The sequence below is a fragment of the Microtus oregoni genome, unplaced genomic scaffold (assembly GCF_018167655.1).
Source record: "Microtus oregoni isolate MIOR12 unplaced genomic scaffold, Mior012 000006F_ref0000085, whole genome shotgun sequence".
NCBI classification, from domain to species: Eukaryota; Metazoa; Chordata; class Mammalia; order Rodentia; family Cricetidae; genus Microtus; species Microtus oregoni.
The window spans coordinates 6,855,362-6,927,450 of record NW_024543065.1 but is presented as its reverse complement, the minus strand read 5'-3'; the positions used below and the strand labels follow the sequence as shown (position 1 = coordinate 6,927,450).

The 72,089-nt window shown below is 40.8% G+C and overlaps 2 protein-coding genes and 1 pseudogene across 4 annotated transcripts; 2 read left to right on the top strand and 1 right to left on the bottom strand.

Annotated features, from left to right (window-relative positions):
* The first annotated feature begins 2,271 nt into the window (after positions 1-2,271).
* LOC121449270 lies at positions 2,272-3,221 on the top strand (annotated as a pseudogene).
* A 10,861-nt stretch (positions 3,222-14,082) lies between these two features.
* Positions 14,083-25,918, top strand: Arg1 (arginase 1). Its single transcript, XM_041653900.1, has 8 exons — positions 14,083-14,222; positions 19,016-19,088; positions 20,911-21,085; positions 22,688-22,847; positions 24,247-24,341; positions 24,693-24,797; positions 24,992-25,128; positions 25,362-25,918. The coding sequence occupies exons 1-8, from the start codon at positions 14,166-14,168 to the stop codon at positions 25,529-25,531; spliced, it is 972 nt and encodes a 323-aa protein (XP_041509834.1). The 5' UTR covers positions 14,083-14,165; the 3' UTR covers positions 25,532-25,918.
* Positions 25,919-27,692: 1,774 nt separating this feature from the next.
* Positions 27,693-71,443, bottom strand: Med23 (mediator complex subunit 23). Of its 3 annotated transcripts, none has more exons than XM_041653845.1 (30): positions 71,294-71,443; positions 70,964-70,995; positions 70,720-70,807; positions 68,448-68,572; positions 67,144-67,255; positions 66,087-66,185; positions 64,730-64,831; positions 63,209-63,278; positions 61,433-61,545; positions 58,975-59,070; positions 58,403-58,420; positions 53,148-53,348; positions 51,953-52,096; positions 51,387-51,532; positions 50,227-50,472; positions 48,528-48,658; positions 46,521-46,695; positions 45,682-45,845; positions 43,190-43,314; positions 41,990-42,195; positions 41,731-41,911; positions 40,368-40,538; positions 39,584-39,800; positions 37,877-38,113; positions 36,086-36,251; positions 35,403-35,475; positions 34,079-34,293; positions 32,794-32,914; positions 31,628-31,759; positions 27,693-28,781 (listed from the first exon to the last, which is right to left on the bottom strand). In XM_041653845.1, the coding sequence occupies exons 1-30, from the start codon at positions 71,339-71,341 to the stop codon at positions 28,617-28,619; spliced, it is 4,119 nt and encodes a 1,372-aa protein (XP_041509779.1). In that variant the 5' UTR covers positions 71,342-71,443; the 3' UTR covers positions 27,693-28,616. The 3 variants fall into 3 exon arrangements, with proteins under 3 accessions (XP_041509779.1, XP_041509778.1, XP_041509780.1); XM_041653844.1 differs by having other exon boundaries at positions 27,694-28,781; positions 48,528-48,670; positions 71,294-71,442; XM_041653846.1 differs by lacking the exon at positions 58,403-58,420 and having other exon boundaries at positions 27,694-28,781; positions 48,528-48,670; positions 71,294-71,442.
* Between the last annotated feature and the right edge of the window lie 646 nt (positions 71,444-72,089).

The following is a 72,089-nucleotide window of genomic DNA, read 5'->3' as shown; positions in this document are numbered from 1 at the left end:
TGATCCCGAATTTCCTGAGAAACCGCCACACTGATTTCCAGAGTGGTTGCACAAGTTTGCATTCCCACCAGCAATGGATGAGGGTACCCCTTCCTCCACAACCTCTCCAGCAAAGGCTATCATTGGTGTTTTTTATTTTAGCCATTCTGACAGGTGTAAGATGATATCTGAAAGTTGTTTTGATTTGCATTTCCCTGATTGCTAAGGAGGTTGAGCATGACCTTAAGTGTCTTTCTATTTCAAGGAGTCTAAATAATGTATTGAAATTAAGTTTAGCTAAACCATGAGGAGGGTAACTACAATTATCTATTCTTCAACTCCACCAAAGATCTGAGAAGGGAAGTAATATTACTTGAGCAACCAGGAAGTACAAACAGAAACTTCTAAATTGTGCAACAAATTACAGAGACAACTGACTACCTGGGCAACTACCCAAAGTCTCATTTGCAATGTTGAGTCAACCATCGTTGGCTAAGGCCTAACATAACTGACACGCCATTTTCAAAGGCAAGAAACTTTTTAGAACTATCTTACCCTGCCTTGACAGGATAAGACAATCCTGTTTTTATCCATTTACGGATACTCTGTATCTCTCTCAGTGGTTGAGGTATGGGCTTTTCTTTGCCCAAAGGCCAGTTCTGCCAAGAAGAAGACAAGCTCCAAGTGGAGTGTCTTTGGTGCTCAACATTCTCTCAGGAGTAGAACAGTGTTGCCAGGAGTGATTATGTCTCACTACCACAGAACTCTAGGTTAGATTAAAGGCCATTTTCTACAGCTCTTTGAAAAGGTTGAAGATTATACTATCTATACTAAATATAATCTCTATGTAGCTAAAGAACCTGATTAGCCTAAATATAAATATGACAAACATATATGACTATTGATTTATAATTCTCGATACCTATCTAACTTGAAGAGTAAGAGAATAAACAACTGTGCAATAAATGAGGACAATGACCTCCAAATGTAAACAATGTATATCATTACATAAACAATATATAATTATCTTAATTATAGGTAGAAATGTACACTGCAATATGGTAAATATATATATCAATACAATATATATAAATACATAACAAATATTTTAATCCAAGGTAGAAGCATACTCACATACAATATTAAATAAAATTTAAATTTGTATCAACATACAAGAATCTGATACCAATATAATTTTCTAAAAACAATAACTCACAAATACCAATCTATTATCCCATCACCAATTATTCCTTTTTTTTCAAGAACACCCCTGAGCCTATAAAATACCTCCCCCATCCTTCAATCATATACCAATTATAATCAACCCCTAAATGATGTCCCTAAACCTGAGGGCAAACTCTGCTGGGAGAGGGGACGTTGTACTCTAAAATTGCTTCCAGCTGTCATGGGGGCGATGCTCTTCTTAGGGGGTCCTGTGAAAGTAAATGATGGTAAAGTTCCAATATTAATATTTGGTCTGGAAAAATTGCAAATAGTCTCTGAGTGTTTTGAGGAGGTCCAGCCAGAGTGTTGTAAAAGATGTGCACCATTTGGAACTGTCTTGTGCAGCTGGCACCAAAAAAAAAAAAAAAAACAGGTCTTGTAGTAGCGCTATCAGCATCATGATGTCATATTAACCGGGTGGAGTTGATTTTGTGGGGCCCTGGGTGCCATGTAGTGATGAGGTGAGCAGGCCTGCTTTTCATCCCACCTGGCTCCTGCACTTTGGGCGCCATTTGTAGAAGGAGTAGCAGGCTGTGTCCCGCCACCCAGCTAGCTTTACACCTGAAATAATTACACGGAAACTGTATTCATTTAAACACTGCCTGGCCCATTCGCTCTAGCCTCTTACTGGCTAACTCTCACATCTTGATCAACCCATTTCTATTAATGTGTATACCCACTTTATTGTGGCTTACCAGCATGAGTCTAACCACTGTCCGTTCTGGGTAGGAGAAGCATGGCATCTACCTGACTCTGCTTTCTTCCTCCCAGGCTTCTGTTCTGTCTCCTCCACCCACCTAAGGGCTGGCCTATCAAAAGGCCAAGGTGGTTTCTTTATTAATCAATGAATGTAACACAAAGACAGAAGACCCACCTACATCAATGTATAATTAAGAAATATAGTTTAAGAGATAATCATCTATAATAGTCAAGCTTTGAGTCACATTAGTTAGATTTTCTAGATGTACAGAGATGTATTTCAGATAGGATAGGTATTCTTCAAACCTTTTGAAGAATACAGAATATGACATTTAAATTGTTTTAGGAAGTTAGGACTTGGCCGTCAGGATGAAGCTCATCCTGCTGCAGGGCCATGAGTGGTCCCTCACTCAGATGAAGTACAACCATGAAGGAGACCTCCTCTTCACCATGGCCAAAGACTCTACCGTCAATGTATGGTACTCTGTGAAAGGTGAGAGGCTGGGCACCTACATGGGCCATACTGGAGCTGTGTGGTGTGTAGATGCTGACTGGGACATCAAGCAAGTCCTTACCGGCTCAGCTGACAACAGCTATCATCTCTGGGAAGCAGCTGGCACTACAGAAGACCAACTCAGCTGTCTGTACCTGTGGCTTTGACTTTGGGCGCAACATCATCATGTTCTCCATAGACAAACAGATGGGGTACCAGTGTGTCGTGAGCTTCCTTGATCTACGGGATCCAAGCCAAATCGACAGCAATGAGCCCTATGTGAAGATCCCCTGCAATGACTCCAAAATCACCAGTGCTATTTGGGAACCCTTGGGGGAGTGCACCATTGCAGGCCATGAGAGTGGAGAGCTCTACCAGTATAGTGCCAAGTCTGGAGAGATGTTGGTGAATGCCAAGGAACACTCCTGGCAGATCAATGACATCCAGTTGCCTAGAGACATGACCATGTTTGTCACTGCATCCAAGGACAACACAGCTAAGCTCTTTGACTCCATGAGTCTTGAAACATCAGAAGACTTTCCCAACAGAACATCCTGTCAACTCAGCTGTGCTCTCTCCCAACTATGACCATGTGGTGCTAGGAGGTGGCCAGGAAGCCATGGATGTAACCACAACCTCCACCAGGATTGGCAAGTTTGAAGCCAGGTTCTTCCTTCTGACTTTTGAAGAGGAGTTTGAGTGAGTCAAGGTCCACTTTGAACCTATCAACAGTGCTGCCTTCCATCCTGATGGCAAGAGCAACAGCAGTGGTGGCGAAGACGGCTACGTCCGCATCCACTACTTTGACCCACAGTGTAACAAATAAGAATTTGGGTCTCAGTGTACATCAGGGAAGCTGCTCAGGAGGGTTTTAGACTCTGAGAAATAAATTAATTTGTTAAAAATTAAAAAAAAATAAGTTAGAACTTTTCATGACAATGAGACACTCTGCTCCTCTGGCAGCACCAGTCTACTTCAAGAGAAAGATGGGCATCAAAGAGTCACCTTATGCAGTTGGTTAGCAATTTGGGCAAGAAACTGCTCTTGCCTGGACTGCTTGATGAACTGGACATGCAGGACCTGCAGAGAAATGACTGCTGAACTTGCCTAAAGGTGAGATGATCCTTTGGGCTTCCTGCTTCATGAAAGAATCTGCTAGACATTCTGCAGGACATAGAAGAAAGTGACTGACAAACTGCCATTATAGGTGGAACTGTCTTTGAAATTTCTTGCTTCATGGAGAAGTCTGCTGGATATTATGGGCCTGTATGCTGAAGATGGATGCCCCAACGGTACAGAAGAACTTTGGGTGACTGCCTAGGCAGTGAGATGCCCTTGTCAATTCTAGAGTTTTGGAAGTTGCTTACAATGCACGTCCTGTTAACTTAGGTATTATGTTCTTCTGGAGTCTTTGATGGAGTTAAAGAATTTATAGTTATAGTTTTCCTTAGTTATGACAAAAGATAAAGTAGATATAAGTATTGTAACTGTAATTCTTGCTTGATACCTGTTTTGTTGTATGTAATTTTACTATGTTAAAGTTAAAACCTTCCTTTCTATTTAAACAGAAAAGGGGAGGTGATGTGGGATTCCCTCTGGATGGTGTGAATATGATTGATTAATGAGGAAAACTGGCTTGATTCTATGGTAGAGCAGAGCAGAGGTAGGCAGGGAAGACAGAATTGCATTCTGGGAGAAAGAAGGGCAGAGTAGGGAGGCACCATGGGGCCGTCTCTAAAGACAGACGTGCTAAAACTTTGCTGCTAGGTCACAACCTCATGGTGATGCAAACATTAATGGAAATGGGTTAAATTAACATGTAATGGTTAGCCAATAAGAAGCTAGAGCTAATGGGCCAAGCAGTGATTTAATTAATACAGTTTCTGTGTGATTATTTTGGGGCTAAGTGGTGGGGAACCAACAAGCGACTCTTTCCTCCTACAGTCAGACTTCTGATGACCAGAAAAGAAGTTAAAGTGAAGAAAAGTAAAATTCTGTGATGTGAGCCGTAAGACCAGGATGAATTCACAGATTTAATATACTTGTAAATGAACAGATACAGAGATAGGAATGGGACATGTGTATGTGCACACCCATGGGAGTGTACACACATATATTTCTTAGCCTTGTCTGCTGAAAGAGCCCAGAAACAATAATTCCCGGGGCATTCTGGCACACAGGTCTGACTTCTGCACATCTTTTTCAAGTACAAGAGTGGAGTCAGCCTTCCTTGTACAAATGTCTGGAGTTGGGATGCAGTAGATATATGTGGACTACCTCGTGGTACTGGAAAACAAGAAATTACCAAATATATGTAAACCATGTAAGAAGAGAGTCAGTTTAAAATAGTGATGATGGGACTGGAGAGATTATTCAGCCCTTAAGAGCCAACTCTGCTCTTACAGGGGACCCAGGTTCAGTTCTCAGTACCCACAGCACAATGAATTCTACCACCATAGCTCCAGCTTCAGAGGGGAAGGGACATCTCCAACCTCTGAGGGTATTCATGTGCACTCGCCCCACTCCCAACACACCAAAAATACACAAGTAAACATAATTAAAAAATAATCAACACTTTGAAAGTTGATAAAAATCTGGGAGAATAGGAAAAGCCAGAGTAACAGAATAATTATTACTCATGCGGTAAAGCAAGCAGGCACAAGTCCGTAGTGATATAAATCATTGACTAGGTAAACACACGGGAGAAAAATCAGAACGCTTCTTAGCATAGAATTCCAAGCAATCTATGTAAAATATGATTGAGACAGACAGCCAGCATTTGGCAAACCTAGGAACAATCATTAGAGTTGAGAACTGTCAACAGATGCGGAGCCCAGGAGGTCAAACAGCAATGAGAACCAGAATAATCACACATATTAAATCACCAAGCTGACACATATTAATCACTAAGATAAATATAGTAAATGTGAAGAAAAAAAAAAGACTTGTCAGGTCCTACTTTAATCAAGCAATGAAGCTGAAGTCAACAGCAGCTGGCCTAATCAACATTTCACACTCAGTGTGCTACACTGAGGTCACCATGTTGCTTTCCTCGTGTCCTTTAAAACATGGCATAAGCTACATTTAATTAGAGGAAACATCAGTGGCATTTATTTTGTTGGGCGATTCTTGAAAAGTCTGAAATACATATAAGACAGAAAACACAAAGCAAGGCAAAACCGAGAAAAGAAAATGAACGAACGATGCCAGGTTAAAAGGGACTAAACGAATACAACATTTTGGTTTGGTACAAAGCTAGTTAAGGGTGTTGAATGTATGTCAAAGATCATAGAGGCAAGCCCTAAGGAAACAGTTTACTGTATAGTGATGTTCTATTACATTTAAAGAAATAAAAGAAGGCTAGGAAGATGACCTCAATGGGTAAAATGCTTGCTGTGAAGGCAAGAGGAACTGAGTTCAAATCCTGGCACCCACATAAAGGTTGATCATAATGGTGAGTGCCTGTACCACAAGCATTGTGTGTGTGTGTGGGGGGGGGTGTATGTGTAGAGACAAGTGGATCCCAGGAGTTCACCTATCATCTAACCTACCTGGAACAGAGAGCACTAGGTTCAGTGAGAGACCCTGTCACAAATAATAATAATAATAATAATAATAATAATAATAATAATAATAAAGTGTGAAACAAAAGGGGCCAAAATGTGATGGCTTCCTCTGGCTTCTGTATGCCCAAGGATGAGTTTATGCACCCTTGTCACCCCCACATACCTGTGCATACATCCCCCCACACACACACACACAAACTGGGGAAAGAAAGAGAAATGTAATAACTATTGGGAGAAGGAAACATACAAAGGTTTAAACAGTAACCAAAATAAAGAATTCATCAAACAGACTTAGCTGAAGAAAAATTAATGAACCAGGAAACAAGTTATGAAATGTCATTCAGGATATGGCATGAAATGCCAAAGGGATTTTTAAAAAGTAAACAACATACAAGAATACATATAGAGGATACAACTAAAGCTAAATACATATTTATATATTTATTTATATCAATTTTCAATATATATTTTTATATTATTTTAAACATATATTTTATTTCTATTGTTTTAAATATACTTTTATTTAAATTATTTAAAATGACTTATTTAAAAATATATATATTTAAATATATATAAACAGAACAAATAGAATGTACTTTTGGCTTCCAAAACAAACCTCAACAGATACACAAAAAAAAAAACTGAAATAACCCCATCTATCAGATCACATGCCTTAAAATTAGAATTCAACAGTAACACTAATTCCAGAGAGCCCACAAACACATAGAAATTAAACAATGCTCTCCTGAATAACCAATAGATCAATGAAGAAATTACAGACTTCCTAAAAGTCAACCAAAATGACCACACAATATACCCAAATTTATGGGACACAATGAAAGCAGTGTTAAGAGGAAAGTTCATAGCACTAAATGTCTACATAAAGAAGTTGGAAAAGTCCCACACTGGTGAGTTAACAAAACACCTGAAAAATAGAACAAAACGAAGCAAACTCACCCAAGAGGAGTAGATGGCAGAAAATGATTAAATTGAGAACTGAAATCAACACAATAGAAACAAAGAAAACAATCATAGAATCAATGAGAAAAGAGTTGATATTTTGAGAAAAATCAAGAAAATACACAAATCTTTATTCAAACTAACCAAAGGCAGAGAGAGAATTGGTGTAGGAGGGTCTTCTTTCTATGTTTTGCTTTCATTGGATGAATAAATATAACTGCCTTGGCCTTTTGATAGGGCAGCCCTTAGGTGGGCGGAGTAGACAGAACAGAAGTGAAGTGTGGCAGATGCCATGATTCTCCTACCTGAGATGGACAGACACTCTTTAGACTCAAGTCAGTAAGCCACAATCAAGAGGTGATACACATTAATAAAAATGGGTTAATCAAGATGTGAGAGTTAGCCAATAAGAGGCTAAAACTAATGGCCCAGGCAGTAATTAAATTAATACAATTTCTTTGTGATTATTTCGGGGGTTAAGCTAGCCAGGTGATGGGACGCAGCCCACCATTCCTCTACTACAGAGAATATCCAAATTAACAAAATCAGAAATGAAAGGGGGGACATAACAACATATACAGAGGAAATTCAGACAATAATCAGGTCATATTAAAAAACCTGTACTCCAAAAAATTGGAAATGGACAATTTTCTGGATAAATATCACTTACCAAAGTTAAATCAAGACCAGATAAGCAAATTAAATAGACCTATAACTTCTTAAGAAATAGTCATCAAAAGTCTCCCAACCAAAAAAAGGCCAGGTCCAGATGGTTTCAGCTCAGAATTTTACAAGGTTTTCAAGGAACTAATACCAATACTCCTCAAATTGTTCCACACAATAGAAGCAAAAGAAACATTGCCAATCTCTTTTTATGAGGTTACAGTTACCTTGATACCCAAACCACACAAAGACATTGCTATGAATTACAGACTAATCTCACTCATGTACATTGATGGAATAATACTCAATAAAATACTGGCAAACTGAATCCAAGAACACATCAGAAAAATCATCCACCCTGATCAAGTAAGCTACATTCCAGAGATGCAGGGATGAGTCAACATACAAAAATCTGTCAGTGTAATCCACTATATAAACAAACTGAAAAAAAAAACACATCATCTCATGCTGAAAAGGTCTTTGACAAAATAAAACATTCCTTCATGATAAAGGTCTTGGAGAGAGCAGGGAACAAGGAACATACCTAAACATAATAAAGGCAAAATACAGCAAGCCAACAGCCAACATCAAACTAAATGGAGAGAAACCCAAAACGATCCCACTGAAATCAGGAACAAGACAAGATTGTCCACTCTCTCCATATCTATTCAATATAGTTCTTGAGGTCCTAGCTAGAGCAATAAAACACCAAAGGTAGATCAAGGGGATACATATCAAAAAAGAAAAAGCCAAACTCTCACTATTTGCTGATGATATGAAAGTTTACATAAGTGACCTCAAAAATTCTACCAAGGAACTTCTACAACTCATAAGCACCTTCAGTAATGTAGCAGGATACAAGATTAACTTGAAGCCCTCCTTTACACAGATGATAAATGGGCTGAGAAAGAAATCAGAGAAACGCCTCCCTTCACAATAGACACAAATAGCATAAAATATCTTGGAGTAACTCTAACCAAACAAGTGGAAGACCTGTATGCAAGGAACCAAGTACTCATATCTTTTGGGAACACGTTGAGACAACTCTCCATATGCTCATGAGTCTCTTGCTTTTGGTCGCCTTCTTCCATCTTCCTTCTGCTGATTCCTACTGAGAATCTGCATCTGAAACCTCCAAAATGAGAAAAATATTGTATCCTGACACCAAGGTTGTGTTTCAAGGTCTTGCTGGCCATGAGTTGTCATGTGGGCAAATCCCTGTCACCTGGTCCCAAGTGGCTTTTTTTGTGACCGTTTGGTTCACAGAGATACCAGGGATGTTGATCTTCCATGTCCTGTTTCTTGCAGCCTCTACCCTGCTGTGAACTTTGCTCCACATTTGGGTGAGTCCGGAAAGAAGGGGAAGAGGCTGTGCAGTCAAATAATTATGAAACCACCATGAGTCAGACGTCCAGAGCAAGCCTTGTTGTCCCACTCACTCTGTTCTGGCTGCTGCTGTGCCACAGGGTTCAGAGAGTTTCAAGACAAGATTTGAACATTTCCACAAAGTCCTGTTTCAGGGACTACTTATCCTTGCTGTGTTGGGTTTCAGGAGTCTACACACCAAGTAGAACGCATCCCTGAAACCACCCCATTGGTGTATTTTCCAGCTCTTGGGGCTTTATATTTCAAAGGTCTCATCTGTCAGCTGGCTGATAAGAATACAATGAAAATTATGGGCCATGGTTTGGAGCATCAAAAAGAGGTGTATAAACTGCAAGAAACATTTCTTTTTTAGGCACTCTAATGGCGAAACTTTTAAAATCTGTTTTCTTTGTTATTTGAAAATGCATTCTGACTGATGTCCTTATGAGATGGAAAGGTGAAAAGACAGAAATAGATGCAGGAGGACTGAGAGTGAATGTAGAGGCTTAGAATGGTGTACCTAAAAGCCAAACAGCACTGAAGATTGCCAGCAAAACACCAGAAACTGGGGCTAGGTGCAGGACTCCTCTGTGAGTGTAGAGGAAGCTCAGCTCTGCCTCAAATGTCAACAATTTTTAAATACCCATTTGTGGTAGAGGGTGGGTGGGTGAGGTCTGCATTCCTAGGAAATGATTCTTTAAAGCCCAGTGCACATTGTCTACATTGAAGAAAGACTTGGACTGGGGAGAGTGGGCTTTTATGGGAGGATATAAACAGATGGCCCTGTCTTCTTCCTTACAGTGATTCTAACCTTCCTAACGCTGCCACCCTTTAAGCAGTTCCTCAAGTGGTGTTGACCCCAAGCATAAAATTCTTTTCCTTGCTACTTCGTAACTCCGATTTTGTGACTGTTATGAATCATATTGTAAATATCTGTGCTTTCTGATGGACTTAGGTGACCCCTGTGAAATGGTCATTCAACTCTAAAGGGGTTGCGACCCACAGGTTGAGAACCACTGCTTTGGATGGTCTGTGAACACAGCTTTGGAAATTGAAGATAGGCCGTCCTTTATGAAGGTTAGAGGATTTTAGATAAAGGTGCTTGTTGCTAAGCCTGACAACCTGAGTCTGATTCCCAGAACCCATACGGTGGGACAGAACCTCCACAGGGCACCATGACATGTGTTTAAGGCACACACACACACACACACACACACACACACACACACACACAGAATAAATGAATATAAAAATGTTTCAAATTAAACAAACAAACAAACAAAAAACCACAGCTTGTGTTTATGACAGGAAGGAGGTGATAATCATTGCATGTCTACATGAGGCCACCGAGGGCAGGACCTGTCAGGATCAGCTCATCTTGGGTAGGGAAGTCAGAGGACAGGAAGTAGCCAACAGTCAGGATCAGCTCATCTTGGGTAGGGAAGTCAGAGGACAGGAAGTAGCCGACAAAGCACAGCATGACTGTATTGTCAGGAAATGAGACAACTTCCAGACTTCTTTATGCTGCGGTATGAACATGCCGTGTTGGCCAACAAGCCTGTCTGTAGGTGGATGACTGGTTCAGGAGCTGTGCCACTTTGGACTGGGGTTCCCTGTGGAGTGACAGAGCTCTTATTGAAGTGCTTCCTTCTCGTTTGATTCCTCAGTGACCTAGAAAAGGCAAGCAATAGCAAATTCTGTTCGATGGACTAGAGACTCCATCTACACCTAGACCTAAGCACTGAACTCTGGAGGGTCAACTTAAGGAGAACAGATGTTTGAAAGGGAGCGGCCATGATGGCAAACCATGCAATACATGAAACCAGTGAGGTTAGACATCCTAAACAACAAAGACCAAAGGAAAACAGATAGCCAAGAAATTATGAGCTTCTCTTTACCAGAGAGTTAGCGTTTATCAATGAGTCAGGTGATAAAAAGGTACCCACAATCTACCTGAAGAAAGACCTCCAAGAAAAGCCCTGGTGATGAGGTTTGACAGTAAATCTCTATGAATGAATATATAAAGTTAGCAAAACCATACTCATCAACTCCTTCTATACAAACCAGATACCAATCAACATAAACCCAGCCAATTTCATAAAGGAAGAGTACCTGTTCATCTTGTCCAACCATAACATCCACCATGAAGCCATGCTGACAAGGCATTATGGATTGGTGTAGCCCTGGATGAGCAAGCCAGTGGCACAGAGGAAACTGGTTGGAGCAGGGCCGACTTTTTAGTCCATCTGTACAAATCTGTCTGCTGAACCTAAAAGAATGGCGTAGACCTACAGCCTCATGCTAGAGACAACCCTTATTTCTGTTTCAACATACATTTACATACAAATGAAACAGAGAAAGCCATGCTCTGAGGAAGGCTGTCTGAGTTCAGAAAAGCATGTAAATAAACATCAGTAAGCACATACTAAATATTAAGAGGGCAACCCTTTCCCAGAACATTCTCAGGATAGACCAAGTGAAGCACCACTGTCTGGCACGTATTATAGATTCTAGCTGAGAGAGCATGAAAGCAAGGCAGAAGGCCGTATCCAGATTCAGGGCACACTGACCAGATTGGGTCCTATATCTATATTTTGATGCTCAACAAAAATAAACATATCTTATAAATGGAAACCCAATGTTTAACACATGAAATGACATCCAAGAGCAATCCAGGGGATAAAATGCACCTGCGGTCAAAAGGCCCTCTGCCTTTCTTTCCTGGAGCCTCTCCCATGGTCCCCCAAGGCATTGCGCGCCATGCATCAGTTCTTTTGACAGCGCTCTGACACGGGACTTGGCTCATGATGGAGACAGCTTAGTGGTAGCAGGGGGAGACTGCCCATTGGGTGCTGTTGAGGAAGCTGGTGGAGCTAAAGTTAGAAGATTTAAACAATATAAAAAATGGAGGTGGATTAAAAAGAAGCCAGTTCACACCCTGAGCTCTTGGTGCATCTAAGGCTTAGACCTAGCATCTTTCTGGTAGGCACACAATCCATCCCCGAACAGCTTTTTTCTCCTTTCCTTTTAACTTTGAAGAAAGTTCTAACTTGGTCATGCTGGCTTCGAGTTACCTCTATCGTGCAGTTAGGCTTTGGCCCTGTAGTTCTCCTGCCTCAGCCTCCCAAAGAGCTGAAACTACAGGCTAGCACCAAGAGGCCCCAAGAAAGATAAAATTTAAATCAAATAGAAGAAAACGTAGAATCACACTTTTGATCTGGGGGAGCAGGTGAAACTTGAACTCCCAAAGTTTATGATGAAGATTACCCAGCTGCCCATTTGTAAAGTAAGAAGTTTGAATGATAGCATACACAGAGCTATCCGATTCTCAACAGGTTAAGGGAAGTGGCTGAGCAGTGATGGTGCACGCCTTTAATCCCAGACAGAGTCCTGTGAATTCCAGGACAGCCAGAGCTGTTATACAGAGAAACCTTGTCTTGAAAAACCAAAGAAAAACAAAAAGAAAGAAAAGTGATTTACACTACCAGTGTCATTAGAGGTCATTACTTAGTCCACACAGAGAGCGCCATGTCCAGGGGTGGCGCCAGCACCAGGATTTAAGAGGCTGAGACAGGAGGAAGACCAAGAGCTCAAAGCCAGGTTGGAGTATATACAGAGATTCTGTCTCAAATAAACCAAGTGAAAACAAAAATCAAACCTGTAACTATATATTTAGATTATATCAGCAAAACATAACAAATGTAGAAAATAGGTTTGGAAAGGAGGCATCAAAATGGTGGTGGGAGACTTTGGCTTCTTGATTTATTCATTCAGAAAGTATAACCCATTTACCCAATCAGTCAAGTCGGTGTATATCCTATATTGGACTATTCTCAGTATTGAAGGTAGAGGGGGAAAAAATCTCTGCCTTGAGGTATCAAAAGTTCTCCTTGGTGCTTTTGTCTTCAGAAGGATGAAAAACGTGAACTTCTGATATGTGGGTTTTCTTTTTAAAATTATAATTATGTGATTTTTACAGCTGAGAGAATACTTGGTTGTATTTCTTCTGGATTCACACTTTTCAAAATATTTATTCGGCATTGGGGGTGGGTTCTGCATGTACTACATCACTCACGTGGAGGTCAGAGGTCAGCCTGGAGGAGTCAATTTTCTCCTTCCACCATATGGGTTCTGGGGGTCAAACTCAGGTCACCAGGCTTGGTGTCAGTGCTTCAGCAGCTGGCTATCTCGTCTGGCCTACATCTCTATTTCTACACCTTGATGGGCAATGTCTCAGGGGGACCCGCTGGCCCGGCTGGTGCTTAGATTAGAAGCCCAGCCCTCAGGTGGATCCAGAAGGCCCAGCGCTGGATCTCCTCTATTCTGCATCCTGCACATGAATGACCACCTCCCCCACTGCAGTTTCCCCCTCAGTAAAGCCGCAAGAAGAATCATATTCAGCCTACAGTTGGTTTAAAGATTAAATAAAATAACGTTATCTAGACCAGCCCTTGGCCCAAGACAAAAACCCAAGCTAGCTGGTTTTGCTTTCTCATGATTGCAAAAATGAGATTTTCCTGAACACTATTTCAAAACTGGTATTGCTTTGGGTTATTGGGGAAATAGCGGATGCCTTCCTGTAAATTAGCAAAAAAAAAAAAAAAAAGAAAGAAAAAAAGAAGAAGAAGAAGAAGAAGAAGAAGAAGAAGAAGAAGAAGAAAGATAAACCACATGTTTTCCCAGACAGTGTAACCTGGTACACGTAAAATGTGTCTCACAGATCAGCTGTTTCCCCCAGCGCGTGAAGCCTTGACTCAGGATGCTCAGTGGGAAGCTACTATTGCTCTTCTAGCCTCAACTTGCAATTTCCTCAGTGGACTTAAATCCTGGAAAAGGTGAGTGCACCGCGCCGAAGTTGCACAGGCTAGGGACCTAGCACTTCACATGCAGTTATGAAACCACACATAATTGTCAATTGTCTGAGGAAAGATTAATGTCATCCAGCTGGCTTTTTCAAAAGGGCGTGAACTGGTCTGATGAATAATGTTCTCTAAACTGGAGACCTGAGAGGCTCGGAGGGACGGGGCAATTCTACTGATGGGGAGTTTCTGTTGACTCTGTCATTCTTCGACTCAGTAGGCGGGGCCAGCTGCTGGATAAACAGATCCAACCCTATTATAAGGAGGGGGGAAAAAGATGTGCTGCATTTTAGAGTTACAGCTGGCGGCAAGCAGCTGGACAGCACCGGGGCAGCGAGGAGGAATTCTGCCAAGAGCATGAGCTCCAAGCCGAAGCCCATAGGGATCATTGGAGCGCCTTTCTCCAAGGGACAGGTGAGTGCGAGCCACCTTCGAATGACTGGAACTTACTGGTGGGAAATGTTTCATTTTAACCCTCCTCACGCTTTGCCATCTGGCTGTGAGTTTCCCCGGCACCATCTGGCCTCCAGGTGCGTGCACTCAAGTCTTCTCACCACTGTGTGGCACAGCATTCCTGGGGACTTAAACCCACTTCCTTTTTCAGCTCCTGCCAAAATCCATTTCATTTAAATCTTAGTCATGACAATGTTTGAACAAATTCCTCTGGGCGGAGATCACCTGTGTCTGCATTGTGGCTCCTGATGCTTGCTTTTTTTTTTTTTTAATGTTTTGGGAGTACGAAGTGAGAGATTATAAGAAAACACATTGGTCTGGAGACATAATTCATGCCTAGAAATGTAATGGATTGGTGACAACCTTCAGACTTGTTTTAATTTGGGTAACTTAAATAACAGAGCTTTTGCAAGTTTGTGAAGAATTCATGCTATTTTGAGCTTTAACGATCTTATGACTGTTAGCTGATAGGCTAGGGGAACACCTTATATCTATCTCTCTTTGAGGACAGAGAACAAGTACAAAACACTTCAAGTTGGCACTCCTGTTAGAACGAATGCATTCATAAAGCTCTAGTTGCTTAGACCACCTAAGGGTGAAGCACACATGTCATCGAAGTCTAGATGGGCCACTGCTGCCCTCCTTGCCCCCCTGGACTTGGAAACACTCATTCTGCTAAAGGCAATGAGATATCAGAATGCCTTAGACTCAACATGGTCTGTTTAAAAAGCAAGGGGGAAAAACAGTCCAAGTCAAACAAGAGAGCCAGTGGATTGTAATTCCTGCTGTTTTTTTGCTTTTAAATGCGGTCTTCCTCTTGGCCTTTTGAATCTAGAGCTTGCAGTCTTTTTATTTGTGAAGCCTTAAGGTGCATGCTGCCTCTCCCAAACCCCCACCCAATAATAATTTTGGGAGGACAGAGGTTGGAGACCCAGATTGTATTTGGTGTCAGTAAACAGCACTCCACTGCTGAAGAGCTCACCCGGAACTCCAGAACATGGGGGCGTTTTGTTGACATGGGTTTCCCTGAAGATGCACAATACGGGTCTGGGGCAACTGCTCAGTGGTTAAGAGCTTTTGCTACTCTTTGGAAAGACCAGGGTTTAGCAGCACCCACATCAGGTGGCTAACAGTTGCCTATAACTCAAACTCCAGGGTATCCAGTACCCTCTCCTGGCCTTTGTGAGGGCCCTCACATCCCCAGCCCCCCACAAATAATGAGGAAAATATTAAAACATCCATAATAGGCTCATCGGTTCTTTTATTTTTAAGGATTTTCCTTTCTTTGTAGTTGGGTATATATTAGTTTACTTCTGCAAGAGCAGTATGCATTCTTGTCAACCGAGTCATTCTCAGTCTTCCATCCACTGTTGGAATGGGTTATGAAACAGACTTGAAAATGAAGGAAGGAAAAGCTACCTTGTTTGGCCTCTGGGCTTAGGTAGAGAGCTGACCATCATGGTCAAGGCCCTTCTAGGGGACAATATGTTAAAACGCTATCTGCTGCACTGCGCATTCTTGGTAGCTCTCCCGTGTCAGAGATTCTTCTGTGTGAGTCTGCAGTTCACTGTCTCGTGAGTGGAAGAGCAGAGACAAATCTTTCCTGTCGTAAGCTATGTACCAGAGGGTGAAACTGCTAGCTTATATATACAGTTGGCCTAAGTGTGATGCACTGGCAAACAAGAGGTTAGATGGAAGATGGTTAGACGTTTGAGTCTGAGAAAGAATCCCATTCTCTGCCTCACCTCATTCCAAGACAGTGAACAAAGACTGAGCTAGGTAGGTATTGTCTTCATCAGATGAGAGTTAATTAAGGGTTGTAGTGGTTCTCAGCCTTGCTAATGCTCCTCATGTTGTGGTGACCGCCACCCCCCAACCACAAAACTATTTCATTGCTACTTCATAACTTTAATTTTGTTACTGTTATGAATTGTAATGTACATATCTGATATGCGACCCCAAAGGGGTTCATCGGTTAACATCCTCTGGCTTAGAGCATTCTGCTAGTTTACTAAAAGTCATGGAATCTTCACTGTGTACTTTCAGACAGGGTTGTCTGATATCAAAGCTTGTACCCCTGGTCTATGAAGCTGATTTAGAAGACTCGGCTCTATAGCAAATCATCGCCTTGAGGCTAGTTAGGGGCTAGACATGACATTTTAAATAGTCAGGGTTGCTGACAGAGCAGTTTCCAAAGTGGGCCAACATGACAAGTAGTTTTAATCAGAGAAAGAATGGAATGCTAGAAAATGTCATAGTGAGGGGCTAGGGAAGTGGCTGGCACGCAAGCTCGATGAGACAAAAGCCCTAGGTTAGACCCCCAGCTCCCCATAAACTGCGTATGGAGACATGCCCTTGTCACCCCCAAACCCAGAAGGTAGAGGCAGGAGGATCTGAAGTTCAAGGTCCTCCTTAGCTATGCAGTGAGTTTGAGGCTACCCTGGGCTACATGAGAACATGCATTAACAGTACAAAACAAACCCCAAACATTCCACAGAAAGACCTACTGACAGTCATAGCAAACACAGTGTCACCTGAGAGGTCTCCACAGGGTTTGTCTGATGCCTAAAAAGGAGAAGGGCAAAGACCGGTGAGTCATATTGAATTGGAGTTTGGGTGTCAACTATATGTCAGTCCTCTATTGCAACACCCAGAACTCCATGGGTAAACATTTAGGTTGAAATCTGGCAATAAGACCAAAGGACATAAAACTCTAAGACAGAGAGGCCATGATGAGTATAGTTAAGAAGAATCTACCAGAGCCGGGAAGACAGCTAAGCTGGTGAGGAGCTTGCTGTACACGCATGAGAACTTGAATCTGAGTCCCCAGATCTGTCTTAAAAACAAAAAACCAATAAAACACCTGGATGTGGTGGTATATATCCATAATTCCAGAGCTGGGAGGTAGAGAGAGAGCTGAAACTTTGGCTCACAAGCTAGCCAGCCAGTCCAGCCTACTTGTGTGTTCTAGGCGAGTGAGAGACAACAACCCCTCCCCCCCACATACACACATAAGGAGTATTTATTAAAAAGCTAGACAGAGTCTGCCCAATGAGAAAAACTGTTTTAAGATGGGGGCATTGGCTAGCATGGAGCTAACTTTCTCTCTCTCTCTCTCTCTCTCTCTCTCTCTCTCTCTCTCTCTCATGTTTGTGTGTGTGTGTATGTACACACATACACCATGGAGCTAAAATCAGGGTGATTTATATCACCTGTCTCACTCTCCCAAGTGGTGAGATTAAAGGTGTGCATCTTGACAAACATTTCTTGAGTTTGTCTTCTGGTCTGCACACACACACCACAAACATGCTTGGTGCATGTGTGCATTCATGTGTGCATGTACACACACATACACATAAAGGATATTGCACTATGCAGCCTAAAAACAGAGACTTTAAATACCCTTATTACAGAGAAATGATAAATGTTTAAGGTGCTGGATATGTTAACCTAAGTTGATGTTACCAGTACCTACATGGATCCAGACATCATGCTATAAACCTCATGAATATATATACACATAGTATACTTCAATTGAAAAGTGAGTTTTAAAACAATTTATGAGATGTAAAGGGACAGAACTGTGTTAGGCAGAGTATTCAAGGTCCCTGGTGGCGATGGGTAGAAATTTGACACCAGGATTTGCCTACCACCTGGGGAAGATCATCTGTCACTTGACTAGAGAGGAAGTATTTGCTTAGTTTAGGGTTACAGTTTCAATCCTTAGGATAAACACATGTGACTTTTGACACCAATCTCCTGGCCAACTTTCTGTGTGCCTTTAAATTAAAAAAGAAAACTATTTATTTATTTTTGTATCCTAAAGGGTTTGAAAAAAATATCAGAAAGATACAGAAAGGCGTTATTTACTTAGACTTCTATCAGCCGCAAAGCTGGGGAGAAATTTTTCCATGGAAAAAGATGGTTAACTTTCTGGCTGTTAACTCAGCAAGGTAGGATTTCTCAAGTCAGGTTTCAACACATCAGAATTTAAAATTACTATGCTGGTCTTTGTGGTTTCAAGTATTGGGTGACCATTTTTGCCTGGTTTCTCCCCAAGAGTCGTAAATTAACCTCCATTTACCAGTTGGGGTACTTTGTTGTTTTTTATTGTTGTTGTTGTTGTTATTATTATTATAAATACTGCTGTTCTCTATTCAGGTACAGGTCTTGTATGTTGACTTGCATGTAGGTCTTTCCAGGTCATACGTTTCCACTGCTGATGTCTTTGCCCTAGATTTTCCCTAGGTAGCAAAGTTTTTCCATCACCCATCACCTTCCCTGACCATCTGCCGATGTTGCAAGCCTAAGCCCAAAGATCACCTGTTATAGCCAGCCTGCATGGCACACCCTGTTCCGGACTTAATTAGAAGCATCCTGTTTTCGTATCAGTATTGAAACAACCATCCATGTACAAAAGTTGTGACTGAATGTCCAAAGTTAGTGGTTTTACATGCTGGGAAGAGGAGAGTGTGTTTTGGTATTCCAGGACCAGCTTACAAGGCTAGTTCTTGTATTCAGCTGCTATTGGCCAGGATGAAAATGCTTTGTGGTTCTAGTACCTTCTGTCTGGCATAGGTGCAATTCATTCCACATCGCTGTGAAAATTAGTGAGAAAATGTAAGGACCTGGATGCATGGGAGCTCAGAAACTAATGGCTAATGATTCCACTGATTGACCACAGGGAGAGTTTTTCTTGTGGGCATTGGATAGTCACAATCACGACTGAAAACTGTACTTTTTGTATTGCTCAGCCTCGAGGAGGGGTAGAGAAGGGCCCCGCGGCATTGAGGAGCGCTGGTCTGGTGGAGAAACTTAAAGAGAAAGGTAATTTTAAAGTTGAAAGATGATCAGGTAACGTCGCCATCACTCTGAAGGAAGGAAGGACAGGCTTCGAAAAGGGGAGGGTGCTTCCACAGTGATACTTACCCCACTGAACCGAGGGCTATTTATTTATTTATTGTTTTAGTCATGAGAACCATGTCCTACAAAAGAAGCAGGGCCTGGGAAGGATGCCCAGTAGACATTGCTGGTGGAATATTCTCATTTTCCTTACGTGGCTGGCTCTTTCTGGCTAAACAATCGTACAAAAGAATGTATGATACAAGAGGTTTGGGTGGATGACAGGGGAGTTGGGGGGAATTGAAAATAAAAAATAAAAGCTGAAAGAAACACACATTACTATTGCAAGAGGATCCCTACCTCGTGAAAATGAAACAAAACAGCAATAATAACAGCAAGAAGAACAGCATCTAGTGTGCACGTGTGCGGGCATACACGTGGCCAAGCGCTGGGGAGGTGGAGCAATTGGAGTCTGTATGTACTTCCAGTGAGAAGTTAAAAGATGCAATCGATTTAGAAAGCAGTCTGGCTCTTCTGTCAACACACAAGACCTGTACTGCATGAGCAACAGCAGCATAATAATACACACATGAAAGATAAAGAACCCACCTGGTTAATGGGTAAAATAAGGTGTGTATATGTGATGAGACAGTACTGAGCAATGGAAAGGATCAGACAGAACACAGACAAGGCCACTGATGGGTCTCCGCGACAGCATGTTAAGTGAGAGAGCTTGGACACAAACGACCATGTGACTCGGTTGCTATAAGGTCCTAGGAAGGCAGAGACATAGCTAAGGAAAGCAATTGATGTGGTTGGGGCAGGCACTGCCTACAGAGGAACAGAATGGTTAACATGGTGGTGGCTACAAGATTGTAGGGATTTTCCAAACTTGATGGCCGTCACATTTAGGATGACTGAGTGTTAATGCTGGAAATTGAGGATGTGAATGGAGCCAGGGCATTAGGGAGTATGGGAGGAGGAAGGAAGAAGATAGGGAGGAAAAAAGGGAGGGAGGGGGAGAGGCCACTCAACTGGAGAATGAAAAGCCCAAGTATGCTGCCTTCTCCTTAGGTAACTAGAATAAACCGAATACTGTATCAGGGGAAGTTTCTTGAATCTATTGCTCAATTTTAAGCACACACAGATATAACAAATACTTTGGCAAAGGCTAGTTCAGAACACTGAAGAGATCCCACAGTGTTACGGGATGGTCTCCAGTTTAGAAACTCATGTCAAAAAGCACAGCCAGGTTCTTAGAAACGCTGGATTCCCTGCTGGTTTTTTTTTTTTTTATATGAAAAAGTGTAAGCATTTCCTGGACTCTCTGACCTGGGAGGTTTGATGCTAAACACACACAGCATTGACATTTTCAGCACACAAGGCAGGTGAGATGGGGGAAGAAGCTGGAGGTTTCGGTGGGTGACGGCCTAAGTAGAAAACCAGGATCCTTGAAGCAGGGTCAGAAACTTAGAAAGCGCTACTGTATTTCACTACTACATGTTAACTACTTCTGAGGTATTTCATTTGGGACATTTAAACACTTACTTAAAACTAAACATGCTTATCACAGAAAGAGAGAAAGCATTTAACACACGTGTACGTACACATGCAGGTGGTGGGGCACGGAACAGGATGCTGTTCCCTATTGGATCAAGACCACCAAGTTACTGTCATTTTTTGGCATCCAGTCTCCATGCATTGACTCGGGAAATAGGGAGACCCTGGTATGCGCGAGCATCTTTGGTGACTGGAGGGCCGATTTGCTGTCTGTTTCCATTTAGTAACGTCAAACTTTTCATTGCAGAGTATGATGTGAAAGACTATGGGGACCTGGCCTTTGGTGATGTCCCTAGCGACAGCTCCTTTCAAATTGTGAAGAACCCAAGATCTGTGGGGAAAGCCAATGAACAGCTGGCCGGTGTGGTGGCAGAGGCCCAGAAGAATGGAAGAGTCAGTGTGGTGTTGGGTGGAGACCACAGGTCTTGTGAACTGGTTATATTCCCAGGGTTGGGCACAAATGCCATAAGGGGACCTAAGAATGAAAAAGCAGACAAGAAAACACTGAAGGATATTTTGTACTTTTTTGCCTTTAGGGACCATTGTACAGTCTAATTTATGATGGAAACATAGGCTGAGCTCTATTTGAAGTCTTAAAATATCTTTACCCATTACAACAGGAAATATGCCAACTGTGTATTTCAGCATACATTAAATTTTATAGTGATTAGCCACTGGGGGAAGTCACAGTCTATTCAACTTGATTACTGATGACATAATTCATTTAGGTGAACTTAGAAATATACGTTTCCATTATAAAAGCACTATAAAAGTTGTGAAAGAACACACACACAAATACATGACCAGTTGGCAATTATTTTTCTGTCATTTCTCATGTTCTGTTCTAAATCAACAGTCTAGGTTTCCTTATATTTCTATTTAGCATGCACACAAAAGTATCGCTTTGGCGGAGTAACTTTTCATCATGGAATGACACTATTCTGGGTGTACACACACACTCATACACACATGCACGCATGAACTCACACACACACTTTTATATGTATCCATATTGCCAAATATTTAGTTTTACATTTTCACCAAAGCAAAGACAGCCAGTTTACTGTTTTCACTCCGGGATGGCGTCCTGGGGAGGCCCAGTGAGTTGAAGAGTGAGGACAGTTGGGCTGCTCTTGTAGCCGGAGACCTGCTTCCTTTCATGCCCAGCTCCTCGGCGGCTCCTGGGAGCATGGCTGCTATGGCACGGCGGCAGGTTAGACTGGATTTGCTTTTTTCCTTTCTTTTCTAAGTGGAAACATTGAAAGTGGAAGTGGTAAGGCTACAGATGGCCCAAAGGCGTGAGATGTAGAATAACAGCAGACATCACGCCAAATGTATACACTACCTGAACACGAAGGCACAGACGTTTCTACTTTGAGAATCCTGATGTTCATGACTCTGAGTCGTATTTACATGTTTACAAGTGTGATGACGTGGACATCCTACAGCTGGCCTATTGTTAACTTCTGTGCAAGATACCACTTAGCTCCCCCATTCTGGCTTAATGTGGAGTCAGGAGGATTTTGGGATGGGCTTTTATGTCTCCGGACCTGATGAGAATGGGGCCTTGCAAGGAGAGAGTAGGGGGCTAACGTGAAGCTGAGCACTGACTGGACAGACAGATACTGGTTGTAGGGGACGAAGGCACACCCTAGTGATTCTCCCTGATTATAAAGTGCTGATTTTTGAGGAGAAAAATGAAAGAATGTTCTATAATTGAACTCAGAGAATCAAGTACTTAACAAGAGAGAGGAGAGTCCAGAAAAGGAGCTAGTTCAACCCTAAGAACTAAAGAGCATCCATCCATATCTTTCTTAGTGATGTCATCAAGGTAAACTAACTGGTGATCGCTCCCCCTTCTCTATTGTTATAGTGGTTTAACTAGCACCCTTAAGGTCTATGCACAAGCTAAATGGACTTAAAGGCTAACAAATTGGCACAGTATTTGGGCTAACAATATGATATATGTGATGATATTGTAAACCTGATGTTCACACAAACTCTCCCCCACTCCCTGCCCACAGTATGGCAATTGGAAGCATCTCTGGCCATGCCAGGGTCCATCCTGACTTATGTGTCATTTGGGTGGATGCTCACACCGATATCAACACTCCATTGACGACGGGCACTGGGAATTTGCATGGACAACCTGTGTCTTTTCTCCTGAAGGAACTGAAAGGAAAGGTAAGAGGCTTCTTAGCTGATATGAAAGAACTCTGTAGTAGTTCAGGAGGAATCCTTGCTATAACCTCAAGCTATCTTCTCTGTAGTAAATAAGCAAAAGGTGAGTTGTAAAGGCAGTAAGGCTTCTGCTGGACAGTTTGTAAACTAATTCCACCCGGAGCTGTCCCTCTGTATCCATGAGCGATTGGTTCCATGTCCTCACAGATACCAAAACCATGGGTGCTCAAGTCTCTCAAACAATACGACACATATTGCATATAACCTATGTGCATCCTCCTACAAACTTTAGGTTAATAGATGCAGTATAAATAATACGAAGAGAGCTTCAACTGTATTGTCTGGGGAGAGCCTGTATAGGTTCAATGAGGACCAATAAGCCCTAGTACTGGCTTAACTATATCCTCAACCTGTGACTGCTGGAAATAGGGATGCAGAGGATTGACTGCTTTCTCTTTGGATTTTCTTTTTTGGGGGGTGGTGGAGAGGTGGGGTATTCTGAGACAGGGTTTCTCTGTGTAACAATCACAGCTGTCCTTGAACTCACTTTGTAGATAAGGCTGGCCTTGATCTCAGAGATTAACCTGCCTCTGCCTCACCAGTACTGGGATTAAAGGAGTGTGCCACCACACCTGATCTTTTGGGATTCTTAAACTACCCTTTCGAGTAGACGGACAGACTAACCCTTTCTAAACAGATTCGGAGGGTAAACAACTTTTCCAGAAACAGGCCGAGTTATTAAGACGCAAGGGCAAGCAGGTCTCCTGGCTCCCACATCTTCTAACTACATGTCACAGGCTTTTCCTTTTTCACCAAGTGCACTCTTCACATCAGACCCTAGTCAAAAGAGCCCCGTGCAGATATTGCAATAGTCTTGCTAGATGTTTGAGGCTGGCCTAGAACGTTCCACCTGTCTTTTGGGTGCCAAGACAGGAGTGCCACCCTGCCTGGCTTTCAATGGCTTCAGATCTCTACTCTGAGAAGCACTTACCTGAACCACACGAGGAAGAACCCATCCCTATTCCAGAGAAACTTCTTTAGAATACTGGATAAAGCCCTTTTGAGAAAGGGAAGATGGAAGCCATTAAAGAAGTAAAAGCACACATTTCTTGGTATAGTGTCCTGGGAAAGAATCTGAGCATTGCAGAAATGGGGCACGGAGCATGAAACTATTGACAAGAGCCCAGGGTAGGTTGGGCCCCAGGGCAAAGCTGTTGTGGTCAAAGCAATCAAGAGCACACAAGGGGAGACAAGTATCCCTTCCTAATCTCATATTATTTAAAAATCACTTCTAAACTTACACTCTAAATGTCAGGTATGTGCAGTCAAGGGTCACCAATACAAAATGCAGATCTGCTCAAGAGAAACACGCTGGTCTAAATGGAAATGCTGTCGTTTCTAGTTTCCAGACATACCAGGATTCTCCTGGGTGACTCCCTGCATATCTGCCAAGGATATTGTGTACATCGGCTTGCGAGATGTAGACCCTGGGGAGCAGTAAGTTTAGTCCACGTTCTTTTATATGCTAAGTACACTTTACTGGTTAAATCTTAAGAGGAGGTTCTTTTAAGTTGCCATTATGTATACAATTGTACATGTATTTATATTCACTTAGACACAGGCATTATTCAGGAAGTTTATAATGATTTACTCTTAAAATACAACTATGTGTATATATAACACAGTTCACAGGAGTTATTTTATGTATCTTATGTAAATTCTAAATATTATGTAAATATGTAATATGTAAATGAAATAAATATTTTATATATTTTATGTAAATCTGCCATAGGGAATATAAGAAAAATCGTATTAACTGTAAATTAACTTAAATCTGTTCTTTTATAGCTATATTATAAAAACTCTAGGAATTAAATACTTCTCAATGTCTGAAGTGGATAGACTGGGAATTGGCAAGGTGATGGAAGAGACATTCAGCTATCTACTAGGAAGGTACGATGCTCTTGTGTGCATGTGTGTAACCAATGCTTGCTACTGACAATTCTTATCAATATAGGTTGTTAATAAAGGTTAGGTAAAACCACGGGATTTCCATGGGTTGTTTTATAAAGCAGGAGAAGACCCATATTTGATTATTGATTCCATAACTGCCACTCTAACAGAAAGCCTTTCCTATTTCTTAAAAGAAAGAAAAGGCCCATTCATCTGAGTTTTGATGTTGATGGACTGGACCCAGCATTCACAGCAGCTACTGGCACACCTGTTTTGGGAGGCCTATCCTACAGAGAAGGTCTCTACATCACAGAAGAAATTTACAAGACAGGTAGGTAAAAAAAGGCAATGAAGAAACAGCTGCACCCTTGGCCAGTGTGTTAGTGGGCCTCTCTGACCTAACCCAAGTCCTTTGGTACTTCCAGGTTGCCCACCATGTGATGTGATACATGTTTTCCATTGGTTCCCCTCTTCTCCACGAGATACACTTTAGAATCAGTTGTCACAGATTTTAAAATGTCAGTTACTCTTATCAACGATATCATTACCATTTTTTTGTTGTAGGGCTACTCTCAGGACTAGATATAATGGAAGTAAACCCAGCTCTGGGGAAGACACCGGAAGAGGTGACTCGGACAGTGAACACGGCAGTAGCATTGACCTTGTCTTGCTTTGGGACTGCTCGGGAGGGTAGTCATAAGCCAGGGATCGACTACCTGAACCCACCTAAGTAAATGTGGATGAGACACATGAAAAAAGCTGACTCGTGAGAGCAAATTGAACAGACCTAAGCAACAGTTCTCTCAAGAGTTCATTCTTGCATGTTATTTTCCCCCCAGTATTTCACAAGTTCCTTTATGGTAGGAAACTCAGGGTGTGGACATTTGAACAGCTATGAAATTAGAACATGTGTATTCCTAATTTAAGCAGAAGTTATCCTTAAAAAGCAGTATAAATTAATTTCCAATTAAAAATGCTCCAGCATTTAAAATACACATCAGTGGGAGTGCTGGCTCACTAGACTGGGCCATCAGGTAGTTGGAGACAAAGGTGTCCAAAGGGAGGCAGCTGTGTCCACATTGTTCAAAAGATGTGAATTTTATAATAAACTCATGACAAAATCCTGTTGTCTACCTCTTTACAAACACATGCAACATACTTATCCACGTACATACCAAACCACACATGTGCGTACTATATCCCCCCACTCACCCTTCTTAAAATCACTGTGACGATTCCTACAAGGCATAGAAATAATCATCCCTAAAACAATGTAAGACTTTGAAGCCATTAAAAGTTGGTTTCTGTCTTACCTGTAAAATAGGTAATCACAGGCTTAGACAATCTCCAAGTTCATTGATATCAGGTGACCCTTTTTCTAGGCAAACATAACATAGGTATTTTAAGCTTGATTGTTGTACAGGTATTGGCAAAGAAGGGACTCACAAACATCTGTGCAGCAACCAGAGAAATCACTGGTTTTTGTTCTTCCAAAGGTATTAATACAATAGGAGTCCAGATATTGTCCCGTAGGCTTTGAGATCTCATCACTGCATCTGCAGCACCCCTGGTTAGCTAACACTCTTAAGGTTCTAAAAACTCACCTCGGTTCTCAAGTAAGCTGAGGAAAGAGGAAATACAAAAAAATAAGGTGTCATTTGTCAGAACAAGTGCGTCACGTTTGCCTTCACCTAAACTTACGCAGCAACGCAGGGAACTCTGGAATGACTCCATGAAGGGATTTTTATTGCTGTTCTAGCAGCTGCATGTGAGCGAGGCTTGACCACCTGAGTTTTCCCGAGTACGCCTACAGACTAAGCCTAATTACCACCTGAACGGCCTTTGAAGTAAAGTTTATTGAATGAATTTAGGCAGTTACGGGGTACCTTTAGAGTACTGTACAATATAGTAGTCACATGCAGCTATTTACATTAAAGCTTCAGAAAAATTTGAGCTGGGCAGTGGTGGCGCACGCCTTTAAACCCGGCACTCAGAAGGCAGAGGCAGGTGGATCTCTGAGTTTGAGGCCAGCATGGTCTACAAGAGCTAGTTCCAGGACAGGTTCCATAGCTACATAGAAACCCTGTCTCAAAAAACCAAAACAACAACAACAACAAAAGCACTTAAGAAGAATTTAAAATTTAGTTCCAAAATTTCAATGTTTACCAGCCCATGCAGATGTTAACACTGCCACACAGCAGAGGCAGTGCTCCCATCACTGCAATCCAGCTGGGCTGAGCCACAGTTACTCATTGAAAACAAATGCCCAAACCCTTATTTTAAGATACAATAATGCAGAAATTTTCTTCCCCTAATTATAAACCCGAAGTTTCTGGGTTCTATCAATGTCCCTAATTAACAACTTTAAAACTCTATTCAGAGAAAAGGTCATATTTCTGTTTTTTAAGCTAGATAAGGAAATTTGAATTTTTAACAAATTTACTAGCATAAATATGACCTTGAGAAAGTGGTTAAGACTTCATTTCATTCTTCTGTTCAATATCAAATGTATATAATAATATAATATGAATGCCGTGGTCAAATGTTTTCATCCTAGGATCTCAAAGCAGTGATCTAGTCCCTGAGGTACAGAGAATATAACTGAGACTCTGTTAAGAATAACATCTGGAATCATTCCTACTATAAAAGTTCTGGAGAAGAGTAAGAATATTTATCAGCCTAGAAACATTAATGATGCACTGTATGTTTTCAGATAGTCATGCACGGCAGATAAAGATTTAGTGATTGCAATGACATGAACTACAAAAATAAAGGTCTAGGAGGATCATACTTCATAGTAGGAACCTGAAATGTAGCTGGCTAAATTCATTGTCATAATTTTTTTGACAAAGAGTATCTCGAGATTCCCAGGTGTTAACATCTGTAGAGCAGACAGAGGGGCAGACTAGCTCTCCAAGGAGCAGCGCTCACATTAGGTCATTAGAGAAACTTTACAGGCATCCGAGGGCTTCAAAATGCCATCTCCCTTTAAATTAGCACCTCAAAAATCAAACAAACCTTACAGAATGAAAATATGTACTACATTTAAAACTCGGGAGGTTATAAAAACTCAGAGAATTTGAAGAATCTTATCTGCCAGGTGAGTATGAATCTGGAAAGGCAGCTAGTGTATTTCAAAGACAGATGAGGAAATCCAACAATTGAGCATGGCTTTATTGAAATTTATCCATCTCAGATGTTATTTCTTACATGGTTCCTGACTCATTTTATACACAAAGTTCAGAGCAAATGCAAAACCTTCCTCATCTACTTTGGTAGAAACTTTACATAATTTATTTGGAAATATTTGCAAATTTTAAATTTACAATAAAATTTTACAGCCAGTTAAAAAAGAATATGAAACCCCATTTGTTCCTGTAAATACAAGGCCTTTTCCATTAATAAAAAAGCTCTATTCTAAAGACAGACCAAAAGACATTTACATATAAAAGAATTTGCAATGTCCACTTTACATGTGTTGTATCTTTAAGATAATATATATGAAATGTGAAGATGTCATAATAATTTAAAAAAATGGCTGAAACAAGAAATCTGAATGCCTGGTAAAAGCCACTTAATTATAGAAACCCCATGTTCCTAGGGACGCAAATAAATTGTTATGAAGATGAACATGTAGCTTACTTAATCTCCTAGAGACAAAAATATAGACAGGGTGGAGGAAATTATAAGGTGTCAAGAGATCCAGTATTTGAATCAGAATAAATCAATCTGAACATGATGGCTGCTCCTGTCCTGTCAGCACAGGGCACTGTGTTCAGATTTAGGAGGCGTGAGTCACTTTCGCAGGCGTCTCTGGCTTCACTGAGTTACTGGTAGAGGTGCTGGCACCTGACTAGGCTGAGGGGCTGGAGACCCACTATTCAGGGCTTGGGGAGGCACTGCTGGCTCCATCTTGCTAATGTGTGTGATGAATCGAAGCCGAAGTTTTAAAGCAGGCTTTAAATTACAGATAATCTTCTCTACCTAAGAAACGAGAATACAATTAAGACAAAAACATACAAATAGTTTCACATTTTCAGAAGTGACTTTCAGTTTTCAACAGTATATTTGTGGGGGGGGGTGGCAGATGGGGAAATAAGGGAATATATTGGCTCAGGACCACCAAAACCAAGTTCTCAGCACAAAGGAGATTTATTTGCCTCAGGGAAGAAGGACAGGGAATAAGAGAAAAAAGATAGGAGAGAGAGAGGATGAGGGAGAAGGGGAAGGAACAAGGGAAAGGGGACAGGGATATTTTTCCTGGAGGGACCTGTGGATAGAGGGAAGTCAGACATGGCACATAGGAAAATGGCAGTTTATAAAGATACAACGGGAAACCCTGTGTTAGGATGTGGTGTTTAATTTTATTTGGGCAAGTTAATTAGGTGAGCCAAAGGGGGCTTCTAAGTGCTGTACTCCAATACTTTGATAGCTGGACCTTGGAAATCAGCCTCAGGAGGAGGGAGTGGACAAATGAGGAAACAGACCTTAGTGGCTATAGCTTTAGGGATGTAATCTAGGGGGTTTAGCAAGGAAGAAGGAATGGGGAGAAGGGCAAGGATTGTTAGATCCATGTTTGCCACGCCTGAGCTGGCCAGAGTCTCTTCAAAAAGCTTTAAGAAAACAGATACACAAGATATTCATCATCATAGAACCTTCATCTGGTGATGGACGGAGATAGAGACAGAGATCCACACTGGAGCACTGGACTGAGCTCCCAAGGTCCTAATGAGGAGCAGAAGGAGGGAGAACATGAGCAAAGAAGTCGGGACCACGAGGGGTGCACTCACCCACTGAGACAGTGGAGCTGATCTATTGGGAGCTCACCAAGGCCAGCTGGACTGTGACTGAAAAAGCATGGGATAAAACTGGACTCTCTGAACATGGCGAACAATGAGAGCTGATGAGACGCCAAGGACAATGGCAAGGGGTTTTGATCCTACGTAATGTGCTGGCTTTGTGGGAGCCTAGCCAGTTTGGATGTTCACCTTCCTAGATATGGACAGAGGGGGGAGGACCTAGGACTTACCACAGGGCAGGGAACCCTGACTGCTCTTTGGACTGGAGAGGGAGGGGGAAAGGAGTGGGGGGAGGGGGAGAAGGGTGGGAGGAGGGGGAGAAGGGTGGGAGGAGGGGGAGGGAAATGGGAGGCTGGGAGGAGGTGGAAACTTGTTTTTTTTTCCTCATTTTCTCAATAAAAAAAGATGTATATATAAAAAAAAGAAAACAGATACAATATTTTTTGTACACAAGCAAGCATATGTATTCGCCTTCCCCCACACAATGTATATGTATATGTAGTGTGTATATGTCTATCTCTGTCTAAGCACGTACTTCAAGAACTTGCCATCCATCTACCCGCCAGTTATCCTGCTATCTACAACTAGAATTGTTCCCACTAGAACAATTCTACCCATCTGAGAACTTGGTTATCCTTCCCAAATGCTATGCTAGCAGAAGCAAAAAGAATACTTAAGAGTTTTTGGACACACAACATTTGCAACATTTATCTCCAAAGCGATTTCCTTAACTTTATACTTGGATTCATCATACACAGTGGACGCACTCAGAAAATATTTTAAGAGACGAATGTTCTTAGCTTTACTGTTCTCTGACCTCAGGAGGAAAGGTCAGGATGACAGCAATGTTTCCTTTTGCTTTACTCCCTTGTTTAAGTCCAAATACAAAGACTACATTTTGGTTTTAAGAAGCACTAATTGGTTCTCCCATTTTTTTGTGTGTTAACAGAAGCAAACACTAAAAGAAATCCCTCCCTCCCTCTTTTCCTCCCTCCCTTCCGAGGGATTAACTACAACATTGCTGTGAGGGCATGAGGAGTCCATGCCGTCCTGATCTCAGCTCCAAGTGGGCACTGTAGACCAGCATGCAAAAGCTGACACAGCAGTTACCTTCCTCCCTGATAGAGAGGGTGAATATGCTAAAAGATCAACATATGCAAGCCTGGGAATATTACAATGAACCCATTTCTCTGTACTGTTCATAGAACCAATTACGAGAAAAATCCAACAGAACTACATTTGAAAACAGCATCCCCCCACCACCCTGAAAGGGAAGGGAACAGCACTCAAGTGTTGACAAGAAGGGGATATACTTCACCTATGTGCCACACTGTCAACCCCAAAACTGCAGGATGTCCTTCACCTATTTGCCACACTGCCACCACCAACAGTGCTCAGATGGTTTCTTACACACGGGAAACACATGCATGACCAAGGAAGTTGTTCCCACTTTCAGCCAGCGCTAGTAGAAGAGCCTCTTCATATGTTGAATTTATGTGTATCCCTTCCAGTTCACCATAGATCTTATGCTGTGTCATGTGACACTGAGGTAATCGAACCCCCTGGGGTAAGAACATGGTGGGATAAAGCATCTTCCTGGGACCAGTTCTTCAGGCGAGAACCTTTACAATCTTCAGAATCTCTCCACACACCAATCTCTTGACCAGCCTGGCTTGACTTCTGGGTGTGCCACTGTGAGTTCAATGTCCCACAATACACCCTAATCAGTGGTTAAAGGAAGCCTCCTTCACTAAGAACACACCCTCTCGGGTCTTCTAGCCATGCTACACTTCTTTCCCCATGTGAGAAGACTGTTCAGTGACACTACTACTCACTTATGCTGTAGGTGTTTTCCAGATGTTTGTCAAAGAGACTATTTTTTTATTGTTGTATCTAGAATAATGTTCTCTGATAACAGATACCTCACAAAAATAAACCCAAACTAAATACTCACTGAAACAAAAATGTTTATCACCATATATTCAAGTTTGATAAGTCAAACCCAATTAAACAGTATAAAAATTAACTTACTTGCTCTTTTACACTGTCACCGGTAAACATATACTTCATATGATAGAGGAAGTCACAGATAGGGTCCATGTAATTTAAGTGTGTGCTGCACTGGTCTACATTCAACAGCATGTCATAAAACGCCACGCCAATCTATGCAAAAAAGAACGCAGTTTATTGAATTGATTACAATGATCACGTAACTCAACAAAACCCCTCTGGTCCCCACAGTGGCACACAGGATGGCACATGCACAGAGGAACAGTCACGGGGCATGCATCTTAGAAGCTACCACAACGCCTACCTTCAGGAAGGAATCATAGTGCTACAAAATGGCCTGACAATTAGTATCTCTCTTAGAATTAAGAAATATAATTTCGCTGGGCAGTGGTGGCACACGCCTTTAATCCCAGCACTTGGGAGGCAGAGGCAGATGGATCTCTGTGAATTCGAGGCCAGCCTGGTCTACACAAGAGCTAGTTCCAGGACAGGCTCCAAAGCTATAGAGAAACCCAGTCTCAAAAAACAAAACCCAAAAACCAAACCAAACCAAAAAGAAAAAAGAAAAGAATATGATCTCCTTTCGAGATACCATCTTTGAAATAAATGCACTCCAGGGATACTTAGGCTTTGAGGCTTCTAGTCTATCTTCCTGTTCCATCTGATGGCTAATTAAAAAAAAATTGCCTATTTTTGTGTATGTATATGCACCATGTGCATACCTGGTACCCAAGATGCCAGATGAGGAAGTCGGATTCTCTGAAACTGGAATTACAAGCTGCCATGTTAGGTCTTCAGCAAGAGGAGTAAGTGCTCTTAAGCACTGAGCTCATCTCTCCAGTCCCCATGACAGCTAGTGATTTCAAAATTCTCTTCTTGCTCATTTTCCTAGAAATGCTTGATTTCATCCAGTCTCATGATTTTAAATAACGACACTGTAAATTCTCAAACGCACTTCTGTGCCTTTTGACTTCCTCCTTGGTGACAGCTAATGACAGCTAACTGCCCCTGCCATCTCCAGTTCAATGCACTGAACACCAAACTTCCAATAGGTACATTAAATCCCATAAAGTGGCTCCCAGGCCATATGAAACTAATTTCACTACTCATGGCTGACCTCTACTGTGAAAAAACACTTGTCCAGAAACACATCTTTCAGATTTACACTAAGCCAGATGAAACTTTACCTCGATCATGCACCGGGTTCTCTCCTGTTGGAATCTTTGTAAAAATGGCCCTACAAGATGATACACATACAGCAACTGGAATTCAGTCTTCACTACAGGAAGAAGCACCTCAGTGAGAAACCTAAAGGGTAAAGATAAAAATAAAAACATCTTATGAAGTTAAATCAATTAAATTCTTTGAATTATGTTAATATAGTATTTATAAAAGTATTTAAGAAGATTGAAAAGAGTATCTTTATTATATTTCTTAAAAGTTCCATTTAAACCGGGCAGTGGTGGCGCACGCCTTTAATTCCAGTACTAGAGAGGCAGAGGCAGGCGGATCTCTGTGTGTTAGAGGCCAACCTGGTCTACAGTGTGAATTTCAGGACTGGCTCCATAGCTACTGAGAAACCCTGTCTCGAAAAACCAAACCAAACCAAACCAAAAGAAGTTCTGTTTAATTTTGGTAATAATATTGTTTCTTTTTTTGTACATGTATGAGGGTGTGGTATGTGTATGTGTGTGGGTACACATGCCTGTGTATGCAGAGGCCAGAGGAGGATGTCAGGTACCTGCTCTGTCACGCTCCTTATTCCCTGAGATGGGTCTGTCACTGAAGCTGGAGCTGGGCTGCCTTCTAGCAATCCTGTTTCCACTACTCCCCAGCACTGGGTTGCAGGCATATACACAGTCATGTCTGGCTGTGTGTGTGCGCGCGCGCGTGCGTGCGTGCGTGCTCTGGGGATGTGTGTGAACTCAGATCTTCGTGTCTGCACAGCACACACTCTTACAGTCTGAACCATCTCCTAACCTGGGAAAATAATACTTCTAGTTAATCTTTCATATCTCACTGAAAGAAATTACTTCAGATTTAAAAGTAATTCTTAAAGTACAGGCATTAAATGACAGGTGAATTATCTAAAAGGTAAAGAGAATTTATGAAGACGCCATTCTCATGAAATTTAGATCTAGCTGACAGCATTTTACAGTCAGCAAAGAAATCTGAAAATAGACTGAGGTCAGTTTTTCAGTTTCCAGGGCGACTTTTGTGATGCATTCTAGGAAAGGCATAGATCTGACTAAGCTTCTTGAAACCACTGTGGAAGATGAGAAAGCAGATGTTCCTGCTCACACACAGAAGAAATTCAAACAAGTAATTCTGAAACTGATTGGCCAGGACCTCCCTATCTGAAACACTCTTACTCTGCAATACTCAGGAATGAGAAACACACTCCACATGTAAATCAGACTTAAGAAGACGAAGTTGACATGACACATTGCTTTAAGAAACTCCAGCTCTTACTTTGGGATGAGTGAGAGCTGCCCAATGCTGGAATGGTGCCACACGGCGTGTGCGAGCGCTAAGGTGTAGCTGCAGCTCATCTCCGAGTAGGACTGATGGCAAGCAGTGAAGTCAAAGAGGCGGAACGGATAGCCAACCCACTCTGTCTCTGACGTCAGGCTAGGGCTGCTGATGACGCTCACAATTCGGTCATGAAGGACAATCCAGTACGGCTCCTTTAAAGGCAGAGGGAAATCTGGTTTAAAAAAAAAAAATAAAAAGAAACAACAAACCACATATCCAGAATTTGACCTCGAAGCTCACATGCTACTATGCTTTCACACCCACTGAAGTTCCTCTGGCTTGTCTGTGAATGGATATTCTGAAACAGAACCAAGCATTTCTGCACTCATTAGCTTGACCTGAGAACAAGGTTGATTTGCACCTTCCCAGCATATTACTTAGTGCTTGCTATTTACCATGCAGTAAAATGACTTCACCAATATTTACTATACAGACAAGTCTGTTATATATGTACAGAAAAGAAACAAACACCGGTATTATATTTTATTAAATACATAAACAAAACAGGGATTCACAGACCTAGTACTGTGAATCTACCAAAAGTAGAGAGCATGGTGCTGATCAACATTATTTAGAGCTCAAGAGACAATGAAAAGGTCGAGAAGGGAGACTTCGCATGCCTAGCGAGCAGATAGTGGAAGGGGAAGAACTCTGGCACAATGTCCTATTTACTACCACACTAGACTTAAAACATTTCTCAGTGAGCAAAGAGTGCAGGAGGAATGACTGGATACATAACACAATATTTGGCAAAGAGTAGATCAGAGTCTGAGCTAGAAATGAAGGCTGGGTAGGTGAGTTGGTACTGGCAGAGATCGCTAAGTCTAGTAGATACATATAGAACTGAAGTAGAACGACAGAAGAATAGCAATAGTGATTGTAACTGTGTTCATGTACTGAGACAGGGTCTCAGGTAGCCCAGGCTAGCCTCAAAAATGATGCTGTAGCTAAGGACAACTTGCAAACTTCAATCTCCCTGCCTCCACCTCCCAGGTGCTAGGATTATGGGTGTGTGCGACCACACCAAGTTTATGTGTTGCTGGTTCTCAGACCCAGGGCTTCATGCATGTGAGGCAGGCACTCTACCAGCTGGTTACAAATCCAGCTCATTGATGGTATAAAAGAATGGAGAATTAAACACTTTATTAACTCGCATGACATCCCAATGCAGGCTCACTCTGTACATATCTGTTTGTCCGGGTCAACAGAGAAGAGGGAGTTATACTGCATCACTGGTTACAAACCGCAGCTAGGAACTCACTGGGAGGGCAGTGATGATCAAACCAATTGCGTTCATCCATGCTGTGATATTCTCTCTTGGTACCAAGGGCTGACTGCAAGCAGACAGAAAAAAATGTAAAAGTATTAAAACATTTATATGATTGACCAAGGATCTTGCTTTGAAAACAAATGATTAAGAAGATTCACAACTGATTAACTCCAAACAACAATGGACATTTCACTGAAAAAAAATTTAATACATACAAAATAAGTCCTTTTTGTGTGTGCGTGTCCTTTAACACTAGTTGTGGGGTTGAAAGACTATCTGAACTTATTTCTACTTTCACCCAATCATTATTCCCTATTTTTTCTAACCTTTCAAGACCTTTTTTGGGGGGTTGGGGTGGGGGCTGGGAATGTGGCTGGAGACTGAATCCACTGTCTAGCACTTGCTCTAACCCCTACACCCCTGCTCCTGGTGATCTGTAGAGACCTTAGGCACAAGTTAACGTCAGACCTAAATGGATTATCAAGGAGGTGATAAGAGGCATCAATGCGAACCAACCTGCTCTTCTGAATCTGAGCAGTATTCATTCTCTTACATCTATACCACAAAGATGAGACTGGGAACCAAAAGATGTGCTCAATTTGGGGCACAGGTTTGTTTGACAGTAACAGTTTCAGAAATAAACAGACTCTTACTACATGAAAAAGGACACAGACCTTTTCAGGACGACATTGAGAAGGGCATTCCCAACATCTTTGCCTGGAACGGCCAAGGCCATGAGTTCCACACAAGTGACATGCAGAGCATGGGCAGCAGGATTGGGGAACTCATTGAATCTCCAGTCACAGTTGGGGAAGGGTCCAGGAGACTTGCCAGCCATGGGTGCAGTGATTAAGGCAAAAACAATTTGACTATTCTGAGATTAATGACACATTTATATAATGTTTACAGATCTCATGTTTTAAATGCAAGCATCTCATTTGATTATCAATTATCTGATTATGAGCTGTCAAGAAGTGACTTAACTGCAATTAACATATACAAGGGTAAACAACACAAAGTAAACAGGTAACTATGACAGGACCGGAGCACACTGAGCAGTACCCACGAAATACAAGGGGTTCCTCTTACAGGTGGCCCCTAACATAGACACCACATCAGCAGGAGACAGGATCAGGGGGTCCTCAGGCTTCTAAAGCCTATTTACTTTACAGATATAGGGTATTTTCACATGAAAATTACTTTTAAATGCATAATTCTTTTACCTTAGGAAATATATTCCCCTGTTTAAGAAAACAATACTGATAAGGCACACAGACATGTTATGTAGACTTGCTGACAACTAGACACAAGATATCAAACTGAAGAAATAAAAACATCAACACACCAGCTCTTTAGTTCATAATACTTTCTATTAATAGCACTATGCTTTGAAAGTACTCAAGGATATAATTGTATTTAATTCATTAATTAAAGTAGGGTCTTGCTATGTAGCCCAGGCTAGTCTTGAACTTTTAGAAATCTTCCTGCCTCTGCCTCTCAAGTGCCAGGATTAGGGGTATGTGCCACTGCCCCTGGTTCTAAAGGATTCTTTTAAAGCAACCAGACTAATGCTCTCCAGGAGCACACAGACACCTGTGCTGTGGAATAATCTTTTTGTAAAATATGAATATGTATTATTCCCATTGGTTAATAGAAAGCTGACATGCCAATAGCTAGGCAGGATTTTGGGGGCAGAGTCTCCAGAGTCGTAAACCAGATGCGGAAGAAGCTACAAGGGGAGTTTATAGACGAGGTAAAGGAGCTTCAAGGTGGCACACAGATTAATAGAAATAGGTTAATTTAAGTTGTAATGGCTGCTGGAGACAAGTCAAAGCTATCAACCGAGCATTTATGATTAATAAGTCTGTGTGGCTATCTGGGAGTGACTGTTGATACAGAAAAACTCTAGCTACACACCTACACTGTAAGACATAGAATACTAATATAGAAGTAGGACTTCTTACTTCAAAACAACTGTCTGTAAAGTCTGTTCTTAAGTTTGAGTAGCAACAGAGAAAATTCCCACCTATCTAGTAAGATGATGCAATTTAAGACTTCGAAATGTTTTACAGAGATAACATAATCACCAAGGCCACTTTTAATTCCAGCACGTGGGAGGCAGATTTCTGAGTCCAAGGCCAGCCTAGCCCACACAGCAAGTTCCAGGCCAGTGGTGACTACGTAGTTAGACTGTCTCAAAACAAACAAACACACACACACCGACCAGAAGATCTAAAGAAGTGCAGTTGTGTGCACTGAAGTCTTAGTTCCTGGAGGAGCTGAGGCAGGAAGACTGCTTGAGGCAAGGAGTTTGAGGTTGGCCTAAACAACACAGAGGCTCTATTTCAAAGAAAAAAAAAAAAACTAAAATGAGGTTTTGAGATACATAAAAACATTACAGTTCTCACAGCTAAAACACTGTGATTTTTAAAGAGCCTGAAAAAACACGACATAAGAAAGGATATTGTCTACCAGTCGGCCAATCAGCTTGCAATAGTAGGAGTCCTCTGGAACCCAAGGATTGTCCTCCCGTGCATTCATGGCATGCTTCAGGTAAGTATCACTGAGACACCAGCCCTGTGGCCGGTTATCTTTGAGGGAGCCAATGATTGCATGGACAAGTTTTCGCTTGAGATGGTCACGGTTTCTCAGGCACATTTCATAATAGTGCAAAGTATTATACAGATAAGTCACTGGTCGGTCTGCCAAGAAGAAAACAGGTCACCATGCTTATCAGATTATTGACAAGTGTAAAAAGTAAACTGTGTGCTTTTAAGACTACAGAAAAACAACTGAGAAGATTGTGACATTACTTCACATGCTGGACAAATGCATACAATGAGAACTTTAATTCCAAGTCAGTCAGAAGATTCCTAATAATATACACAGTATTTAAGGATGGTCATTATTCTGAGTGAACAATTTCACCTCTGTAAATTTATTGTACAAAAATAACAGAAAGCAAATGTCAGCTGTGGTTGTGTTCCCACTTGCAAAAGGTTAGCAACTGTGAAAACCTTCAGAATCAAAGGACTGGGAAATGATCACAGCAAGAGGCAGGCCTATAGGTACTGACATTTTTAGGAGTCAACTTTAATGTAGGAACTGGGAGAAAGACCCTGGTACAGAGTACTACACTGTATTTGTAACAAAACAAAAAAGACAAAGAGCAAGAAACCAGAACAGCTTCTAAGGAGGCTGCCTAAGCAACTGCAACTGCTGCTCAGAGACGAGAGCCAGCTCTGGAGCCACAGGATTCCCATATCCAAAGAGAGCTGTCTTTTAAAAGCGAATACCATTAAATTTCTTTGAACCCGACAGTGATTCTGTAGTTATACAGGCGTGCCTTCAGGGAAGACATGGAGATCTAGGAATAACAGCTGCCGCAGCTGGGCACCTTCTCTCTACAGTGGTCATCTTTTCCATTTGTGTCACGGACCACATCATGCTCCAGTTGCCAGTCTTAAGGCCAGAGTAACGTCTCCTAAGCAAGCGCCAGCCAAGTCAATTGTGTTCCTGGCTCTTCTGCTGTCGTTCGCAGCCCACGGCTTTCTGAAAGGCTAATATACACCAGCACCTTGAGGTGGCTTTGAAAGCGTATCCTCCTTCTGAGACACGCTGGGCATCACACCTGACCTCAGCTTTCTAAAACACTGGTTCCCATGCTCCCATCTTACTCAGGGACTTCTACTTGACCACCATCTTCAGGTTATTAAACTCAAAATGGCATTTAATGTGATCACGCAGCCAGGTATATTTTCTTTTTCCACCTTATTTTGAAATTCCTAAATAAACATTCTTAATTCAGTTCAATGAAGCAATTTTTCTTCAAATATGCCCTTTTGTTCTATCACTAGGGTCCCCCCTCCAAAAAAATCCCTTATGACTCATATATTCTTTTCATCTCTTCTGCTCATACAAATCATTCACATCAAAAGTTCAAACTGTCACTCACAAGCCTACGAGACACATTCCGTTTACAGTAAACCACCCCGCTCCAAACTCGCACTCTTCTGCTGTGCACCCATGACATCTTATGACATCATCGCACAGCACGCATAGCACGTATCTCTGCACACTTCAGAACCCACAGACCCACTGCTACCAGGCGGCAGTGCCCAGCCTATCTGCTCATAAAGGTATAGATGAAATTAACACATGAATGAACTCACCATGGAACTTATATAAGCCCCCGAGGTGATCCAGGAGGGTCTCCAGGGATTTGGACACTGGAAGCAACTCTAAAAATCTGTGGATTACTATATCAAATACCGGAAGGAACCGGAGGCACACATTTCCAAAGTAGATGGGCAGATAGGGAGACTGGATTGGTACAGGAGGGTCAACCTGTTCTGCCAGGCCTTCGAAATACAGCTTCTCTGGGTATTTCTGTGGGTGAGGAAACAGACATTTATAGTATCTTGGAAAAGATTGCTTAAAGAGATACAGAAAAACTAAAAATATTTATCTTTTTTATTTTCTTTTTCAAGACAGAGTTTCTCTGTGTAGCTTTGGAGCCTGACCTGGATCTTGCTCTGTAGACCAGGCTGGTCTCGAACTCAGAGATCCTCCTGCCTCTGACTCCCAAGGGATTAACGGTGTGTGTTTCTACCATCTCGCTATAATTATTAATTTTTTTTTTTAAAAAATACAGCAATCTTTGATTTTGGGGGGGGGGATGCTGGGAATTGGCATGTGCTAAGATCATGCTCCTCAAATCAGTGATAGCCCAGCTTCCCCAAGACACTATATTAATTTTACTATAGCTTTTTCATTTTATACGGAACCTTACCTGTTAAAAGCTCAGTTATAATTTGTTCCTATTCATTAATGTAACTTTACAACTAATTTGTTTCCATACTGACCATAAAGAAAGAAGGAACTCCAAGAACTCTGCCTACTGAGCAGCCAACCCTCCCCAGCTGCTTTGTGGCGCCACAGAGCTGGAGCCAGTACCTTGTGGTAGCTCATGTGCTTGGTGTGCCAGTCATTCTGGAGCCAGTGCTCGGGGGAGTTTTCCTTCACAAAATCACTCACTCGATTTCGGAAGTCATTTGGTTTGAGCAGCAGCAACTGAATTATGAAATAACAAACCTGGGCTTCATTTCCTTCATGACTACGCATGGCCTTTGGAAATAAAGAGAAAAATGAAGTAAAATTGTCCTATCTATCCAAAGGTATGGTCCTGCCATCTAGTTGGCTAAATTTTAAGACACCCCAATCCAAGTCTTCAGTAATCCTAAAGATGACCTGACCCTTTCTGTCTGTTTGTGGTTCATTCTGCCTTTGACTAGGAATATGCATCTGAAAGTAAATCTTTCCTTGACAATGTGTCATTGAGGGCAATGTGATGCCATTGTTTTCAGACAGTATTTTCCCTCTGCCACACCTTAGTCCCCCTACTACACGACAACTACCTATGATTTATGATCCATAGGAAGAAGTCAAAGCTAGTGAACTAAGCCACTGCATATATTACCACCATGCCCTGGCTGGCCTTGCGATCTCACTGTGGACCAGCCTGGCCATGAACTTGTAACAATCCCCCTGCATCTGTTGGTATTATAGGCATGTGCTAATGTGCCCAGCCACTACTATATTTTTTAAAAGTGTATAATTTTCCAGTCTAATTCAGTCTTTTCTTAAAATTTTGCTTGAAGGGTTAAAGAGATGGCTCAGAGTTCTGGAGCACTGGCTGCTCTTCTAGAGGATGTGGGTTCAATTCCGAGCACATACATGGCTCTTAGAACTTTCTGTAACTCAAGCTCGGAGGATCTGATACCCTCTGCTGGCCTCCATGGGCATTGCACACATGTGGTTCCCAAGCACAAAGGCAGGCAAAACACTCATACACATAAAAAATAAAAATAAACCTTAAAAGAAAAGAAAAACTTTGCTCGAAATACACTAACAGGCAGAAGTAAAAGGAGCATTTGGAGGGTGCTGGGTATAAAGGGGAAACAGTCAGAATTCTGGCTACTGAAGTTACATTAGCTGGCATGCTACAAAGAAATACAATAGCTCTTTACTATTTCCTGACCCCAGAAGGAGCCTCTGAGAATCAACCATCTATATTTCAAGGCACCACAAGGCTAGAAAAATCTATTTTATTTACTTCTGTACCTTTGCGAATATAATACTAAATACTGAATATATACTGAGTGAAAAAAATTCAGTAATTTCTTTTTCTTTAAGGAAGCCTGAATGTAGCATTAATCCAAATATTTGACGCCAAATAGAGGAAATCAGCACGAAGTCTTCCACTCACACAGTTTGATCAAAGAATGATAAGAAGGCTTAGAAACTCATGTATTCTTACCAGGCAGAGAATTAATCTGTCCAATGTAACAATGTTATACTTCCACACCATGTCATTAAGAATTTCAATGCACTTATTGAGCTGCTGACCTCCTGCTGATGTAGAGAACTCATACACCAAGAAATCTGCAAATGTTCTCACGTGGGCTACCAGGGCCCTGGCCCCAATTCTCTCTAACACTCTACAAGACAAAGAATGAGGATTAAACTCTCCTTACATGGAGAACACTGTTTGACTGCAGCCTAGGCTTGCAGCTTACCGATAGCCAATCTGGCTTATGTGATCTGTTTCCAGCAGCATCTTCCAGAGCAGGCAGAGGAACAGAGGAGGAAAGCCCTGCACAGAGAACTGAGTAATAATTTCATTTTCATCAGTCATTGACTTCCACTTCCTATATTCTTCTTCCACATTTTTTTTCAGATTAAAACGACTTTCCTGGGGTACATTATTTTGCTTGAAGAATGCCTAAAAGGAAGAGCAGAAGTTTATGTCACTGGATATAGTAAAAGGAACAGTGGCTATTTGGAGGTGAGAAGCCTGCTCTGCATTTGGTCCTGGCATTATAAACTGAATTATACCCGAGTAAGTCAGTAATGACGGCCTGGATGTCTACACCAGGAAATGTGCAGGCTAGCCTACTGGCAAATCAAATTTCTTTTTCTGTACTTTCTAAACAGAAATTCCAAGCAAGCTTGAATTCAAAGTCTCTTCAATCATATTTTGCTAATCTTTAAGAGAAGGGTGAGAGGGAAGAAAAAGGAATGTGTCTTTCTCGGGCTGTCCATTTCAGTGTCTCTATAGGGAAGACCGATTACAATAGCCTAGTGGTTCTGATTATGGTCTCCAGATCAGCAGTCCCTTGCCTGATCTACTCAGCCAGAAGCTCTAAGGCTGGGACCCAGAAATCTGTGGCTTGGGAAGCTTTGTAGAGCGATCTGATATGTGAGAACCACCACACAGCTTCACTAGAAGTCATGGAAAATCCACGGTCCACTATGCCATAAACTTTCTCTGAGACGCACAAGGTACATGAGGTTTGCCTTTCTCTTTTATTATGAAGCTACAGCTATAATTTTGTCGTATGGTTAAAAAAAAAAGAACCCAACAGAGTCAATTTTACTATCTATCTATACACTTTATGAAGTTTCATTAAAGTATATTTTTCTCTATTTTAGTGATAGGAAAGAATTTTTCAGGTCATATGTTAACTCTTGTGACATTCTAAAACTGTTCATTTTTAAAAATGAAACCATAATAATTACATTTTCAGAAACACATTTAGTCTTCAGTAGGATTAGAAACAACTCAAGAGATTTTGGAAGAAAAAGCAATTACTTTCAAAAAGGAAATAAAAGTCAAATATCTTTAGCTGTTACGAAGACTAAACTCCCTAGAAGAAGCCACTGTGACTGAAGAAAGATTCAGTGTGTATTTACTATGTAATTCAGAACCAAATTACCTGCAGAGGGGCCGGGAAACAGCTGAGAGTGTGTGAAGCCCAGTTATGAGGAGTAAAATTCATGATGGTCTGAAGGATATCTTTACACCAAGTTCCCTGGATTGAATCTGATCCTGTAAAAAAATCTAAACAAACAGATGTGAGTCAGATCTCTATGACCACAAATACAAACTGCCAAAGAAAGAAAAAGCAACTGTGTATACTGAGGGGGTTTCAGTGCAGCACAGTCACTATTATTTACCTGTATTTAACTCAGGACCTAAAGTTTCTTACTCTGAAAATGACTAGGAGTGATTTAGATTGTTTTATTAAAAAATATGAGCACAGCATATAATGAAGAGACAACAAGAGACATCTGGTATGGGAGGTCCTTCTGTTTATGTGTTGCTTTTTTATTGGTTAATGAATAAAGAAACTGCTTTGGGCCTATAGCAGAGCTATAGGGGAACAGAGCTTGGTGGAGAAAACTAAACAGAATGCTGGGAGGAAGGAGGCGGAGTCAGAGAGAAGCCATGGAGCTGTGGCCAGAGTCAGACATGCTGAAACTTTACCAGTAAGCCACTACCATGTGACGATAAATAGATTAATGGAGATAGGTCAAATTAATATGTAAGAGTTAGCCAATAAGAAGCTAGAGCTAATGGGACAAACAGAGATTTAAATAATACAGTTTGTGTGTGATTATTTCGGGTCTAAGCTAGCCAGCCAGGTGGCCGAAAACCAACAAGTGGCCCCTGCCTTTTCTCCAACAGACATCTGGTGCTTCTGTACTTTTAATAAGGTCTTTACTGGGCCAAGAGAATGGAATTAGAAAGTCAATGTCTGGATTTGGTGACTGAAAACAACTAAATGCTGCTTGCTACAAGTATAAATCTCTAAATTAGAGATGTTTACTTCACAATATAACAGTTTAGAAAAGGGTAGCTGAAAATGATGAATTTTGTGTCTCTTTTTTTTTAAAAAATAGCTCTCAAAGTGGTCTGCTGATCAGCAGTTGCCAGTATCTGTCCTTCCTTCCATCCTTCCTTTGTTGAGACAGAGCCTTGAAATAAATTCTACGTTGACCTCAACTTGCAATCCTCCAAGCTAGGATCACAGGCCTATGCTACTATACCTGGCCCTGTTGTCCTGTCAAGGACTGGAGGTATTTGGAGCTACTGAAATAACAATACTGAGGTATCCTTAGCATTTTCCAAGAGGTGTGGTGGTGAGATGCCTGGCTCACCCAACAACTCAAAGGCACCAGACTGTGTTTGTAGACTCCTGACTTCAACAAGGACAAAGGTGCCAGTCTCGGTTAAGATGACTTCTTAATGCACTATAAGTTACAAATATTAAAGTTATCAGAAAGGATTCTGAATGTTTTTATCACAAAGAACAAGCATTCCAAAGTGCAGGGAGTCTGAAGCGAAAGCGCTCACATGACTGACTCCTGGGGTACAATAGTGCCTTCTTTAATGGAATTTCAACTTTAGGTAAAAGAGCTTCTCAAATGCTCATAATTATGGAGAGATAAACATTTAGCAGATACGTCCTTGAAAATTATCAGTCAGCCTATTGCTTTAAGAGAAACAAGTGATGATCTTTCAGGAATGATAAAGCTGCTGTTAGAAACTGGAAAAACTCATCTCCAACACAAGTCTGACTGTTTTCAAAGATGTTAAGATTTTCTTATAAAATTTATATGATACAAACAAATACAATTTTATGAAACTATAATGAGATGTGCTGACATTTGCTAGAACTATTTAACTCAGGGAATAGTTTCCAAAAGACCAACTCATAAAGGTTCACTGCACACATACATTAAAAGTGTATTCAATGTGAGAAAGAGGTAGGAGGATCATGGTGCAGTGAAGTACACAAAGCCCACTGACAGGGTGGGGGTTTCACACTGTGCCTCATCTTTAGATAAGTTCCCAATTCTAAACAAAGAGTACACACGATTATCTGAAAAGTCAGCTAAGAAATCCCTTTTCTCCCTAATCTCATGTCAGTGAGAAGCCATACTGTCTTCATTTAGCCAATGCAGCATTACCATACTGCAGCAGACAAATACTACCAGAAGCAGACTGGAGAAGACACCTATGCTCCTTTACACCAGGTACTGAATGGCAATGAAAAAGAAAACAAAAGCACCTCTTTTCATTAAAGTTTTGTTGTATAAAATACTTTCTCTCATAAATGTTATTTGTGCTAATATCACGTTACATTATTTTTAAATGAATTATTACTTTTAAAATTTTCCCATTTTAATTACTAATATACTTGATCTATGTATAGACAGAAATCCATAAAAAGAGAATCTTTGGGAATTCCAAATGTTTTTAAAGCAGTTATGAAACAAAAACCCTTAGTCAGAATGATGGTGCCATGAGGTCCCATTAGTAACTGGCGTTATGAAGATCACTGGCGCCTCCTGAGTACACTCTCCCACTGTGGGCTGAGAGGAGCAGTGCTTCTTCTGTTAATGGGGCTCATGCGGTCTCTACCTGTGACGTGGGTTGCTCTGGCTAAGGTCAGGATCAGGGCTCGGTTCAGTTCTTCTGATTCTGCCGACAGCACCGTTTTGGGATCACTGAGGAATCGCGTGAACTGTGGCTGGACCTCCGAGCTTCCTAGTGCCGTGATGAGCCTCAGCGCCGTGCTCTCGACACTGGAAGCGGGATGAATGCACAGCTCAGATTGATGCAGTTAGGGCCAACTGCAGCATTATTAAAATGCACAGCTCAGATTGATGCAGTTAGGTCCAACCGCAGCATTATTAAACTCTAAGAACAGAGATCAGACATTTCCTTTCTTTGATAGGAAAAAAAATCTCCCTTTTTGGTGCTAATTTTACAATGAGAAGCAGCTGACCTCTTTACACATTTGATGAAAGAGAGCTTATAGGCTAGATGAAAACCCTCTTAGACAAACAGCATGTCAGTAACTACATTTTTTACTAGGACACACCAGCAAGGTCAGCATTTAGGAGGCAGAGGCAGAGGCAGGAGGATCAGGAATTTAAACTTTGCCTTGGCTACAAAATGAATTCAAGGTCAGCTTAGACTACATAAGACCCTGTGTCACCTCCATCAAATTACAGATTTCCACCTGAAATACATTTTCATTTAAATCAAAATTAAAATGACACTTTAACTGTGACTTGAAGATTATTTAAATCCAATTTCTATTAAAAACTCAGATTCCACTACTGTGCTAAAACTATAGTGTCTTAGAAATAGAATTTTAATTTTATGGCAAATAAGAAAAAAAGGAAAAGGATTAAGTCCCCCACTTCAAAGCCCAGGAGTACTAACTCCACGGAAGGGTGGTCTGCAGTACTCACCACAGATGGAGCTGGTTCTGGTTGGTTTGGGCAACCGCAGCCAGCGTGTGAAGATGGCTCAGGAGCTGAACTCTGTAATGTGGCTGGATGTGGTGCATGCGGTAGCTGAACATCTCCAGAAGTGTGTGCAGAATGCCCCAGGCATGGGACTTGAAGACAGTAGGTAAGAGTTGACCTAGAAGAACAAGAATTCCAGGCACCAGTTACGAAAAGGGACATACCTGAATATATCTAAAGAATGTCACACTCAGGCTATATGCAAAAATATGACTACAAAAACATATATACCCAAGTAATACATAGTTCTACTTGAAGGGGTAAAAAATTCAGAGCCTAAATACAAATCAGTAGCTATAAAATTCTCCATTTCACTGGTTCCCCCAGATTGATTTCTCTCCACCCACTGGGTCCCGCTCACTAGCTCCTGCAGCCACTTATGAAATAACCATCCTGAGGCTTAACATTAATGACACACTCTTTGACCTATTAGCTCAGGCTTCTCTTTAACTAACTTCACATCTTAAATGAACCTATTTCTAATATTTTATATTTTAAAACACGGCTTGTGGTTTGCTCTCTCTTGCTCCTTGGGCAGCCACATGGCTTCTGCCTGACTCTGCCGCCTTTGTCCCTGCATTTAGTTTAGTTTTCCCGCTTGCCCTGCCATAGGCCAAAGCAGCTTCTTTATTAACCAATGGTAACAAAATATATTCATAGCACACAGAGGGGAATCCCACATCACACATTAACTTTATCTTTCCTTTCCAGAGTTTGACAAGTCAGCCTCAAGTTAATATGGAAAAATAAAATGAAAGCAACCACACACAAAAAAAAACAAAACCAACTAACCAAACAAAAACATTAAAGTCTATCAAATTTCTAACTTGCCTCACTTCTCAGTTATCTTTTACAATATTTTTATAGAGTTAAGGTTTCCAACCTTTTGAGTGTGAGATTCATTCCTCTCTCTTTTTATAGTGCCGGCAATTAAACCCAAGGGAGCTCCACGACCTAGACTGGCAATGAACTCTTACACTCATGTAATTTTCCTGCTCACCCTCCTCACCTGAGATTACAGGTGTACACCACTGCAACTATCACAACAAAAATAGTCACTGTTTTTTCTTTTTGAGACAGTTTCTCTGTGTACCTCTGGCTGTTCTAGAACTTACTATGTAGACCAGGCTGACCTTGAACCCAGAAATTAGCCTGCTTCTGCCTACCAAGGGCTAGAATTAAAGGTGTGTGCATCACAACTACTAAGCCCGATTTAATTTTTAATTAAAAAAAGAAAGGCCAGGCATGGTGGCACTCACCTGAAATTCCCACACTTGGGAGGTAGAGGCTAGAATCAAGAGCTAGAGCCAGGCTCACCTACATAAAAAGTGAGAGGCTAGCCTCAACTGTACTATGTACGAGACACTGTCTCAAAAAGGCCAAAAACTAGACCAAAACAAAAAAGGTAACATCTTTCCTTGTTCATTCTTTCTTCCATCCAAAGAAAATTGGATTCACTTCTGAGGAAAGAGTTAGTACGGTTAGAATCCAAACTTCTGGGGACGAACCACAAAAATGTGCAGTTAGAAAGCACCTACCATTCACAGCTGCTCATACTAACACTGTCTTCCGTCCCTACTGCCAGACTCGGCACTCATCTCACTCACTCAGCACCGCGGCCTCTGCAGTTCATTTACATGGCAGAGGTCCCTGTCCTCTCAGGGCATCTAAGCACCTAGCACATCACCATTTTCCTGCCATGCTACTTCCAAACAAGCTTCCATCCCGACAGACATACAGGAGCTGGCCGGCTGGCCCTCATCATCCGCCACAGAGCCTCTCCCGTTTGCTTGCTTTACTCCCTGTCCCCTGCCTCAGCAGGCTGGCCTCACGTCAATGAGCTGCTCACTGCTGTATCCTCAGCACTTGGGAGAGTACTCCTTGAATTAACGAATGTTTATTACTTGATTAATGAATAATCATTAGAAACAGCAGTGAAGTTTGTCTTACTGATAAATCCTTTGATGCCCAATGACTCTATTTCCATGTAGACCAGTAAACGACTGTAAGTTTCCACCAGAGCTGGAGCTAATGCGACACTGGATTTTGCATGAGCAAGTTTTATCACTCTAGTTGCAATGCTGTGTATAAGGCTTAGGAGAAAAAAAGAGCAAAATGAAAAATCGTGTCTATATAAACACAGGAGATATTCTACTAAGCAGCAACTTAAAAGTAAACTTATCAACTTATAAATCTGAAGTGAAATGGTTCCAATGGACTCGGCTCACTGGATATGTTTAAGCTGTAGGACACTCGGTAATGATGGCCTCAACTCCATGGTAGTAATGTAATGGTGGAAGTGAACGGTGGCTTCTAGGATGCTGCAGGGCCGGGGGTGCAGCAGTTCCAATACACACAGGGACCCTTCTGCTCAGTGAAGAGCAGCCTCCCTGAACAAAACAGAAGAGCACGCTTGAGTGCTGCTAGCTGGTTTCTCCTCTCAAATAGGTAACTAGATGTTGTGAGGAATAAGAAAACCTTAATCGCAAAATGACTTAATAAATTATTGCTAAGATCCAAGTGCTTGGTTCAGACAGGGCTTTGCTCAAATTTGTCACATATGCAAGCAAAGTAACATATGGTCTAAAATGTTTATCATTTGAGAGAAAAAAGCATGGCTTTTGTAGAGCCCACATGCAGACATGTTTCTTTGGACTATATATAGTGTTGTCCTAGGTTTGCACCAACACTTAAAAATCGAGAGAACAGAAATTTCTGGATTCCTTAGTCCTTCTCAAAAAAAAAAAAAAAAGAAAGAAAGAAAGAAAGAAAAAAAAACATTTTGAAACATTAGGCAGTGTTCTAGTATCCATGCTAGCTAAACTGTCAGCTCTAACGAAACCCCACAGCTGTCTTGCTTGCCTCCACACACTCCTGCGTCTACATGCACTAAAACCTGCTGCTCACCATCCTGTGCCAGGCTTCACTACAGTCCCAGACTGGTGGCTCTGGGCACTTGAGTTCTAGTGCCAACAGAACTTTGTTTCTAGGAAACAAACACAGCTCTCAAAGTGTCCCTGTGTATAAGAACTCAGTAAGGTAAAAGCCTAACATTTTAAATTCCAGGACTCAGCAAGTCTGCTTTCAGAAAACTGTTATATAAAAAAAAAAAAAGTAAGAAAAACCGAAAGCAAATGTACCTACATACAGATGGTACAATGACTGTTATGAAAGCGATCTCCATCAACTTTTCCTTGATATGAAGATACTACCAAAACCTCAATGTCCACCAACATAGAGTGGCTGCTTATAGCCTCCTAAGAAATCTGGATGTAGTAATCCAAGTGTTTTGGGGAAGAATCACGTGAAAAGGTGTTTATTATAGGAAAAAAAAAAGATAAAAGCACATTTTTGAGAACAACACATATAATAAATTTACAAATGTATTTATTGAAAAAAAGATGGAAAAAAGTTTTCCATGCTCATCTATTAGGAGAAGGATGGGGTCATCTACTTCATGCTCCTCCGTATAGTCTATAATTTCTGTAGTTAACAGCATTCATTTTTGTGAAGAAATGATTTTTTAAATGCATTGGCCATTCACATATATGTATGCATATACACTTATAAGTATATATAAAAAAAGTTAATACCAACCAGATTTTTATCAATTCCCAGATATGGAACCAAATAAATAAAATGGACACACCTCATCTTGGCATGAACTGTCAGAGAGTCCAGTAGATTCATTGGTAAGGGGGTTATAGATGCAGAAGCCAAGCAGCTTGTTCCCGGGAGAGGTACTCTCATAATTCCATTTCCATAGATAGTTTCTACTAGTGCTCCCATGGGTAGTGTAAAACACTCGGAATTTGTGGAATATGCATTACACAACAGGGCAATCTTATAGTCATTCATCTGTAAACTTTTATTTCTCAGACTCTGCTGAAGGAACCTAAAATATCACATTTATTGAATAAAAAAACACAAATAACATCCATGAAGCTAACTTGCATGTTAAATTTCAATCATATATAGTTACTAATATTGCCTTTATTCTTACAGATACTACAGTTTCTGGTGTGATACAGAGTGATTTTGCATATTAAAGACTGGATAATATTGCAGATTAAACTTCATCCTAATTTAACAATTAATTTGTCCAGACATTGTGCATAATGAACTATATTAGGCTAAGTTTCAGAGAATAAAGAAATAACTCACAAATTAACGAAAAATATTTCTATTCTATTTTCTTATCTGCTGAAATATAACAAGTACCTTTATTTACTATTGGCATTTTATAAAATAGAAGCCAGATGGACCATGGATCTGAGCATGGTACAGGCTCCTATGCAGAGATCTGGCAGTTCTGGAAAGGAGAAAGTTCAGCCATCCCTAACATCCCTTGACTGAAGCTCAATTCTACCCAAGCAGGACATTTCCTCTGAGTCATCATGGCTTTGGAACACACATGAGGGAACACGGCAGCCACATCGGGCCACTCACCTTGCCCATCCCAGGGAGAAAGATGCCTAAATCAGATCATGCTCAAATCACGAGCCCTTGGGAAATCATGAAATATTTTCATGTTGATAAAAGAAACGTTAAGTTACTATTTTAAAGTGTAAAAACAAAAGTCAGTCTTGAAGATCAGAAAAATACCTAGTAACATAATCAGACTCAATCAGGTTGTTTTCTGATGCTGCCTTAGCCAATTTCCGCCTTCTGGGTGGTATGGGGCGATATCAACACCACAGGAATAGTAAAGTCAATGATGGTCTATAAGCCATTGTTAATGAACACTGCAATCAATCTGGTCTGCAAGCCACTACTAACGAAATAAAGCTCCAATAAGAAACAACTTACTCATGGTGAAGCTTCAGGGAATGTGGAATTGGGATCTGGAGCTTGGAATTGTCATTTTGAGCTTTTCTATTAAGATGAATCCAAATACACGTCATTGCAAAGGCATGCGTTGACTGGGGCTTGTTAATATCAGGAACTGGAATACACTGGAAAATAGTAATTAGTTTCCAGTTGAATAAGAACCAAATAGTCACATGTATACAAATCCTTCACAGAGTAACTCTTCAAAGTTCCTATCTTAGTTTGGCCCCAATAGCTCTTTGACTATTTATCATTACAATGAAACCTTACAAGTGTAACATTTTTGAAAAAATGATCGAGTTGGTATGTTTCTACTTATCAAAAAAAAAAAAAGATGCTTAGCCAAGCTTTCCCTATCACAGAACTATTGAACAAAAGTCATTTAATTTTGAAAAATTAAACAAATCCCCAAATTGTAACAAGTTGAGATAATATATAAAAAAATAAAATTTCACAAATGCTTACAGCGATCCAATCCTTATTCTGCTAAATGCACATAAACTGGTTAAGTTTAATAACTCTGGTGAGTAATCAGTAAAACTTACTTCCTTTTCTGGATACAGTAGATCAAAGAGCTTCATGACAGGAAGAAAATCAGCAAGTGCATTTTTCTGGATACTTCCAGAAATGAACTGGAGCAGAACCCACATCAGATGATCTCTGCCTTTGATCAGTCCTCGCCCTGCTAACTGTAAAAAACGTTAAAGTGCAAATGCAGACACAGCCACTGAAGATGCGGAGGTAGAGCCCTGTGGCTTGTTCTTAACAGAGCACCTTGATGCCACAATCTAGACCTAGTCTATGACCCCGACAGCACACACACTCTAAAGGCCCTGAGACCAGTGGAGTGCTTAGAAGGCAGGGCTAGTGGACGGAGGTTATGTCTGGGGAGCACACCGCTGAAGGGGCTATCTGGACGGACAAAATGCCTATAGGGAACTCTGGGATACTGTCCTGATTAATGACTGATACGGGATGTCCTAGCCTACAAGGGGCAGCACGCTGGGCAAATGGTCTTAATTTGTGTAAGAAAACAGGTTGAAAAACCATGGGAAGCAAACCTGTAATTGCATACATCCATGACCTTAGCAATAGTTTCTAGGTCCAGTTTCCTTCGTGGCAGACTATAAACTGTAAGATGAAATAAACCCTTTCCTTTCCAAGTGGGTTTTGGCCATGGTGTTTTATCATGGCAACAGGCACCTAACCTAACTAGGACACAAGGCACAACTACTATAATAAAGTTGCTCATACGTATATATATGTACACACACATAAACATACACACATATATATTTGTGCATGCATATACATTCCCCTCTATCGTAGGACTCCTTGGTGGTACTACACTCTTTTCATTTTGCGTCATGTCGTCCTGGCATTTTGACTATGTAGAATGAACGACAAATCAGTTTTTATAGTCAGAAAGAAATCATAAAAGTTCCAAAAGGAAACCAGGCAAGCCTTTTATCCCAGCACTATCAGAGGCAAGTGGATTTCTTTGAGTTTCAGGCCAATCTGGTCTACATAGTGAGTTCCAGACCAGTCAGGCAACATGTGAGACGAAAGAAAGAGAGAGAGAGAGAGAGAGAGAGAGAGAGAGAGAGAGATTGATTGATTGACTCAGGCCCCGACTGCTGTCCCCTCTGAAGTCAGTATCACTGGCAGCGCTGAAAGCAGTCTAAGCCATACCAATCAGCAGGTAAAGTGGCTCTGAGCCAAGTGCGTTGTGGTACATACCTTCTGATGGAGAGAAAGGACCATATGTGGAAAACTGGCAAACTGGAAAAGCACAAAGAAAATGAGCTGACTGGAGAGATGCTGCCACAGGAGCTGGCTTGTTCCCCCATCGTCAAACTTCTCCTCGGTCTCAGACCTCTCCATGGCATACACCACCAGGTCCACCAACTGGTCCTCCAGCACAGGGCAGCGCTGCTTGTGCTGTAGAGCAGAGATTAAATACAGTATTCCAAAAGCCTCCTGGTTAGTTTCCGAAGTCACCAGTTAATGGGCATTAATTGTAACAAGAGGGCCGAGAAGCATGGAATGGAGTTGAAGTTAAGGTTAGATCTAGTCAATTAAAGCTGCATCGTGTCATATTACCATACAGGATGAGTTTCATGAAAAGTATTTTTCATTTCTCCTGCTTCTAATTAATTTTGATTTTGAATGCAGAATGATTTCCATCTGACAAAAGGCAAACAAAGCAATTTACTACTTTGTAAAGATAACAGATTAAAGCGGACATGATAGGGAGACACTATCATTTTTGCAATCTAAATCGAAAAACGAATTTCCAGAGATTAACTATTTAGAAAAAACAAAGTAACAAGTAACTTTGTTAAAGTAACAAGTCCAAGCTTACAGTTCCATCACTAACAGGGGTAAATCAGCTACCAGAATGTCTGTTCGTCAATGTGTAGCAATAATCCTGATACTGAAATGAAAACCTCTTCCATAACCAAAAAGAAACTGATCTCTGAGCTAACCTCTGTTCTTCCCTTCTCTGAAGGCCAAACACAATGCAGCTTTAATTTTAAATTAGATCATTTTAATGTCTAAAACAAGAAAAAGAGCTGATTTAAACACTAACAATGAAAATGCAACTTCCCTTTCTAGAGGCAAAAAGATTTGTGTTTTAAAAGTGATTTAAAATGTACTTTTAACAGAAGAATTAAGCTATATTTTAAAAGCAAGTTCATTTTTTTTCTTTATAAATGTTGTATTATGTAGTAGCAGGCAGTTGGAAGCCTTTCTAATGAACACAATTACTAAAATATAGACAATTCTTCCTATACTTTAGATGTAATTATTGATGTCTTTTGCCATGAAAAAGGGATATTTCTTGAATTTATAGAAAAATGCAAAATGGGGACAAATCTGGAAAGAAACCAAACAATGCACTGCATCCCCTCCTTGCATGCTTTGCCAGCTCCACATTGTAAAGCTCCAATATGGCTGCACTTTCTCAATGCATGCAAATAAAACAAACATCTACCCAAAACGGTAAGCATCAATGGTTGGTTCATATTCTATTTCCCCCAAACACAAGGCCATGATCACAGGTCAACCACGTTACAGGTTACGAAGAGCAATAGTAACACCACCAGTTGAGACTCCGGGACTTCTCCTCCAGATGTAGTCATCAGTATGAAGCAGAGCAGAGTGCAACAGACAACACTACAGACTAGTTCTCAAGTCAGCATGCAACTACTGTGTACAGGGCTTGAAATTCACTAGTTCTGCCAACCACCAACAACCTAAGAATGGCTCCGACAACACGAATTTAGAGCGAGATCATCCAAAGTAAACAAGAGTCAGAAAAATTTGTGGAAAGAAGGAAAGCCAGGATTTCCAGTAGGAATTTTTCTTTCTTTTACTAGTGATGAGAATTTGCTCCTACTTTGGAGACTAGCCAATTTGTCAACTACTCCTCCATCCATGGTGGTCTTCCATCAGTCTACTTCAGGAAAAAAGAACAGACTAAATAAAATTGGTGTTTAGCACCTGAGCCACTTTGGAGTTTCCCTTTCTTGTATTAGATATTTGTTTTTTTAAAGACTGGATGTTTAGATATTTGTTTTTTTAAAGACTGGATGTTTACCTACAAATTTTCAGGCAAGTTTTGATGGCCACAAAGTTAAGGGTTTAAAGAATACCAAAAATATTAGCATTTTAACAAAATCAAAGCAACTGGGAAATTCACAGTTCAAGCTGATGTTCTTTCAGCACATGCCACATCTCTTGTTTTCACCCCAATTTCTCAGTTAAGAATCAATCAGAATCTCTCTGCCACCTCAGACCTTGGTATCTCATGGGAGTAGAATATGTACTGGATGGATTATTCTGGATAAAGTCAGGTACTTTTTTAAAACTAAACTTAAAGGTGGGATTAAGCACATTGTTTTATTTGCCAATTGACAGAATCAAAAGAAGAAAGGCCTGAGATATATAGAGTGACCTATACGTCTACTTTTAAGTAACCTTTGTGTCAGGAGGCAGGCTGGTAGAGCTGACAAGAGCGGGGCCGTGTGGATGCTGACAAGACAGCCTGTGGTATGCAATGTTCCAGGTCAGCCTAGGGTACCTACGCAAGATCCTATGTGAAAAAAACAAAGTATAAATAAATAGGTTTAGTTGTATGTTTTGTTTTGTTTTCTCATGTGTGTGTGTATGTTTTAAACTCAAGATTTTGCTATATAGCTCTGGCTGACCTGGTACTCACTATGAAGTACAGGCTGAACTCAAACTTGAGGAAATCTTCCTGCCTCAACCTCCTGAGCACTGGGATTACAGGTATGACACCACAATTATTTTGCTTTAGTTTTCAACTACTATAAAATAGTTACATTAAAACAAAAAGTCTTCATCATACTTCAGATTGTCTCATAAAGTGGACTAAGTGAACATTTTAAAGGTACTTTAATATTTTATTTGTTACTAGACTGGCATAAATGTTGAACTTTAAGTTTATAGTGTATCTATATGCATAGATATTTTAAACCTGCTTTTAACAATGAGAATATCTAATTTTGTATTTTAAAATTATTTCTCCACATAATAGTTCAAACTATACTAGACCTTAGTTTACCCCTCATCCGCAGTGTGCCCTGCTTCCTTCCCATCACTTGGATGGCTGGTAAACCAAGCTGCTTTCTGCATTCACTCAGACTTGCTACTGAGTGGTATGGGAAGCTTTTTACGGAACACCTCCCTTTTGCATTATACACTTCAGAAATTTTACTTACAAGGGTTCAAGTTAATGCTAAATAGTAATTTACATCAATTTTAAAGCTGTCTATTTAGGACAAGTCGGGAGGTGTAAGTCTCAAGCCTATTAATCCCCTACTTTTACCAAGGAAGCTGCCAATCAGAACCAGATCCCTATGTTAGTAAACAGCTCCCAGAGGCATTTCAGAGAGATGGTAGCCAGAGCCTACACACAGCATACAAATGCGTAAGAGGTGTAAATGATTCATGCTTTTAGTTGTAAGAAAAAAGATAGAAACTCTGACGTGAACATAGAACAAACATTTTTTCTTTTTTCCACATTCTACCTTGGTGTGGCTGTGGAACAAGGTTATTTATGACCTGTCTGAGATCAATTTTAGGATTAACCATGACCTAATTCCTACTGGAAAATGCAATATGGACAGGTCATAAAGTCTTCAAGCTTTAATTATTGCACTGTTAGAGAAAGGAAAGAAAGTACAGCAAAGGGTACATAGTTCTGTAATGATAAGAGATGCACTAAGATGATTTGATCCTTTTATTCATACGTTTTTATCCTCCATGGTCTCCTTTAATACTCTGCTCTTCATATGTAAAATAATATAGCAAGGCATGTTGGCATATTATCTTACATCAGTAGATCCACTCACTATAGAGTTGCCTATGGCAACCATTACCCATGAATTGTGAATTTTTGACAATGTTTACTCTACGGTGGGGCCAAAACTAATAATGTTCTGTCAGCATTTCCATTATAAACTTTATTTTTAATGGATCTATGTCTTAGTCATAAACTTTTTATAGGTTGAAACTTATTAAAATGATCAGATCACAAATACCCTTCTTGGAATTATTTTGTCAATTTCTATCTTGAGGATAGCTGCATCCTTCCCCCAAAGGAGGGGAGTAAGCCACAGATAGCTAAAGATATAGGGCGGATGTACTTGCAGCCCAAATGACATTTAGCCACCAAATTAAAAAAGAATGAGTCAAGTATGATTTAACTTTCATTGCAAAATTATTTTTAAGACAAAGTGTGAAGCATTCTTGCAAAGTCAGCTAATACTTACCTCTAGCTCAAGTGAAAGTGGATCAGTTAATGACTGTATTTAAAATGTCACGGTGACAGATTATAGGAGGTAACTGTCAGGTACTGCAATGGTCAAGGAGTTCCAGTTTCACATGTACAAAGGATCTTCCAAACAAGGAAGCTTGGTAAATTTTTTTAGAAGAAAAAAAAAACTGAAAATAATAAAGGAGGTACTACTACTGGCGTGAGTTTGGCATGCAGTTTCAACACTGAGCAAGTTTTATGGCCAAGCCGTATGTCCGTAAAAATAGGGCTTTATCAATGGAAGCACTGGTACAACCTTCACTATAGTATTGCAAACAGCAACGCTACTTAACAGAGCCTAGACAAGAGCGTCTTTTTAAAATCAAAAAGCTGGTCTATTTTAATATGCTGGGCTCAAAAATTGTTAACAAAAATAATTGGAACCACTATTTTGCTTAAAATCTCAAAGGTGCAAAGTCCTGGAACAGACTTGGGACTGCATAAAAGTTTGGCTTGTCAAATGTAGCCAGTGGTTTTCTCCTGCCACAGGTGAGCTTCAACTGAGGAGCCCACTCTACGAGAAGGACTGACAGAGAAGGGTGTTTGTCAAGAGGCGTGGGGTCACCTAAGAGTGCGGCATTTCTTAGTCAATCCCCATACTTCCAAAAACGCCTTCCCTGTTTAAAGCTCACCACTCCAACTTTTAAAAGCAACATATTTCTATGAAAATGTTTTTTTTTTCCTTTCTTTTTTAAAATTGTTTTGGTTTTTAGGCAAATCATCAGAGTATTTTTGTTGCTGCTATTTGTTTTTCTTAATAGTCTGGAAAGACAAGAGTCTACCACCAATCTTTCCAACTCTGAAAATCCCATCAGGCTAACTTTAGCCTGAAAATGAAAAGAGTAAAATGGAGTGGGGGAGAATGCCATCAAAAAGTGACAGGCTTTACTGAGTGCCAAGTGTTGTCTCTTTCTTAAAAAACAAGAAACCAAAAAATATATATCAAAAAAGAAAACACCAAAAATAAAAACAAAAACCATCCACCAAAAAGAACTCTCACATCCCAAGAAGGTTTTTCAGTGGCCTTGGTCTCAGCATGGTCCCGCCAATTTCAAGCCCCGACCATACACGTATTGTCTAAATGAATCAGTGGCTACAAAGCGGCCAGCGTATCGTTAGTCACAATACAACAGTAAGGTTGTGAACATACCTGAGCAATGTTCAAGGTCTAGAGCATTGGAGGATGGGCAGGACAAGACAGGACAGAACAAAAATAAAGGAGGAAAAAAAGAAAAGACAAAACAGTGACTATGAGGCCAGCCTCAAGAAACCCAAAGTCAGCACAAACCCGCCCACATGTCAAACCACTGAAACCAAACAAACACACACCAAAAAAAAAAAGAAAAAAAGAAAGAAAAAGAAAAAATCAGCAAGGCGGCCACTCTGAAGAAATCAAGGGTTATAAAAAGACACCCAAACAACAACAAGGTCAAAAAATATGGTTAAGTCATGTGTAGGTTTCTCTGGCAAAAGGTAACTTGAAACTGGCCTTATAGAAAAAAAGCAATGCAAAACAAACCAACTTTAAAAATACCTCCCTTTAAATTTAAACATTCTTAATGCAATATATAAATGATAGAAGACAACATTGTTGAATAAGTTTAATACTGAAAAGGTCATCGAAGAGTTCTTAACTGTTTTGTTTGGTTAACTATGGCAAAGAAAATAGAGAAGAACAGTGAAAATCTACAGATTTGATTGGCTTCCAGCATAGTACAGTACCTGCTTATTTAAACCTAGCATATTGCAGACCATATCCCTGGAATAGGGCTGCTCCAATACATATCTCAACAAAGCAGTCTGTGGTTCAAACAGATCCTTTAAAGGAAATAAAAAAGAAATTACTGCTTCAAGATTAACAAATGTGAATGCAAATTATTTGGAATTAAGAGTAAAATCTCCCAAGGAACTTGTTACCTTCCCAGTACGCGAAATCTAGTAGGGAAAAAAATTATATTTAGTGTTTACAGGTGATGTGTCTCCACCTTTCATTTGAAAACCAGGGTGAAAATCTTTTGTGAGGTCCTTTAAGGGTTAAAAGTCAAGATAACACTAGATAGAATCATCAGAACTTCTTATTTTCTGAAAACAAAACATTTACAGTTTCCCATTTCAAGAGTCTATTCTTAAAATAAAACATCAATTTCATGTGTCAGTTTAGACTTTGTCCTTGGTGACAGATAGTCCTTAGACACAATGAAGGATTGCTAAGATTTCTGCTTCCCTTCTGTGCAAAACTGACAATTTTCCAGCAGTTTCTACATATCTAAGCATACAATTTCTTATAACTAAATCCAGTTTATACAACTACTACTATGACAGTACATCCCAAACCAGAACCATTTTCTGAGTTTACAGCTATTTCCTAAATGATCATGTGGCAGCATCCCTCAATATAAGCTAGCATCTTGCATCCCTCAACATAAGCTGCCGGGCCCTGCTTCTCCAGTAAGACTGTAGAACAACCTTAGCACTTAAACACACACAGTTTTAGGAAAGGAGTGGGTTTACGCCTGTGCCACTTCAGAGAACCTGAACTTAACATACACTAGTTCTGAAATAATCAGTACTTGTAAACACATACAGAGTCAGTTTTCTAGCACATGCATCTTCATTTCTGTCTGTGCTGGCAGAGCCCTCACTCTCAAAAGTCTCTGCAAAATCTACTTCTAACAGTTTGTATAACAGTTGCTCGACTGTATTCTTTTATAGATCTCAGATGGAATTCTGAAATGAATGGGGGCAATTTATGAACGAATTTTTAAGACATGCTTTAAAAATGTACTAGTGGAATTGTGACGAAAACTGAAGAACCGTTATTGCCTTAATACAACCTTTTTCCTTCTAAATGGATCCCGCCCCTCAGTTCACTCCAGCTCCACACTGACTTGCTGCTCCTTTCTTCACTAAATGCTGTATCTGCGGAAGTGATAAGAGACATCCACATCCTTTCAAGCAGTCATTTTAAAGGATTCTTTGTGAGGCTGGAGATGGCTTGGCTGGTAAGAGGGGTGGCTATTCTTCCAGGACCGGGATTCGACACCTAGAACCTAAAGTGCAGCTCACAACCACCTACAACTCCAGCTCTGATGCCCTCTTATGATCTCCACAGCAATCCATTCATGTGGCACGTGGACATCATGCAATGCATAACACTCATATACATAAAACAAAAATACGATAAAAACCTCAAACACACACACACACAGGATTCCCTGTGCCATTTTAAAACAGAATAACCAGTAAGTTTTACCAAGAAATTTTTATAATAAGGGCTGGTTTGTAGACACAGGTCATTTTTTGCTTGCTTGGTTTTGTTTTGTTTTGCTGAGAGAGGGTGTCACTCTGGTTTAGAACTTATGATGAAGACCTAGATGGACAGAACTCACAGTTTCCTCTTGCCTCAGCCTTATAGTTCTGGGCTTACAGACATGAGCAATGACAACTGGTTTTGTGGACACAGTTCTAAGGACAACTAGAATTCAGAGCCAGCGTAATCTGCAAGACTGCTTATTAATGCAGTAAGGGGGACTGCTCTTCCTTAACAGAAAATCCCCCAGTGATGACAACAACGCAGCTTCTTTACATCAGTAATAAACTTAGAAACATGACTTCAGACAGCCGCATTTGTCATAAACATCAGCGCAAGGAAAAGATTCTTCTGCTTAGAAATCTAACCAAAGAGAATGGATGCAGTGCTCAAATGCTCTCTTCAAGCTAAGCATTAGTGCCTAAAGACCAATAGTGATGTGTGCAGGTCCTGAGTTCAAGTCATGACTCTTTCATTTTTTTAAATATAGAGTCTTAGACAAGAACTGTACTTATGAAGAGTTTATCTAAGCACCACTAAGGCAAATCCAAAACCACAGAGTATATCTAGGTAAGAGAATGACATAAAACCCAAAGTCAGACGTGGCAGAACACAGCTGCCATCTCAGCATGAGCTAGAGGCCACACTACTGTACAGAGCTCCAGGCCAGCCAGGCTACATAGCAAGACCCTAGGAAAAGAAATGGAAACCAAAGACAAAACCAAAACATACACCATAAAATAGAATAAGCCATAAGCTATCTTTCATTAAAATAGTTACTTTTCTAGACTATTAAGAGGCATCTGGCTTTGGACACATGACAATGTGGGATGGTGACTCTTAGGCAGCCAACACTGGATTAATACATACCTTATCATATGGCAAAAGGCCTTTCAGAGGAAAGCGAAGAGTTGCGGGGTCCAGTTTCCAAGAATTACAGATGGCTCCCGAGTTGTTCACAACTGGCAGAAGACTGCAACGGCCTGTACACATTACAAAAATCTTTCTATGTAAACCTGACCTCTTCAGTATTTAATCAACATGCATGCTCACGAGGACTGGCTTTAATGCCTTTCGGTGCCGTCAGGGCACTAAAGAATGACAATTTTTATTACCTGAATTTCTTTCTGATGACTGGACAATCAATTTGTACAAGGTTTCCAAATTCAAAACTGTTCCATTTTGTTTAAGTGTCTAAGACAGAGGTCAGCAAAGAACAGTCCACAAGCCAAATCTAGCTGGCTATCTGCTTTTGCCAAGTTGTAATGGCGCACAGCTGCCTCTGCAGTCTGGCAGCAAAGCTGCTACAGACGGCACAACACAAGTTTCCAATGTTCACGACATGGACCCGCACAGATACATGGATGCACAGCACAGATCTCTTCTCTAGGGTTAACGCTTTCTTCTTTTCTTTTGCAGGGTATCCGCAGAAGACTCTGATATAGTGTATGCTGACTGCCTACACAAGAGTGTCACTTAGTTATCCCACAGACAATCCAAGCTCAACCTAGCTGAAATGAACTCAGCATCGTATTTCTTAGGACCTAGTTCACTTCTGTAAGTCAGCTAATGATATTAATATCTAATCAGTTATAAAAACTAGAGCTCAGGATTTTCTGTCTAGAATTTATGCAGTTTATCTTCATATTCCCAGTGCCTAAAATTGTACTGACTTGTGAGAAATGCTCAATATCTGATCATTTTAAAAAAAGGAGGTCCGTATTCCTAGAGGGCTAAATGGCTATCATCATAACTTTTAGAAATAATTTGGAAATATATTTCAGCATTGAAAGATTATCAAATGAGAGAATCAAACCAAATATAAGAAAGTAGATAGCTAAAATATCCAGTGAAGAGCTAAGGTGTGAATCACAATGGACTGGAAGAGTCTGGTATTCCCAATACAATGGCCACAGCAGAACAAGCTTGCTGACACTCCCAGTTGTCTAGAGTTTAAGAAGCATTTCCAGGGGCAAGAGATGGAGCTCAGCTGGGGACTGCTCAGCAGGCATGAAGCCCTGGGTCCCATCCCCAGACCACGTAAACTGAGTGTGGCAGCACAGCTTTGTAATCCTAGCACTGAGAGGTGGACACAGGAGAATCAGATGCTCAAGGTTACACAGTCTGAGGCCAGTTTGGGTTACACAGACCTTGTTTTAAAAACCCAAAAATAAAATACAATGAAAGTTATGCAAGCTAACTAAAATATACCAAATAAAAAGTGTTCCTAGTTAGAGGTAAGACTTGTAGAATGGTCTTATGTGAAAGTCACACCCATCTATGATTTCTGTCGTTACCGTATTCAAAGCACCTGAAAATCATCATTACTGGTTTCCTCGACATTACAAAGTGGCGAGCCACTCATAAGAGGCCACCTTTCAGCTTTGTCCATCAGACTCACAGTCAAAAAAGATCAGGTATTGTGTAATATACTAAGCATACTTTTTTTTTTTTTTTTTTTTTTTTTTTTAATTTTCGAGACAGGGTTTCTCCATAGCTTTTGGTTCCTGTCCTGGAACTAGTTCTTGTAGACCAGGCTGGCCTCAAACTCACAGAGATCTGCCTGCCTCTGCCTCCTGAGTGCTGGGATTAAAGGCGTGCACCAACACCACCCGGCCCTAAGCATACTTTAAATTGCAATCTTACCACAAATGGAGTTTATCCTTGCTGTAGGCCTGAAGGTGTCCACAAAGTCTGATACTAAGTTTCCTAGTAACTAAAAGAAAACAAATAAATATAAAAATAAGACCAAGATTACCCAGCATAGAGTGATCATCCATTGGAATTTAAAAATTAAATAAAAATTGTACATTAAAAATTAGTACAAGCCTAGCACAGAATAATTACTCAAAGACTAGTGTGTTCTTCCAGATACTTGTCACTCCAAGTGTCCCTAAGTCATGAAGCTGTGTATATTATTAAGCACGTAACATAAGAACTGTTTTAATGAGTTAATAGAGATATAAAACAAATATATTATGCTAAAAATACACTTATTGGGCCAGTGATATGGCTCAACAAGTCACAATGCTTGACACCAAGGCTAATGGCATCAGTATAATCCCCAACACACACACAAACAGAAAGAAAACTGACTTGTGCAGGTTAGCCTCTGGCCTCTAACCATATGCATGGCGTACACGGTCCATACACACAAAGTATTAAGTGTAAAAATATATACTCTCCAAGGATAACATAACCATTTGAAAATGTGCATATGGCACTATTCTTCCCCTGGAACCCCTCCCACTCTAAGGAGTCAGGCTTACTTTCCCTATGTGCACCTCCTACACAAATTATTATCTTTTAAAGCGGGCTGTGGGGTGAAACGGTTCAGCAGGTGAAATTAATTGCTGTGTAAACCTGATAACCTATGCTTGAATACTGGATCCCACGACAAAGGAGAAAATCAACTCCCAAAGCTCTCCTGACTCCACATTCATGGTACGGCATATGCACAGACATACATATTTTACTGGCTAATCTTATGTCAACTTAACACAGGCTGGAGTCATGTGAGAGAAGGGAACCCCAACTGAGACAATGCTCCCATAAGATTAGGTTAGTGGCCTACACCCATGTACACACACACATAGTCAATTTTAAAATTTAATATTGACAGTAATCCCTTAAAATATGTATAAAAATGAAGGGTAATTTACAACAGACTGTATTGTTGGTAGTAATACGTTAAGAATGCTTTAAATATTCATAGCTATTATAGAGGAACAGAAGAAAAATCTTAGAGTACAGGGGTGGGGTCATTCCTGGGCCAACAGTCCTGAGTTCTATGAGAAAACAGGCTGAGTAAGCCATGGGCAAGCAAGCCAATAAGCAGCACCCCTCCGTGACTTTTGCATCAGCTCTTGCTCCAGGTTCCTGCCCTGTTTTGAGTCCCTGTCCTGGCTTCCTTTAGTGATGAAGAGCAAAAAAGAAGTATAAGCCAAACAAATCCTTTCTTCCCAAGTTGCTTTGGTCACAGTGTTTTATCACAGCAACAGTAACCTTAACTAAGACAAACACACACACACACACACACACACACACACACACGCAGAGTGTGTAACACACATACACGAGTACATATATGCATACAAGCAATACAATTAATATAGATTTGATAAAACTTTGATAAGAATTTAAAATTTTAGACAATGCAAAATTTACCCAATGTGGAAGTTTTCCCTCAGGATACAGTTTCCTGATCTCTGTGACTGCAAAATAGGCTGGCAACAGGCAGGCATTTCGTTCCAAGATATAAGCTATAACCTAAAAGAAATAAAAAGGTAACATTATTCTTGACTAGTCTCACACACTAAGACCTTTAAATACAACAACAGAAAGGATTTAGAAAGGAGTAAGTAAGGCTGGGAGATAACTCAGTTGGTAAAGTGCTCGCATCTGCACACACCTGCAAAATGCCGACACAAGGACACACTTGTGGTAAGTAAACTCAAGAGGTCTGTCACACACCATGGCTCCAGTTAGTCAGGATATATTACATACGTGAAATAGTTATGTGGATCTTAAATGTTTTATCAAGAAAAGAGAACATAAGGGAAGCATACACTTGGGAAGTAGGGACAGGAGAATCAAGAGTTCAAGCCTATCCTCACCTCAGCTGAAAATTAGTTACCTAATACCCCACCTCAAACAATAAGACAAAAGACTGTGAGGTAAACTATGCCAAACTGTTTGACTTAATCATTCCGTAGGTATATGTGTATTCACACGTAAATGTACACACACACACTCAAAAAGCAGAATTATTATTTTAAAATTTAATATTAACAGAGGATTCCATTAAAACATGTATAAAAATGAAGGGTAATTTACAATAGACTGTATTGTTGGTAGTAATACCTTAAAATGCTTTAAATATTCATAGATATTAAGACAGTAACAGAAGAAAAATGTTACAGTATTATTAGCAGTTCCAAAAAATAAAAGTGGCCACTGTCTATATTATAACGGTTTAAAATACTTTAGTATCTATACTCCTATCACAACTAGCTAACAAAAATTAAAATTTTTAAATTTCCTTTTGAAAGACAGTAGTCATGAAACAATAGCTGAAATTGAAATGAATGAAATAATTTAAAAAAAAAATGACTTGGGCTAAGATGCAGCTCAGTGTGGCAGAGCACTTGATCAAAAACAGAATTGATTTTATTATCGCAGAGGGAACAGAATGCTCTACAACTACTGCACGTTACTTGTGTGAGTTACATGCACACGTGCAGTTGTGCAGAGACCAGAGATGAGTATAGGTGTCTTCTTGCTGTTTTCTGATAGGGTGGCTGACCAGCAAGCTCTTGGGATCTGCATACCTCTGTCCCACAACAATAGGGCTGTAGGCATGGGGGACAGGGCACATGCCTGACTTTTTTACACAAGTCCTAGGTATCTAAACTCTATTTCTCTTGTTTAACATCAAGTGCTCCTTCCCACTGAGCACTCATGTAAAAAACCTAGACATGGGAGGCTCCCCCATGCATTTCAGGCATGTGTGAACTTAAGTTACCTCTCGTGCTGCCAGGAGCTGCTGGACAACAGCAGAGCTTACTGTATTCGGGATTGTCAAGATTTTTTCCAAGATCACTTTCAGGAGATCTCGAACACCCTAATAAGAAAAAAGACGACATGGGTTAAAACAAAAAGTATGTATAAAGTCTTCTATGTGAGGCGAAACAGCCAAGTTTCAGTAGTGTACTCTGCTTCAAGGTCACACTTTAAAATTTTCAAATCAGAGGTAACACACTTCTAACACTACCCTGAGAAAAAAATAATGTTCCACAATAGGAGAAAATTCTGAATAACATCTTGTAATGAAAATCCCTTAAAAAAACAAATGGAACTTTCTATACTCTGCCAATATTTTCTGGCCCTCAAAACAGTCGAAGGGTTTCTACTGTTCCAAAGGTTAAAAAGCCCAACTTCGCTGTGGTCAGAGATGCATGTGAAAACCCTCTGGACACAGGGTAACAATACTCAGTTTGAGTAAAGAGAAAAATCATCTGAGACGTCTTCTGTGATTAATTTTAGAGTTGGCTATGATTTAACAGTAACTATCCCCCTGGTCATTATTTCTGTTCCTTAACAAAGGACAGCAACCAACAGGATTGAGTGAAGCTGAATGGCGGCTGCAGCTGTGGAGCTCCTGCACTGTACGGGGAACTTCAGCGAGAGATTGTACTGTTGCTTTTGTTCAGGAGCAGAATCCTGAAGACAGGTAAGGAAGGACATGATTCTAGAGAGATCAAGGCAGAGCGCTTGGTCCACAGACCCCTGCTCCACATTCTTCATTTCACGAAGCAATGAAGACTGGTATCCAACATGGATTATGCCTTGTGACATCCCATTTCACTGTAACAACATATCAGTCCTGTGTATGTTTTCAAATGTTGGGAGAAAAAAACTGTAAACTGAGTCATTTTAAATCCTTTCAGCAGAGATGCAAAAAAAGTCAAGTTATTAATACTCTCTACTTTGTTTCTCTCACGTGAAATAAGATATACATCCTGTAAGAAATAATCATGTCTTAAAGCAATCACTTTTTACAATGAGGAAATAAATGATACCTTGTAATCCACTCCTCCAATGATTTTCCGAACCAGCTTAAACGTTAAGGCCCAGAGCTGTGTTCTTTCCCATTCAAGATTGTCAGAGTTTATCAAAGATTCACAAACCATCCTAGGGGATAAAAAGAAGCATTCCAGGTATGAGAGAGAACCCTAAAAATTTTCTAACAGCTATGGTCTGTGGATGCTGGGTACTGTAAGCGCCAGGCCAAGCATGCTTTCTAAAACTACACTGTTAAAGTGTTCCAGGGATATGTAACACTTCCTGTCTTCTACTTGGAAGACAACTCAAACTTTAAGTAGAACTAAATGATATTCACTATGCTATATTTTCATTGGGAAAAAAATCTATCAAAAGGTTTTGGTTAAATATTTATCAATTACCAGGAGGTGACAAATTGTATTTTTTTCAAGGTGACTACATTACATATTCATTTGTATGTGTTTCTGTGAAATATGACACTGATCATACCCCTCGGAGAGCTAGAGGGATGGTCTGTGCTGCCTGGGCAGGTTTAGCGCTATGGCAAGAATACAAGGCTACATCTTAACTATATTCTTTTTGCATACTTTTGGTAGCCCCAATACATGTTTCAGGAGATAAATGAGTATAGTGGCATTTCATTTGTATTTTAATAAATAAAGCTTGCCTGAGGACCCAAAAAGTAAAACAGCTACACTGGCCAGACGTATAGACCAGGCAGCAATGACACACACCTTTAATCCCAGTAGCCACACTAGCTTGCCAGAGAAACCAGGCGGTAGTGCAAGTGGAAAGGATTATAAGACGGGAGGAGAGCTCTCAGGCTCAGTCTCATTCTGAGATTCTAAAGGCAGGATTGCCATTTCAGACTGAGGTGAAGGTAAGAGCCAGTGGCTGGTGGCTTTGCTTTTCTGACCTTCAGGTTGAACCCCAATATCTGTCTCTGAGTTTTTATTAGTCATGCTTCAAATGAGCATGAAAAGCTTCTTTCTAAAGGCTTTCAGTCCTCGCTACACCGGACTGTAATGATGAAGCATTATGAAAATTAAACAAAAATGGCTGTTGAGATGATTCAGCAACCCAGAGCTCAACCTCTTCTGGCCCCCTCATGCAAACACCTATATACACGGCAACTACTAACACAGATGCATATACATCAAAAACAAAATAAATTTAAGACCAAAAATACCTACCTCTTAAGCTAACTTACTTAGGAGCTTCATGCCCCTTTCCGTACCCTTATCTCTGTACAACAACCTCAAATCAATTCTGCTTCTTTACAACAAAAGGTCTTTGCATTGCTCATCCTCACCAACCATACCTGGGTGGAAGGAGACCGGTCTCAACTGCCATTGCTAAGCAGTCATAGAGGAAAGAGATTCTTTTCGGGCTGTGCTGGCCATGAATGAACTTAACAATCCACTGGATGCACTGTTCATGAGAATCCTAAAAATTAGAAAATGCTTTTATTTTAGGCCTGAAGCTACATTTTCTAACTAACACAAATGGCTAATATCATACCTAGGAATATATCAGTACTGCAGATCAAATATTTCACTATGAACATCAGTAAATTAAAATAATTCCTAAAAGAGCAAGATTCAAGTCAGATTCAACTATGGGCATGGGAGTATAAGCTTGTAAACCTAGTACTTGAGGGGATGAGGCATATTGCGGCCATCCTGGGCTACATAGAGTGTTCAAAGTCAGTCTGAGCAGTATCTAGCAAGATTTTGTACCCAAATAATAAATAAATAAAATTTAATATTTGTTGTATTAATTTTTAAATCTTTCAATTACATAAATCTATGTTAAATCTAACTCGTACCATGAGACCTCCAAAAGTAGTTAAGATTATATTAACAAATTCACGGCCAATAGAAAACTTACTTAAGCTACTGTGAGCAGTATCTTTCAGGGGGATATAAATATTCCTTTATTTAGGAAAAACGTAATATGGGTGGGGCTTCAGCCTCATCAAAATGGAAATGAATCCAATCCCCACGAATGCCATGATTCCAATCAGGAACTGAACACCTAGGTGTGTTATACATCTCCCCCCCCCATAACTAAGAAGAAAAAAAAACCAACCTATCTTTTGATTTAGCAATATTACGTCCGGTAGCTAATTCTAAGTCTGATCAACAATATTATTCACTATAGCACTGTTTAAAGTAGACAAGTTAAGAGAAGCATCTAGCTAAGCCTGGTGGTCCAGGTCCATGACCCCAGGAAGCAGAGGAAGGGGACTGTTGAAAGTTCAAGATTAGCCTGGGCTACATAGCAAAACTCTATCTAAAAAAAAATAAATAAACACTTGAAAGTATGTGGTTAGTTAATAAAGGTGAAGAGCCATATTACAATATATCCCACTGCTACAAGACATAAGAAAGGAAAAGAAACTCTTAAAATTGCCTGACGCTACTTACAGAACTTACTATTAAGGGGGAGAAAAGTAAGGAGCTAAGTGCTGATCACTACAAATGGTGCACGGTGATTCTATAGAGATAACATAGAATTCTGAGGCTGGGGGTGCAGTTCAGAAATGAGGGGATGCCTAGAATGGGGGTACAGCTTGGTGATGAGTGTGTGTCTAGCACGTGTGAAGAAGTGATGGCGGACGACTTTGCAACCCCAGAACTCAGGAGACAAAAGCAGGATGATGCAGAGAGACGCTGTCACACAGATGAACAGTTCAGGGACACCAATTGGGATTCTGGCTCCAGCCAGAAGGGCGGGTGGCTAAACTAGGAAAGGAAGAAGACTAGCCTTCGGTGCCGCTCTGATGCCTTACCTATTTCTGATTTACATCAAAGTCTTACCTTTTGAAAAAAAAATTAAACTATGCTGTTTTTAGGACCCACACTTAAACGGCAAATATATCACTGGCTCACAGGCAGAGAGCTCAGTAGCTCATTTCCCTACCCTTAGTGAACCGTGAGGAGATAATGTACTATTCTAACACGGACTCTATTACCGTGTCTTTATGAGGATATACTCATAAATACTGGGTAAGTTTTTGAATAGTGACATTTTTCATTTACAAGAAATGTTTAACATTATCTGTTTTCACATGGAAACCAAAGATATCAAGATAGGATGAAATGATCTTATATAATCTAACATGGGAGAAATTTTTAAAAAACATCTCCCGCTGCGATTTTTTTTTTTTTTTTTTTTTTTTTTTGGTTTTTCGAGACAGGGTTTCTCTGTGGTTTTGGAGCCTGTCCTGGAACTAGCTCTGTAGACCACAGATCTCACAGAGATCCGCCTGCCTCTGCCTCCCAAGTGCTGGGATTAAAGGCGTGCACTACCACCGCCCGGCAAAAATGTGTAGTCCAGGCTGGCCTCGAACTCCAGATCCACCTGCCTCTGCCTCCTTCACCGGCCTGTGCCACCACAGCCAGCTCCCGCTGCGATCTTATTACACTGAACTTTCAATGCAGGTTCTCCAGTAAAGATATGAATGTAAAATGAAGGCAATTTTATTTTTCCCTTTCCTAAACCACCTCAGGAAAAAGATCAATGCAGACGTAAAAAGCAAAAAAGGAACCAAAAGCCAGCAACCGGGTGTTACAAAAGAAATGTCTCACCTGAGAAAGCCCATTCCAAAACTGTCGGAAGGCTGCCAAACAGCTAATTAGTTTTGTTTTTTCATCCTCGGGGGTATCCATAAACATGCTGAAAAGCAAAAAAAAATCACATTACTTGCTACTGGTTTTAAAAGGGTAAACAGACAGCAAGGCAGTTCTTGTAACTCCCCCAAACAACGTAAGTAAAATCTTAGAAAGATAAATCTCCAAAACCCCTTCAAAACCCTGCCTGCCACATACTCACCCCGGGAAAGCCTCTTCTATAATTTCTGTTTTCTGCAAACAAACACAAGAAAAAGTAGTAAAGGATCGGAATAGTAAAAGAGGGAGTGGGAGGTGTCCCCTGGAGAAATATTCTAGGGCAACATAGGACAAATCACTTTTATGGGGAACGCGCGGGAACTAAGGAGGCTTTCTTTGAATCTGACAGCCGCCCGGCGACCGCCAACCCCAGGAGAGATTCCAATGTCAAAACAAAGGGGGCGGGAAAGGAGCCTGGCCAGGCCCAGAACAGGGACCCGCAGACCCTGCCCCTTCCCACGCTCACCCTGGGGTTACGGACAGCTGCACTCACCACCACCTCCTCGAAAATGCTCTGCAGCTGCGTCTCCATCGGTACCATCGAGCCCCGGGCTCCCGGGGTGCCCGGCGAGGCTCGGGTAAGCCCCTAGCTCCTGGAAGAATGGAGCCGAGGGGTGGAACCACAGGCAGGAAGCCCGGCTCTCTCCGACGCTTCCTTCAGAGGTCCGCAACTAAACAGAGCCCGCCCGGAAGCTCGGAAAAGCCCGGTGCGTTCTCGTTACAACCCCCCCCCCCCCACCGGATATTTGTAGCTCTGCTCGATGGTTCCGCGCGCTGAGGTGGACTTGGACTACAGGGCGCCACCTCCTGGCTGGAGCTGGAGCTGCGTCCCGTTTGGAGTTCACTTGCAGCCAAACCAAGTGGTCTCTGTGGAGGACTGATCTTCAGAAGCAGTTGATACCACTTTATTCTTTTTTTTTTTTTTCGAGACAGGGTTTCTCTGTAGCTTTGGAGCCTGACTTGGCTCTTGTAGACCAGGTTGACCTCGAACTCACAGAGATCCATCTGCCTCTGCCTCCCGAGTGCTGAGATTAAAGGCGTGCACCACCACCGCCCGGCAATACCACTTTATTCTTGCCCACATGGACCGATCATATCTTCTCTATGATAGCCACAGCTGCTAGCACATGGGCATGCCACCATCTTTCAATGAATGTTGAAAAAACAAAGGAACAAATACATTATTCTTTTGCAAGAGAGTGGTGGTGTTAAGTATATGATTTAAACACAGCATTTTGCATCCCCTGGAACTTTTCTCACATCCTATGCAGCTAATTACCTAGCCACAC

What these genes read in the sequence shown, in the direction of transcription:
- Arg1 (XM_041653900.1), top strand. Translation starts at nt 14,166, where the DNA reads ATGAGCTCCAAGCCGAAGCCCATAGGGATCATTGGAGCGCCTTTCTCC. An exon ending in GGAGAAACTTAAAGAGAAAG is followed by an intron (nt 19,089 to 20,910) that starts GTAATTTTAAAG and finishes TTTTCATTGCAG; the next exon opens with AGTATGATGTGAAAGACTAT. An exon ending in AGAAGAAATTTACAAGACAG is followed by an intron (nt 25,129 to 25,361) that starts GTAGGTAAAAAA and finishes TTTTTGTTGTAG; the next exon opens with GGCTACTCTCAGGACTAGAT.
- Med23 (XM_041653844.1), bottom strand. Translation starts at nt 71,341, where the DNA reads ATGGTACCGATGGAGACGCAGCTGCAGAGCATTTTCGAGGAGGTGGTG. An exon ending in ACAGATTAATTCTCTGCCTG is followed by an intron (nt 40,539 to 41,730) that starts GTAAGAATACAT and finishes TTATTTCCAAAG; the next exon opens with GCCATGCGTAGTCATGAAGG. An exon ending in GTGACAGTGTAAAAGAGCAA is followed by an intron (nt 28,782 to 31,627) that starts GTAAGTTAATTT and finishes CTCGTTTCTTAG; the next exon opens with GTAGAGAAGATTATCTGTAA.